The 72,089-nt window shown below is 43.3% G+C and overlaps 3 protein-coding genes across 6 annotated transcripts in view; all 3 read left to right on the top strand.

Moving 5' to 3' along the window:
• Nucleotides 1-2,290, top strand: part of LOC124684663 (pre-mRNA-processing factor 39-2-like) — an 11,939-nt gene extending 9,649 nt beyond the window's left edge. For 2 of the 4 annotated variants that reach the window (XM_047218936.1, XM_047218957.1), the window contains 3 exons: nucleotides 1-1,619; nucleotides 1,927-1,977; nucleotides 2,084-2,290. The exon at nucleotides 1-1,619 is cut by the window's left edge and continues 181 nt beyond it. In XM_047218936.1, coding sequence (XP_047074892.1) covers nucleotides 1-1,619; nucleotides 1,927-1,977; nucleotides 2,084-2,167 — 1,754 coding nt within the window. In that variant the 3' untranslated portion in view covers nucleotides 2,168-2,290. The remainder of the gene's footprint in view (nucleotides 1,620-1,926; nucleotides 1,978-2,083) is intronic. The other 2 variants (XM_047218943.1, XM_047218950.1) reach the window with 2 other exon arrangements.
• Nucleotides 2,291-37,690: 35,400 nt separating this feature from the next.
• Nucleotides 37,691-42,502, top strand: LOC124684656 (thioredoxin-like protein CITRX, chloroplastic). The gene is made up of 4 exons (XM_047218929.1): nucleotides 37,691-38,028; nucleotides 38,109-38,231; nucleotides 41,956-42,036; nucleotides 42,135-42,502. Exons 1-4 carry the CDS (start codon nucleotides 37,795-37,797, stop codon nucleotides 42,249-42,251), a joined length of 555 nt encoding a protein of 184 aa, XP_047074885.1. The 5' UTR covers nucleotides 37,691-37,794; the 3' UTR covers nucleotides 42,252-42,502.
• A 3,743-nt stretch (nucleotides 42,503-46,245) lies between these two features.
• On the top strand, nucleotides 46,246-49,584 carry LOC124684646. The gene is made up of 2 exons (XM_047218920.1): nucleotides 46,246-46,499; nucleotides 48,396-49,584. Exon 2 carries the CDS (start codon nucleotides 48,511-48,513, stop codon nucleotides 49,309-49,311), a length of 801 nt encoding a protein of 266 aa, XP_047074876.1. The 5' UTR covers nucleotides 46,246-46,499; nucleotides 48,396-48,510; the 3' UTR covers nucleotides 49,312-49,584.
• Nucleotides 49,585-72,089: the final 22,505 nt, after the last annotated feature.

Here is a 72,089-nt window from a genome sequence, read left to right as displayed (position 1 = left end):
TGAAACAGTCATCCAAAAGTGACACTTGGCTAATTGATAAAAATGTTGGTTCACAAGTGGACATGGATGCTGCAGATCCAGGGAAAAGACAGGGAGTTGCCAATGAGCAGAAAATAGTTGGGACTGTTGATGCGCACCTGGAGGTTGGCGATACAGCTCAGAAATTCGTTGACATGGCTCACAGTCAGCATAGCTTGGAGAAACATGTAACACACAGCCAAATGGATTCACATGCTGACCAAAAAACAATTGATGATTTAAGCGTATGTGAACAAATTGAGCCGACAACAAAAGCCCATGCTTCTGTAAGTGAGAGAGCCCCTCAAGCTGAATCATGTAATTATGATTCTCCTTCACAATCAATTGCTGACGCGCAGATTAATGCACAGGTTGATGTTAAGACCATTCAGCTATCTGCAATTGATCATTCAGAAACAGTATGCTCAAGATCCGATTCGCCATCTGGGGCAAGCTTACCCGAAGAAGGAATTCCTTCCGATACAACTCAAATAATTCCAGCGTTAGAGGAAAATCAACATGAGAAAATCCAAGTAAAGCTGGAAACAGAGTATGATGTGTCTGTCAGTAATGCAAAGCCAGAGAAGTCCACGGATAGTCCAGAAGCAACTCAATATGATAGGGAAGTTCAGACACAAGTTCTGTCTGTCTGCGCAAAATCTTCCAGCTCAGAAATGGCAACAACACAAACTACCACAGGTTCTCAATTTTCTTCCGACAATGCAGTGACTGCCCAAGTTTCAGTTCAGCACCAGATGGATAATCCTCAAGCTTACGAATCTAGTAACCTTTGTTTGACTGGGCAAAACATGCAGCAGATGCAGCAGCAAGGTCTTGCTTATGCAATTCCTCAGAATGTTCAAACATCCCCACAAACTCAAGCTCAACTCGTTGCACAACCTAATCAGGGAAACCAACAGTACCTCCAAATGATGCAAGGGTATGCATCCCAGATGTGGCAATATTACCAGCAACAGCTGTATTACCTGCAGGCTCAGCATAATCAGCAGATGCAGAGTTTGCAACAGCAGCAGCTTCCAACTGAGCATCTCCAGCAAAGTTTTGCTCAGCAGGTACAACAACTGAACCAACAAATGGTACTTTGGCAGCAACAGGTCCAGCAGCAGCAGCAACAGGCACAACCAGTTCAGCAACAATCTGACAAAGCGCAGGTTCAGCAGTATCACCCTTCTCCAGGGGATGGTAAGCATGAACAAAATAAACATCTGCCGCAAGAATCTCAAATCGATCATCAAAATCAGCAATCACAGCAGCAGCAACTGCTCTATTTCCAGCAGCAGCAGCAGGTGTACTTTATGCAGCAGCAGCAGCAGGTGTACCAACAGCAACAACAGCAGCAGCAGCAGCTAATGCAGCAACAACAGTATCTATCTCAGATGCCGCAGCAAAAACAAGATGTGGTACAACAGCAGCAGCTATTTCAGCAGCAACAGCAGCAGCTTTATGAGCAACAACAGAAGGAGTTGGTAGTTCTGCAGCAACAGCAGCAACAGTTTGCCCAACAACAGATGCAGCAGTACCTGCAACAGCAAGCAAAACAACAAGGGTTCAGAGATCAGAACGGTGAGCCAAATCCGCAGGTACTTATCTTGCTGTACCCAATTCATAAAATGGTATAGGAACCCTTGTGTTGACCTGAGTTACTCTGCATTATGTTCCTAACAATACTTACTACCTAGAACCATTATGACTAATCCATGACTTCAGGCTGTCATCCGTTATGTCCCAGATTTTCCTGTAGTAGTAGTAAATACCAAGTTCAGATCTATATCCGTTGCTTAATATTTTAAATTGTCTTCTAGCGGAAGGTCAGGTGGGCGCACAGCTAATTATATTTATGTTTGATTTGCCAACTGTGCTGCCTCTGAGCATTTATTTTCTTTTCAGGACACAAGGAAGATGCAGATGGAGCATGGTCAACAATCTGAAGCCTCACAGGTGAGATTCAATATCAACATAGTCTGATGTTTTAAATCAGTTTTGAAGCATGCTGTGTCATTAGAAAAATAGATCTTTGCTGGTCCTGATTTACTTCTCTCCGCAGAGTGATGGTTCCAAATTGCGGGGTGGTGATCAATCTGAGTTGTCCTACCCATCAACTCCACAGTCTCAGCGTTCCAATTATTGAATCATCCCGCATAATCCATTGTTTCTAAGACCAGGGTCCATGAATTTCCATGTCATTGATTCAAGTACCATTCAACACTTCTATGCATCAAAATATTAAGGAATAGGAATGTTCCACCTCTTCCATGCCTTGGCAATATACTGTGTCTGAAGTGGTGATGTCTCAGCTGCCCCTTTCCATGGTGCACTGGATGCATGCCATTGCTCCATGTAACACATTGGCATATCATGCCTTCTCCGACAAACAATTCCATAGAATATTGAAAACCATCTTCTGCTGGATATGAAGTCATGATGAATGTCAGCTGTGAGCCTGCAGCCGCCTGCTGGCCGTGGTTTGCATCATGAGCGTGTTTCTGCTGAAAGAGCACTGTGATATGCTGGGAATTGCAGCCTCTCACTCACTGCAAAGCGCAGGATATCAAAGTGTGATCCCCTGCAAATATGATGGTACCTTGCTGCGATAGTGGTATACTGGTATAGCATCCTCCAGACCTGGAGTTGTCGAGCCAGAATCGCAAGGAAAGCGAAGTGTACAAGGCCAGCTGGAAAATGTGTAGTTCTACACTTCTATTTCCACCCTTATCTTGAGATTCATGTCGTTGTGGCACAATCTAGTGGCCGAACAACTTTTATGTCATCGTTACAGAATTCAGAAGCAGCACTTTACCTGGCGATGTGTGAATACTGAATAATAAATGCAAATGTTATCAAAAGGTTATGCACCGACTTGTAGGCCTATTTTTTTCTTAGGAGTTAAATGTCGCATGCGCGTGTCGTGCACATGACACAAAAGCTGTATCCGGCTCCTTCAAGCTCTATTCTTTTCCTCAGTGTGTTGTTTCTTTTCTAACACGGCCTTTCATCGCCTCCAATCCCATTTGATATTTCAAGGCGGTGCTACAGATCGCCACGACAGCGGTGTTGTGCTGCCCTGGGCAGAGTCGCAACACATTTAGGCTGGAGGTGACAGAAAAGGCAAGAACAAATACTCCAACCAAAAACTTTACTATGATTATTTTTTAAGGAATATCAGTTTAGTGTGTCAGTACATGATAAAGCATTGCAAAAATATCCTTGATAAAAATAAAAATTATGATTTGGCCCAAGGAAAATTGGTTCCATCTCCTACTTGCATCGTTGAGAGGTCACTGAAATCTCTACTAATACTACTTAAAAAGGAGGAATGTGCTCCGTGTTTCGCCTCATGTGCGTTTAGCTCCATAGTTTCTTCGCACCTCTCGAAGGAATCTTGGCAACAACAAATGGGTCCGCCAACCCATGCGAATTTCTCGTGAAATCTCCGCTCAAGAAAGCTACATAACAGAAACTGTTTTTGGGCTTTTCCAGCTGAGACTTCTGCATACAACCTGACAATTCTTTTTACGGGGGAGGCTTCAGTTATATTCAGATATGGATATGGTGTTTCACCTGCAGATGAGTAGGCTCAGCATTGAAGCACTGGAAGCAAGACAAACCAGGTTGGCAGTGGATCTTAGCCGGAGGGAACTATCGCTGACGCTCAAGTGGACAACGATTATCAAAAGCTTGGTATTCCATCTGCGTAAAGCTGAATATCCGTATGGTTTCCCTTCAATGTGACATGATTTGTATTAACAATCTGATATGATTTTGCACAAACACTTTTCTTTTTAAAATACTAGACCGTTAAAAAAATAAGAAACTAAATGAACTCCTATTGTTGCTATTTTGCTACAATGGGTGGCTAATGTTGACAAAAGTTACTTCAAATTTCCAGAGTTTTTTTTTTGTAAGAAATGACTACAGTTAGTATCACAACAATGAGCCAAAATACTGTAAAGAAAACCAACGAAGAAATGTCTTAGTTAGACTGCAGTTCTCTAAACTACAGTCTGTGCTTGGAGAAATATTTTATCGCACGTGACTTTATTTCTCTTGCATTTCCTGATCTAGTTTATTTCTTTATTTTTTCAGGTTATAATCTTTTTTTTTTTTGCAGGGGCAGGTTCTAAGCCTTAGCTGTGCCTACCTTAATTTGGAGACATTTCCTCTTATGTGTTAAGGTTGGTTGTAGCTAGCTTGGTTCGGAGTTTCATTTCCTTGACATACTATTTGGTATTTAAGGTATACTTTTGTTGGCATTCAGGTAGGCTAGAGAATACCGGCACACAGAGGGAATCTTCAATATTATCTGATTTGGGGTTTACTCCGAGGTGCATAATTTACCAAAATGAACAACTATGCAAACGGTGCTGGAATTTGGCCCATGCCCTAATACAAATTCTAAAATTCTCTTGGTCCATATGAGAATGGTAATGGGTGGGACTAAAGTTTAGTCCCACATTGCTAGTTGGGAGAGAGTTGGAGTGGTATATAAGATGGGATGTTCTAGTCCTAATAAGTGAGTGAGAAGAGAGAGAGCCGTCGCCGCCGCCCGCCTCGCCTCGTCACGCACGTCCCGACACGCCGCGGGTTGCGGGAATCTAGCCGAGCAGAGCTTATCTTTTTTGCTGTTCAGGAAAATAATTGTGTGATTAATTACGAGTCATTAACGGACGTGTTAACGCAGCCGTTTCTTCCGGTTTGTGGACTCGGACGTGGGCATCGGCCCACGACCTTCCCGAACAGCACCACTATATAAGCGCGGACGCGAACCCTAGCCTGAATGAGATACCATATGCGACCGCCTCTTTCCAGTTCATTGCGCCGCCGCCTTCGTCTTCCTCATCCCGTCCTTCGGCGTGCACCGAGCGGCGGGACAGTAGGCCTCCGGAACCCTGTCTCTCGTAGACCTGTATGGGTGAGGGGCAATCAGGTTTTTGGGGAGCGCTTACGCGCGACTACTGGCAACACGACATCGTCCGACGACTAGTTCCCAAACGACGACTTCTTCCCGGACATCGACAACCTCTTTGGCAACCTCAACATGGGCGACAACCAGGATGCCGCCAACATCGCTGCTGCTGCTGCCGCCGCCAACGCTGGACGGTATGCGTTTATGTCCTCCTTGTTTCAGATCTTGTTAGAGTTTCTAGTCCTGCTATTTGGTTTATCTTGTCTAGATATCATCTGCTCATCTACTCTATTGATCTGCATGATTAGTTCATCTGCTCTTTATGTAGTTATGATTTATCAAGTATTAGTTCGGATTAGTTCATACTATAATTTGCTTATATATTCAACAATCCAAAAACCTGATTATAGGCAAATGAATTCAAGTGGCATTGCCGCTGCTACTAGGCCGCCTCTCTTTGATGGTTCGCACTATAAGAGGTGGCGCACGAGGGCAGTTCTCTGGTTTCAAAACCTGAACTACGATATCGCCCTTCTTGGCAAATCTAAGGGGTGATCTTTCTCCTGCTCAGAAGGAAGCTTACAAGAAAGTCGATGCCATGTTTAAGGCAGCTCTCTTTAGTATTCTTGCGGACAACATTGTTGACCCGTACATGACTTTTGAGCATGGTAAGGATGTGTGGGATGCACTCGAGGCCAAATTTGGGGTCTCGGATGCTGGCAGTGAATTGTATGTCATGGAGCAATACTACGACTACAAGCTAGATGACTGGTGAGCGCTCCGTTGTTGAGCAAGCTCATGAGATACAGTCACTTGCCAAAGAATTTGAGCAGTTTAAGTGTACCTTACCGGAAAAGTTTGTGGCCGGTGGCATTATTGCCAAGCTTCCTCCTTCATGGAGGAACTTTGCTACTTCTATGAAACATAAAATACAAGAGTTTTCCATTTTGGGTCTCATTGGGTCTCTTCATGTGGAAGAAAAGGCAAGAGCAAAGGACACACGTGCTCGAGACTTTGAGGGAGGTTCTAGTTCCAATATGGTACAAAAGAAAAACTTCCAATCCCACAAGTTCAAGTACAAGAATAAATCTGAAGGCAAAGATAAGTTTGATGGCAAGAACAAGGCCTCACTCAACCAACTTCAAGAAGAAGACTGATAAGAAGAAAGGGGCTTTCCACGTCTGTGGTGAGCCTGACCATTGGGGCCCTAATTGCCCTAATTGCTATGATAAGCATGGGAACGGCGGCAAGACCGCTAATGTTGTTATTGCTGGCGATACTGAGATGAAGGACGCTGGGTACGGTATTTCCCCTACTGTCCTTTCAGTAGGCAACTCTCCTGATTGGTGGATTGATACGGGTGCCAATACACATGTATGTTCTGATGTTACCATGTTTTCTTCTTATCAGGTCGCAAGGACTTGCTCCGTGCTGATGGGAAACGGCTCACGTGCTTCTGTTCATGGTGTTGGTACGGTAAATCTCAAGTTTACTTCGGGGAAGACCATCCAGCAGAAGAATGTGTGGCACGTTCCCTTCATCAATAAGAATCTCGTCAGCGGATTGCTCTTATGTCGAGATGGTTTTAAGTTGGTTTTTGAGTCCAATAAATTATTTTCTAAGTATGAACAATTTGTTGGAAAAGGTTATGAGTGCGGAGGCTTGTTCCGCTTATCTTTATCAGACTTATGTATTCAAATTATTAATCATATTAGCAATGATAGTGAGTCCAATATTTGGCATTCACGACTTTGTCATATTAATTTTGGGTGCATGACGCGGCTAGCCAATATGAATTTAATTCTAAAATTTACTACTGTCAAGAGTTCCAAGTGTCAAGTGTGTGTGCAAGCTAAGCAACCTCGCAAGTCTCACAAGACTGCTGAGGTAAGTGATTTGTCACCGCTGGAACTCATACATTCAGATCTTTGTGAGATGAATGGCGAGTTGACAAAAGGTGGAAAAAGATACTTCATGACGCTAATTGATGACTCCACTCGATATTGTTATGTGTACCTTCTGAAATCTAAAGATGAAGCTTTTAATCACTTCAAAATCTATAAAGCTAAAGCAGAAAACCAACTTGATCGAAAGATTAAACGGCTTAGGTCTGATCGTGGTGGAGAGTATTTTCGAATGAGTTTGATTCTTTTTGTGCGGAGCATGGTATTATCCATGAGAGGACGCCTCCCTACTCACCTCAGTCTAATGGGGTGGCCGAAAGAAAAAACCGTACTCTAACTGATTTGGTTAACGCCATGTTAGATACATCGGGTCTATCCAAGATATGGTGGGGGAGGCGATAATGACCGTGTGTCATGTCCTAAACCGTGTTCCCACAAAGAACAAAACTATTACCCCATTTGAGGAATGGGAAAGGAAAAGGCTGAAACTCTCCTACTTACGTACTTGGGGTTGCTCGGTGAAAGTGAATGTGCCAATACCCAAGAAGCACAAGCTTGCACTACAAGAAAAGTTCTGATCCTCAACGTCAAATTTTCGTCAGGTATGGCCCCTTTTTCGTCGCCTATGGGCCTAAGCCGATGATATGGTCGAAATTGCGTTAGGCAAAGGCCTACCATAGATTTTTCGGTCCGCCGCGTTTGGGCGCCCTCTGGCCACGGAAAATCGGACCGTTGCAGAAGAGTTTTCGGGAGGCCGTTGACTGGTGATGTCGTGCAAACTGACACGTGGCAGACATCGTTAACTGTGAGTTAACGCCGTTAACCGGCTGAAACCCCGTGGTAGATGGTTGGACCACACAAGGCGTGCCACGCCTCAAATGGGCCGGCCCATTTAGTTTGCGGGCCGGGCCAGCTGACTTAGTTTGACCGGTCAACTATATAACTGGGTTGACCTATTAGGTACGTGGGCCGGGCCTAACCTCTAAGGTTAACTGGTCCACACTTAAATGGGCTGACCCACTAAGCACGTGGGTCGGGTCGAATGCCTTCGTTTGACCGGTCAAAGGATAGTTGGGTGGGCCCACTAAAAAGGTGGGCCGGGCCAAATGTCTTCGTTTGACCGGTGACATAGGTATGCCGAATAAGGTACCCGGGTTATCTGGAGAGGACGTGAAGCCCACGAACCCGAAGCTTTGGAGGCCCAAAAGCCAGAGAACTTCGGATAACGAAAATAGAGTTGTATTAGGAATAATGTAGCAATATAGGAAAGGCCAATACGCCTCTCGCAATTTGTAACTTGTTCGGCACGAAAAGCCTCGGCTCCACCTCCTATATAAAGGGGAGCCGAGGGAAAAGCAAATGATCGAATCTATTGTCAAGAGAACCTGTTGGAGATATGCCCAAGAGGCAATAATAAAAGTGGTTATTATATATCTTTATGTTTATGATAAATGTTTATATACCATGCTATAATTGTATTAACCGAAACATTGGTACATGTGTGATATGTAAACAACAAAGAGTCCCTAGTATGCCTCTTAACTAGCTTGTTGATTAATGGATGATTAGTTTCATAATCATGAACATTGGATGTTATTAATAACAAGGTTATATCATTGTATGAATGATGTAATGGACACACCCAATTAAGCGTAGCATAAGATCTCGTCATTAAGTTATTTGCTATAAGCTTTCGATACATAGTTACCTAGTCCTTATGACCATGAGATCATGTAAATCACTTATACCGGAAAGGTACTTTGATTACACCAAACGCCACTCGCGTAAATGGGTGGTTATAAAGGTGGGATTAAGTATCCGAAAGTATGAGTTGAGGCATATGGATCAACAAAGTGGGATTTGTCCATCCCGATGACGGATAGATATACTCCGGGCCCTCTCGGTGGAATGTCGTCTAATGTCTTGCAAGCATATGAATAAGTTCATAAGAGACCACATACCACGGTACGAGTAAAGAGTACTTGTCGGAGACGAGGTTGAACAAGGTATAGAGTGATACCGATGATCAAACCTCTGGACAAGTAAAATATCGCATGACAAAGGGAATTGGTATCGTATGTGAATGGTTCATTCGATCACTAAAGTCATCGTTGAATATGTGGGAGCTATTATGGATCTCCAGATCCCGCTATTAGTTATTGGTTGGAGTGAGTACTCAACCATGTCCGCATAGTTCGCGAACCGTAGGGTGACACACTTAAAGTTGGATGTTGAAATGATAGAACTTGAATATGGAATGGAGTTCGAATATTTGTTCGGAGTCCCGGATGAGATCCCGGACATCACGAGGAGTTCCGGAATGGTCCGGAGAATAAGATTCATATATAGGATGTCATTTTATGTGATTTAAAATGATGCGGAAGGTTCTATGGAAGGTTCTAGAAAAGTCCGGAAGAAACCACCAAGGAAGGTGGAGTCCCGGAGGGACTCCACCTCCATGGCCGGCCAACCCTAGAGGGGAGGAGTCCCAAGTGGACTCCCCCAAAGTGGGCCGGCCACCCCTCCATGGAAGGTGGAACTCCCACCTCTAGTGGGAGTCCTAGCTTGGGTAGGTTTCCCTATCATATGGAAGGTTTTGGGTTCGGGTCTTATTCGGAGACTTGTAGTCCAACCCTTGGGGCTTCCACCTATATAATGAGGGACAAGGGGAGGGGGCCGGCCACCTCAAGACTACCACCTGGCCGCACCCCCCAAGTGGCCGGCCACCCCCTCCCAAACCCTAGCCGCCCCGTCTCCTCCATAGCTCCCGCGTGCTTTAGCGAAGCTCCGCCGGAGTTCTCCACCGCCACCGACACCACGCCGTCGTGCTGTCGGATTCAAGAGGAGCTACTACTTCCGCTGCCCGCTGGAACGGGAGGTGGACGTCGTCTTCATCAACAACCGAACGTGTGACCGAGTACGGAGGTGCCTGCCCGTTCGTGGCGCCGGTGATCAAGATCTTCTACGCGCTTTTGCAAGCGGCAAGTGAACGTCTACCGCAGCAACAAGAGCCTCATCTTGTAGGCTTTGGAATCTCTTCAAGGGTGAGACTCGATAAACCCCTCGTTGCTACCGTCTTCTAGATTGCATCTTGGCTTGGATTGCGTGTTCGCGGTAGGAAAATTTTGTTTTCTATGCAACGTTATCCTACAGTGGTATCAGAGCCGTGTCTATGCATAGATGGTTGCACGAGTAGAACACAATGGTTTTGTGGGCGTTGATGCTCTTGTTATCTTTAGTTGAGTACTTTGCATCTTTATGGCATAGTGGGATGAAGCGGCTCGGACTAACTTTACATGACCGCGTTCATGAGACTTGTTCCTTGTTCGACATGCAACTTGTATTACATAAGAGGCTTTGCGGGTGTCTGTCTCTCCTACTATAGTAAAGATTCAATTTACTCTTCTATTGACAACATTAGTATCAACGTTGTGGTTCATGTTCGTAGGTAGATTAGATCTCTCTCGAAAACCCTAAACCACGTAAAATATGCAAACCAAATTAGAGACGTCTAACTTGTTTTTGCAGGGTTTGGTGATGTGATATGGCCATAATGTGATGATGAATATGTATGAGATGATCATTATTGTATTGTGGCAACCGGCAGGAGCCTTATGGTTGTCATTAAATTTCATGTTGAGTAGTATTTCAAAGTAGTTGTAATAGTTGCTACATGGAGGATAATCAAGAAGACGGCGCCATTGACCTTGACGCTACGCCGACGATGATGGAGATCATGCCCGAAGATGATGGAGATCATGTCCGTGCTTTGGAGATGAAGATCAAAGGCGCAAAGACAAAAGGGCCGTATCATATCACATATGAACTCGCATGTGATGTTAATCCTTTTATGCATCTTATTTTGCTTAGATCGCGACGGTAGCATTATAAGATGATCCCTCACTAAAATCTCAAGATAATAAAGTGTTCATCCTTAGTAGCACCGTTGCCAAGACTTGTCGTTTCGAAGCATCTCGTGATGATCGGGTGTGATAGAATCAACAAGTGCATACAACGGGTGCAAGCCAGTTTTTGCACATGCGGATACTAAGGTAGCCTTGACGAGCCTAGCATGTACAGACATGGTCTCGGAACACGTGATACCGAAAGGTAGAGCATGAATCATATGATTGATATGATGAACACTTTGAGTGTTCGCCATTGAAATTACACCTTGTCTCGTGATGATCGGACTTAGGTGTGGTGGATTTGGTTCGTGTGATCACTAAGACAATGCGAGGGATATTGTTTTGAGTGGGAGTTCACCTAGATTTTTAATTATGTTGAATTAAAATTTGAACTCAATTTGTCATAAACTTAGTCTAAACTATTGCAAATATATGTTGTAGACATGGCGTCCCCAATCAATTTTAACCAGTTCCTAGAGAAAGAACAGCTTAAGAGCAACGGTAGCAACTTCACCGACTGGTTCCGTCATGTGAGGATCTTCCTCTCTGGCGAAAATCTGCAATATGTGATTGATGCACCGCTAGGTGACCCTCCCGCGTAAACCGAAACCGATGAAGTAAAAGTTGTTTACGAGACTCGGAAAACTCGGTACTCTCAAGTTCGATGTGCCATCCTGTGCAGTCTGGAATCCGATCTTCAAAAACGTTTTGAGCACCATGATCCTCATGAGTTGATGAATGAGCCGAAAGCTATATTTGAGACTCATGCGGCCGTGGAATGCTATGAAGCATCGAAACATTTCTTCGACCTGTATGATGGAAGAAGGCAGCTCCATTAGTGAGCACATGCTCGCCATGACCGGGCATGCGAAGAAACTCGGTGACTTGGGAATAGTGATTCCTAACGATCGGGGATTAATCGTGTCCTTCAATCACCGCCACCAAGTTACAAGAACTTTGTCATGAACTACAATATGCGGAACATGAACAAAGAGTTACCCGAACTCTTTGGCATGCTAAAAGCCGCTGAGATTGAGATCAAGAAAGAGCACCAAGTGTTGATGGTCAACAAAACCACCAGTTTCAAGAAACAGGGCAAGTCTAAGGGAAAATTCAAGAAGGGTGGCAAGAAAGCTGCCACGCCTCCTATGAAACCTAAGAACGGCCCTAAGCCTGATGCTGAGTGCTATTACCGCAAGGAGAAGGGACACCGGAAGCGTAATTGCTCCAAGTATTTGGCGGATCCGAAGAGCGGCCTTGTCAAGAAGAAGAAAGAAGGTATATCTCGATATACATGTTATAGATGTTTATCTCACTGGTTCTCGTTCTAGTACCTGGGTATTTGATACTGGTTCGGTTGCTCATATTTGTAACTCGAAACAGGAACTAAAGAATAAACGAAGACTACTGAAAGATGAAGTGACGATGCGCGTTGGAAACGGATTGATACGTCTCCAACGTATCGATAATTTCTTATGTTTCATGTCACATTATTAATGATATCTACATGTTTTATACACATTATATGTCGTATTTATGCATTTTCCGGCACTAACCTATTAACGAGATGCCGAAGAGCCGCTGTCGTTTTCTGCTGTTTTTGGTTTCAGAAATCCTAGTAAAGAAACATTCTCGGAATTGGACGAAATCAACGCCCAGGGTCCTATTTTTGCACGAAGCTTCCAGAAGACCGAGGGGGAAAGGAAGTGGGGCCACGAGGCACCAACACCATAGGGCGGCGCGGCCTGGCCCTTGGCCGCGCCGGCCTGTCGTGTGGGGCCCTCGTGTGGCCCCCTGACCTATCTCCTCTGCCTACTTATAGCCTTCGTCGTGAAACCCCAGTACCGAGAGCCACGATACGGAAAACCTTCCAGAGACGCCGCCGCCGCCAATGCCATCTCGGGGGATTCTGGAGATCACCTCCGGCACCCTGCCGGAGAGGGGATTCATCTCCCGGAGGACTCTTCACCGCCATGGTCGCCTCCGGAGTGATGAGTGAGTAGTTCACCCCTGGACTATGGGTCCATAGAAGTAGCTAGATGGTTGTCTTCTCCTCATGTGCTTCATTGTCGGATCTTGTGAGCTGCCTAACATGATCAAGATCATCTATCCGTAATTCTATATGTTGTGTTTGTCGGGATCCGATGGATAGAGAATACTATGTTATGTTGATTATCAATCTATTACCTATGTGTTGTTTATGATCTTGCATGCTCTCCGTTATTAGTAGAGGCTCGGCCAAGTTTTTGCTCTTAACTCCAAGAGGGAGTATTTATGCTCGATAGTGGGTTCATGCCTCCATTAAATCTGGGACAAGTGATGAAAGTTCTAAGGTTGTGGATGTGCTGTTGCCACTAGGGATAAAACGTTGATGCTATGTCCGAGGATGTAGTTATTGATTACATTACGCACCATACTTAATGCAATTGTCTGTTGTTTTGCAACTTAATACTGGAAGGGGTTCGGATGATAACCTGAAGGTGGACTTTTTAGGCATAGATGCATGCTGGATAACGGTCTATGTACTTTGTCGTAATGCCCAATTAAATCTCACAATATTCATCATGTCATGTATGTGCATTGTTATGCCCTCTCTATTTGTCAATTGCCCGATCGTAATTTGTTCACCCAACATGCTATATCTTATGGGAGAGACACCTCTAGTGAACTCGTGGACCCCAGGTTCATTCTTTTATACCGAAATACAAATCTGCTGCAATACTTGTTCTTTACTCGTTCTCTCGCAAACAATCATCATCCACACTATACATCTAATCCTTTGTTACGACAAGCCGGTGAGATTGACAACCTCACCTGTTTCGTTGGGGCAAAGTACTTTGGTTGTGTTGTGGAGGTTCCACGTTGGCGCCGGAATCCCCGGTGTTGCGCCGCACTACATCCCGCCGCCATCAACCTTCAACGTGCTTCTTGGCTCCTCCTGGTTCGATAAACCTTGGTTTCTTTCCGAGGGAAAACTTGCTTGCTTGATACGTCTCCGACGTATCGATAATTTCTTATGTTCCATGCCACATTATTGATGATATCTACATGTTTTATGCACACTTTATGTCATATTCGTGCATTTTCCGGAACTAACCTATTAACAAGATGCCGAAGTGCCAGTTCTCGTTTTCTCGCTGTTTTTGGTTTCAGAAATCCTAGTAAAGAAATATTCTCGGAATTGGACGAAATCAACGCCCAGGTTCCTATTTTGCCCGGAAGCATCCAGAACACCCGAGAGTCGCCAGAGGGGGGCCACACAGGCCCCAGATGATAGGCCGGCACGGCCCAGGCCCTGGCCGCGCGGCCTTATGGTGTCGTCGCCCCGTTGACCTTCTGACGCTGCCTCTTCGCCTATAAAAAGGTCCCAGACCTAAAACTTCGATACGAAAAAGCCACGGTACGAGAAACCTTCCAGAGCCGCCGCCATCGTGAAGCCAAGATCTGGGGGACAGGAGTCTCTGTTTCGGCACGCCGCCGGGACGGGGAAGTGCCCCCGGAAGGCTTCTCCATCGACACCACCGCCATCTTCATCAACGCTGCAGCCTCCCATGAGGAGGGAGTAGTTCTCCATCGAGGCTCTGGGCCGTACCGGTAGCTATGTGGTTAATCTCTCTCTCTCGTACTCCAATACAATGATCTCGTGAGTTGCTTTGCATGATTGAGATCCATATGATGAGCTTTGTATCGCTACTAGTTGTGTGCTACTCATGTGATGTTATTAAAGTAGTCTATTCCTCCTGCATGGTGTAAAGGTGACTAGTGTGTGCACCGTGTGGTTCTTGTCGTAGGCTATGATCATGATCTCTTGTAGATTGTGGAGTTAATTATCATTATGATAGTATTGATGTGATCTATTCCTCCTTCATAGTGTAATGTGGACGAGTGTGTGCGCTATGTTAGTTCTTGGTTTATTTTGCAATGATCTATTATGCTCTAAGGTTATTTAAATATGAACATCGAATGTTGTGGAGCTTGTTAACTCCGGCATTGAGGTGCTCTTGTTGCCCTACACAACGACTGGTGTTTGTCATCCAACAAAAGAGTGTATGTAGCACATATGAGAAAGAGTTATTTATTATGCGATCAATGTTGAGAGTGTCCACTAGTGAAAGTATGATCCCTAGGCCTTGTTTCCAATACTGCAAACACCGCTTATTTACTGTTCTCGTTGCATGTTTACTCGCTGCCATATTTTATTCAGATTGCTATTACCACTCATATACATCCATACTACTTGTATTTCACTATCTCTTCGCCGAACTAGTGCACCTATACATCCGACAAGTGTATTTGGTGTGTTGGGGACACAAGAGACTTCTTGCTTTGTGGTTGCAGTGGTTGCATGAGAGGGATATCTTTGACCTCTTCCTCCCTGAGTTCGATAAACCTTGGGTGATCCACTTAAGGGAAACTTGCTGCTGTTCTACAAACCTCTGCTCTTGGAGGCCCAACACTGTCTACAAGAATAGAAGCACCCGTAGACATCACTGCTGTGCGCATCATACCTTCCTCTTGGGGTTCCCAACGAACGTGTGAGTTACACGCCATCACGGATCCAAAGTCGATGTGATCGCTGTCGGCACACTTCCTCTACATCTACCTTCGGGATTAGTTTTAAGCCTAAATAATTGTTATTTTGTACCCGCGTTGAGCATGAACATTATATCTGGATCTTATTTAATGCAAGACGGTTATTCATTCAAGTCTGAGAATAATGGTTGTTTTAATTTTATGAATAATATCTTTTATGGTCGAGCACCTGAAAAGAATGGCTTATTTCGGTTAGATCTCGATAGTAGTGATACGCATATACATAACATTGATGCTAAGCGAATTAAATTGAATGATAATTCTACTTATATGTGGCACTCGTCGTCTTGGTCATATTGGAGTGAAGCGCATGAAGAAACTCCATACCGATGGATTACTTGAATCACTTGACTTTGAGTCACTTGATAGATGCGAAGCATGTCTAATGGGAAAAATGACTAAGACTCCATTTTATGGTATGATGGAGCGAGCTACTGACTTATTGGAAATCATACATACCGATGTGTGCGGACCAATGAGCGTAGCATCGCGCGGTGGTTATCGTTATGTTCTAACCTTCACGGATGATCCGAGTAGATATGGGTATATCTATTTCATGAAACATAAATCCGAAACTTTTGAGAAGTTTAAGGAATTCCAAAGTGAAGTAGAAAATCAACGTAACAAGAAGATTAAATTTCTACGATCTAATCGCGGAGGTGAATATCTGAGTTATGTGTTTGGCATGCATTTAAAGAAATGCGGAATACTTTCACAATTGACACCGCCGGGAACACCACAACGAAACGGTGTGTCCGAACGTCGTAATCGAACTCTCTTAGATATGATTCGTTCTATGATGTCTCTTATCGATTTGCCGTTATCATTTTGGAGTTATGCATTAGAGACAGCCGCATTCACTTTAAATAGAGCACCATCAAAATCCGTAGAAACGACACCGTATGAATTATGGTTTAATAAGAAACCTAAGTCGTCGTTCCTTAAAGTTTGGGGTTGCGAAGCCTATGTAAAAAAGTTACAACCGGACAAGCTAGAACCCAAAGCGGAGAAATGCGTCTTCATAGGATACCCTAAGGAAACTATAGGGTACACTTTCTATCACGAGATCCGAAGGCAAAATCTTTGTTGCTAAGAACGGAACCTTTCTTGAGAAAGAATTTCTCACTAAAGAAGTGATCTGGAAGAAAAGTAGAACTCGATGAGATTGATGAATCTATACTCGTTGATCGGAGTAGCGCAAGATCGGAAGTTGTACCTGTACCGCCTACACCGACAACGAGAGGAAGCTAATGATAATGATCATGAAACTTCGAACGAGGAAACTACTGAACCTCGCGGATCGACAAGGGAACGTGCCACTCCCGATTGGTATGATCCTTGTCTAAATGTCATGATTGTGGATAACAATGATGAGGACCACTGCGACGTATGAAGAAGCGATGATGAGCCCGAGATTCCAACAAATGGCAAAAAGCCATGAAATCCGAAATGGGATCCATGTATGATAACAAAGTATGGACTTTGGTAGACTTACCTGATAGCCGCAAGGCTGTCGAAAATAAATGGATCTTCAAGAGAAAACAGATGCTGATGGTAATATTACGTCTATAAAGCTCGACTTGTCGCAAAGGGTTTCCGACAAATTCAAGGTGTTGACTACAATGAGACTTTCTCACATCGTAGCGAAGCTAAAATGCTGTGAGGATTTTGTTAGCAATAGCTGCATTTTTCGATTATGAGATTTGGCGAGATGGATGTCAAAACGGCGTTCCTTAATGGAGACATTGAGGAAGAGTTGTATATGGTACAACCCAAAGGTTTTGTCGATCCTAAAAATGCCGACAAAGTATGCAAACTTCAGTCGTTCAATTTATGGACTGAAGCAAGCATCGAGAAGTTGGAACCGACGCTTTGATAAGGTGATCAAAGACTTCGGGTTTATACGAGTGCCATGGAGAGGCCTGTATTTACAAGAAAGTGAGTGGGAGCTCAGTAGCATTCCCGATATTATATGTAGATGACATATTATTGATTGGGAATGATATAGAACTATTAAGCAGTGTAAAAGGTTATTTGAATAACAGTTTTTCAATGAAAGACCTTGGTGAAGCATCGTATATATTAGGCATCAAGATTTATAAAGATAGATCAAGACGCCTAATAGGGCTATCACAGAGTACATACCTGGACAAGATTCTAAAGAAGTTTAGAATGGACGAAAGTAAGAAAGGGTTTTTACCTATCTTACCAGGTAAGGTCTTGAGTAAGACTCAAGGACCGGCTACGAGCGAAGAAAGAGAAAGGATGAGTCGGATCCCCTATGCTTCGGCAAGTAGGCTCTATTATGTATGCCATGCTATGTACAAGACCGGATATAGCGCATGCCGTTAGTTTGACTAGCGGATATCAAAGTGATCCGAGGAATGGAACACTGGACAGCGGTCAAGAATATCCTGAAGTACTTGAAAAGAACTAAGGATATGTTTCTTTGTTATGGAGGTGACCAAGAGCTCGTTGTAATAAGTTACACCGATGCAAGTTGGAACACTGATCCTGATGACTCTAAGTCACAATCTGGGTACGTGTTTATATTGAATGGTGCTGCGATGAGTCGGGCAAGCTCGAAGCGGTGCACGGTGGCGAAGTCTTCAACATAATCGGAGTACATAGCGGCTTCAGAGGCTTCATCAGAAGCGGTATGGATGAAGAGGTTCATTATAGAGCTCGGTGTGGTTCCTAGTGCATTGGACCCACTCGTCATATACTGTGACAATATGGGTGCCATCGCCAATGCACAAGAACCAAGGTCACACAAGAGGCTGAAGCATATCAAGCTGCGTTATCATTCGATTCGCGAGTACATCGAAGATGGAGAAGTAAAGATTTGCAAAGTACACACTGATCTGAATGTAGCGGATCCGTTGACTAAAGCTCTCCCTAGGGCAAAGCATGACCAACACCAGAATGCCATGGGTGTTAGGTTCCTTACAATGTAATCTAGATTATTGACTCTAGTGCAAGTGGGAGACTCGTTGGAGATATGCCCAAGAGGCAATAATAAAAGTGGTTATTATATATCTTTATGTTTATGATAAATGTTTATATACCATGCTATAATTGTATTAACCGAAACATTGGTACATGTGTGATATGTAAACAACAAAGAGTCCCTAGTATGCCTCTTAACTAGCTTGTTGATTAATGGATGATTAGTTTCATAATCATGAACATTGGATGTTATTAATAACAAGGTTATATCATTGTATGAATGATGTAATGGACACACCCAATTAAGCGTAGCATAAGATCTCGTCATTAAGTTATTTGCTATAAGCTTTCGATACATAGTTACCTAGTCCTTATGACCATGAGATCATGTAAATCACTTATACCGGAAAGGTACTTTGATTACACCAAACGCCACCTGCGTAAATGGGTGGTTATAAAAGTGGGATTAAGTATCCGGAAAGTATGAGTTGAGGCATATGGATCAACAATGGGATTTGTCCATCCCGATGACGGATAGATATACTCGGGCCCTCTCGGTGGAATGTCGTCTAATGTCTTGCAAGCATATGAATAAGTTCATAAGAGACCACATACCACGGTACGAGTAAAGAGTACTTGTCAGGAGACGAGGTTGAACAAGGTATAGAGTGATACCGATGATCAAAACTCGGACAAGTAAAATATCGCATGACAAAGGGAATTGGTATCGTATGTGAATGGTTCATTCGATCACTAAAGTCATCGTTGAATATGTGGGAGCTATTATGGATCTCCAGATCCCGCTATTAGTTATTGGTTGGAGTGAGTACTTAACCATGTCCGCATAGTTCGCGAACCGTAGGGTGACACACTTAAAGTTGGATGTTGAAATGGTAGAACTTGAATATGGAATGGAGTTCGAATATTTGTTCGGAGTCCGGATGAGATCCCTGGACATCACGAGGAGTTCCGGAATGGTCCGGAGAATAAGATTCATATATAGGATGTCATTTTATGTGATTTAAAATGATGCGGAAGGTTCTATGGAAGGTTCTAGAAGGTTCTAGAAAAGTCCGGAAGAAACCACCAAGGAAGGTGGAGTCCCGGAGGGACTCCACCTCCATGGCCGGCCAACCCTAGAGGGGAGGAGTCCCAAGTGGACTCCCCCAAAGGGGGCCGGCCACCCCCTCCATGGAAGGTGGAACTCCCACCTCTAGTGGGAGTCCTAGCTTGGGTAGGTTTCCCTATCATATGGAAGGTTTTGGGTTCGGGTCTTATTCGGAGACTTGTAGTCCAACCCTTGGGGCTTCCACCTATATAATGAGGGACAAGGGGAGGGGGCCGGCCACCTCAAGACCACCACCCGGCCGCACCCCCAAGTGGCCGGCCACCCCCTCCCAAACCCTAGCCGCCCCCTCTCCTCCATAGCTCCCGCGTGCTTTAGCGAAGCTCCGCCGGAGTTCTCCACCGCCACCGACACCATGCCGTCGTGCTGTCGGATTCAAGAGGAGCTACTACTTCCGCTGCCCGCTGGAACGGGAGGTGGACGTCGTCTTCATCAACAACCGAACGTGTGACCGAGTACGGAGGTGCTGCCCGTTCGTGGCGCCGGTCATCAAGATCTTCTACGCGCTTTTGCAAGCGGCAAGTGAACGTCTACCGCAGCAACAAGAGCCTCATCTTGTAGGCTTTGGAATCTCTTCAAGGGTGAGACTCGATAAACCCCTCGTTGCTACCGTCTTCTAGATTGCATCTTGGCTTGGATTGCGTGTTCGCGGTAGGAAATTTTTTGTTTTCTATGCAACGTTATCCTACAGAACCACCATAACTTTAGTCGAGCACCTTTATCGGCTGAAACCTTCGAGGTCTACCTGCCATATACTTCTTACGAAACCCTAAGTCTACAATCTGTAGACATTGACAAGTTAATCCCTTGTCAAATGGTCAACACGATAAATGGGCCGGCCCAATAGTCATGTGGGTCGGGCTGAATGTCTTTGTTTGACCGGTCAACAGGCAAACCGGGCTGGCCCAATAAGCATGTGGGCTAGACCAATTTTTTGTTTGACCGGTTGATGTCTACGAGGTGCTTCTATTCTTGTAGACGGTGTTGGGCCTCCAAGAGCGGAGGTTTGTAGAACGGCTGACAAGTTTCCCTTAAGTGGATCACCCAAGGTTTATCGATCTCGGGGAGGAAGAGGTCAAAGATATCCCTCTCATGCAACCCTGCAACCACAAAGCAAGAAGTCTCTTGTGTCCCCAACACACCTAATAGGTGCACTAGTTCGGCGAAGAGATAGTGAAATACGAGGTGGTATGAATAAGTATGAGCGAGTAAGTAACGGCACCGAAAAGTGCTTGTCGGCGTGTAGTTGATGGTGGTAATATTGCGGATATTAGAGATGCGAGTAAAACGAGTAAACAAGCAGCGATAGCGATATTTAGGAACAAGGCCTAGGGATCATACTTTCACTAGTGGACACTCTCAACATTGATCACATAACGAGAATAAATAAATAGATGCTAGACTCTACACTCTCTTGTTGGATGATGAACACCACTAAGCGTGTAGGATTACACGAACCCTCAATGCCGGAGTTAACAAGCTCCACAATATTCGATGTTCATGTTTAAATAACCTTAGAGTGCATGACAGATCAACATAACCAAACCAAGTACTAACATAGCATGCACACTCTGTCACCTTCACTGCTGCGAAAGGAGGCATAGATCACATCAATACCATCATAGCAATAGTTAACTTCATAATCTACAAGAGATCACAATCATAGCCTACGCCAAGTACTACACGATGCACACACCTGTCACCATTACACCGTGCGAGGAGGAATAAACTACTTTAATAACATCACTAGAGTAGCACACAGATAAATTGTGATACAAAACACATTGCAATCATAAAGAGATATAAATAAGCACTTCACTATGCCATTCATAATAGTGAATAAGTATTCTGTGAAATATAGCCTAAGAGACCCACGCGGTGCACACACTGTCACCTTTACACACGTGGGACAAGGAGTCTCCGGAGATCACATAAGTAAAATCCACTTGACTAGCACAATGACATCTAGATTACAAGCATCATCATACGAATCTCAATTATGTAAGGCAGCCCATGAGATTATTGTATTGAAGTACATAGGAGAGAGATGAACCACATAGCTACCGGTACAACCCCGAGCCTCGATGGAGAACTACTCCCTCCTCATGGGAGACAACAGCGTTGATGGAGATGGCGGTGGTGTCGATGGAGGAGCCTTCCGGAACAGAGACTACTGTCCCCCAGATATTGGCTTCGTGATGGCGGAGGCTCTGGAAGGTTTTCTCTGGTTTCGTCGAACCTAATAGGGTTTTCGCGACGGAGACCTTAAGTAGGCGGAAGGGCAGCCTCGGAGGGGGCCTGGTGGGCCCACACACTAGGGGGCGCGGCCCCCTCGGCCGCGCCGGGGTGGCGTGTGGGGCCCCCGTGGCTTCCTCCGCGGCTCTCGGTGTTCCGGAAGCTTCGTCCAATTATAAGACTCGGGCGTTGATTTTGTCCAATTCCGAGAATATTTCCTTACTAGGATTTCGAAACCAAAACAGCGAAAACGAGAGCCGGCCCTTCGGCATCTCGTCAATAGGTTAGTTCCGGAAAACGCATAAATATGACATAAAGTATGCATAAAACATGTAGATATCATCAATAATGTGGCATGGAACATAAGAAATTATCGATACGTCGGAGACGTATCGGCATCCCCAAGCTTAGTTCCTGCTCGTCCCGAGCGGGTAAACGATAACAAAGATAATTTACGGAGTGACATGCCATCATAACCTTGATCATACTATTGTAAACACATGTAATGAATGCAGCGATCAAAACAATGGTAATGACATGAGTAAACAACTCGAATCATAAAGCAAAGACTTTTCATGAATAGTACTTTCAAGACAAGTATCAATAAGTCTTGCATAAGAGTTAACTCATAAAGCAATAAATCAAAGTAAAGGTATTGAAGCAACACAAAGGAAGATTAAGTTTCAGCGGTTGCTTTCAACTTATAACATGTATATCTCATGGATATTGTCAATGCAAAGCAATATAACAAGTGCAATATGCAAGTATGTAGGAATCAATGCACAGTTCACACAAGTGTTTGCTTCTTGAGGTGGAGAGAAATAGGTGAACTGACTCAACATAAAAGGTAAAAGAATGGCCCTTCGCAGAGGGAAGCATTGATTGCTATATTTGTGCTAGAGCTTTGGTTTTGAAAACGTAAAGAGAGCATAAAAGTAAAATTTTGAGAGGTGTTTGTTGTTGTCAACGAATGGTAGTGGGCAATCTAACCCCCTTGCCAGACAAACCTTCAAAGAGCGGCTCCCATGAATTATTTTTATTTTTAGGTGGCACTCCTTCCAACCTTTCTTTCACAAACCATGGCTAACCGAATCCTCGGGTGCACCGCCAACAATCTCATACCATGAAGGAGTGTCTTTTTATTTTAGTTTTATTATGATGACACTCCTCCCCACCTTTGCTTTCTCAAGCCATGGCTAACCGAATCCTTCGGGTGCCGTCCAACAATCACATACCATAGAGGAGTGTCTATATATTTAGGTTAATTAATTTGGGACTGGGAATCCCATTGCCAGCTCTTTTTGCAAAATTACTGGATAAGCGGATGAAGCCACTAGTCCATTGGTGAAAGTTGCCCAACAAGAATGAAATATAAACACCACATACTTCCTCATGAGCTATAAAACATTGACACAAATCAGAGGTGATAAATTTTGAATTATTTAAAGGTAGCACTCAAGCAATTTACTTTGGAATGGCGGAGAAATACCATGTAGTACGTAGGTATGGTGGACACAAATGGCATAGTGGTTGGCTCAAGGATTTTGGATGCATGAGAAGTATTCCCTCTCGATACAAGGCTTAGGCTAGCAAGGTTGTTTGAAGCAAACTCAAGTATAAAATGGTGCAACAAGACTCACATATGAACATATTGCAAACATTATAAGACTTTACATCGTCTCCTTGTTGTTCAAACACCTTAACTAGAAAATATCTAGACTCTAGAGAAACCGATCATGCAAACCAAATTTTAGCAAGATCTATGTATTTCTTCACTAATAGGTGCAAAGTATATGATGCAAGAGCTTAATCATGAGCACAACAATTGCCAAGTATCAAGTTATTCAAGACATCATACCAATTACTACATGTAACATTTCCCGTTTCCAACCATATAACAATTAACGAAGCAGTTTCAACCTTCGCCATGAACATTAAAAACTAAGAACACATGTGTTCATATGAACCAGCGGAGCGTGTCTCTCTCCCACACAAGCATGTATTTATTCAGAGAATGAAAATAACAAAACGAAAATAAAAGCACACGAACGCTCCAAGTAAAGTACATAAGATGTGACCGAATAAAAATATAGTTTCAAGAGAAGTGACCTGATAAGTTGTCGATGAAGAAGGGGATGCCTTGGGCATCCCCAAGCTTAGATGCTTGAGTCTTCTTAAAATATGCAGGGATGAACCACGGGGGAATCCCCAAGCTTAGACTTTTCACACTTCTTGATCATATTGTATCATCCTCCTCTCTTGACCCTTGAAAACTTCCTCCACACCAAACTCAAAACAAACTCATTAGAGGGTTAGTGCATAATCAAAAATTCACATGTTCGGAGGTGACACAATCATTCTTAACACTTCCGGACATTGCACAAAGCTACTGGAAGGTAATGGAACAAAGAAATCCATCCAACACGGCGAAAGAGGCAATGCAAAATAAAAGGCAGAATCTGTCAAAACAGAACGGTCCAGTAAAGACGAATTTTATTGAGGCACCAGACTTGCTCGGATGAAAATTCCCAAATTGAATGAAAGTTGCGTACATATCCGAGGATCACTCACGTAAATTGGCAGATTTTTCTGAGTTACCTACGGAGAACACTGCCCAAATTCGTGACGACGAAATCTGTTTCTGCTGGTAATCCAAATCTAGTATTGACTTTACTATCAAAGACTTTACTTGGCACAACAATGCAATAAAACTAAGATAAGAAGAGGTTTCTACAGTAGTAACAAATTCCAAGACTCAAATATAAAACAAAAGTACTGTAGTAAAATAAACACATGGGTTATCTCCCAAGAAGTGCTTTCTTTATAGCCATTAAGATGGGCTCGGCGAGTTTTAATGATGCACTCGCAAGAGATAGTATTTGAAGCAAAAGAGAGCATCAAGAGGAAAATTCAAAACACATTTAAGCCTAACATGCTTCCTATGAAAAGGAATCTTGTAAATAATCAAAATTCATGAAGCATGATGCAACAAGCATAGAAAGATAAAACAAGTGTAACTTCAAAAATTTCAGCATATAGAGAGGTGTTTTAGTAACATGAAAATTTCTACAACCATATTTTCCTCTCTCATAATAACTTTCGAGTAGTATCATGAGCAAACTCAACAATATAACTATCACATAAAGCATTCTTATCATGAGTCTCGTGCATAAAATTAGTACTACTCCCAACATAAGCATAGTTATTCTTATTAATTGTAGTAGGAGCAAATTCAACAAAGTAGTTATCATTATTATTCTCATCATCAAATATAGGAGGCATATTGTAATCATAATCAAATTTATCCTCCATAACAGGCGGTACTAAAAGACTACTATCATTATAATCATCATAAATAGGAGGCAAAGTATCATCAAAGTAAATTTTCTCCTCAATGCTTGGGGGACTAAAAATATCATGCTCATTAAAACCAGCTTCCCCAAGCTTAGAATTTTCCATATCATTAGCAACAATGGTATTCAAAGTATTCATGCTAATATGTTCCATGGGTTTTTTAATTTTCGGATCAAACCATCCATGTCTTAAATCGGGAAATAGAATAAGAAGCTCATTGTTGTCCATTATGCCAAACTAGTATAAACAAGAAACAAAAAGATGCAATTGCGGGATCTAAAGGAAATAGCTTCGAGCACACACACAACGGCAACGAGAAAAGTACTTTTACCCGGGACCGGAGTATGAGTGCCTTTTACCTTTCCTCCCGGCAACGGCGCCGGAAAAGTGCTTGATGTCTACGGGTGCTTCTATTCTTGTAGACGGTGTTGGGCCTCCAAGAGCGAGAGGTTTGTAGAACGGCGGCAAGTTTCCCTTAAGTGGATCACCCAAGGTTTATCGATCTCGGGGAGGAAGAGGTCAAAGATATCCCTCTCATGCAACCCTGCAACCACAAAGCAAGAAGTCTCTTGTGTCCCCAACACACCTAATAGGTGCACTAGTTCGGCGAAGAGATAGTGAAATACAGGTGGTATGAATAAGTATGAGCGATAGTAACGGCACCGAGAAAAGTGCTTGCTGGCGTGTAGTTGATGGTGGTAATATTGCGGACGATGAGAGATGCGAGTAAAACGAGTAAACAAGCAGCGATAGCGATATTTAGGAACAAGGCCTAGGGATCATACTTTCACTAGTGGACACTCTCAACATTGATCACATAACGGAATAAATAAATAGATGCTAGACTCTACACTCTCTTGTTGGATGATGAACACCACTAAGCTGTGTAGGATTACACGAACCCTCAATGCCGGAGTTAACAAGCTCCACAATATTCGATGTTCATGTTTAAATAACCTTAGAGTGCATGACAGATCAACATAACCAAACCAAGTACTAACATAGCATGCACACTCTGTCACCTTCACGCTACGAAAGGAGGCATAGATCACATCAATACCATCATAGCAATAGTTAACTTCATAATCTACAAGAGATCACAATCATAGCCTACGCCAAGTACTACACGATGCACACACTTGTCACCATTACACCGTGCATGAGGAATAAACTACTTTAATAACATCACTAGAGTAGCACACATATAAATTGTGATACAAAACACATTGCAATCATAAAGAGATATAAATAAGCACTTCACTATTCCATTCATAACAGTGAATAAGTATTACGTGAAATATAGCCTAAGAGACCCACACGGTGCACACACTTGTCACCTTTACACACGTGGGACAAGGAGTCTCCGGAGATCACATAAGTAAAATCCACTTGACTAGCACAATGGCATCTAGATTACAAGCATCATCATATGAATCTCAATCATGTAAGGCAGCTCATGAGATTATTGTATTGAAGTACATAGGAGAGAGATGAACCACATAGCTACGAGTGCAGCCCCAGAGCCTCGATGGAGAACTACTCCCTCCTCATGGGAGACAGCAGGCGTTGATGGAGATGGCGGTGGTGTCGATGGAGGAGCCTTCCGGGGCACTTCCCCGTCCGGCGGCGTGCGGAACGGAGACTCCTGTCCCCCGGATCTTGGCTTCGCGATGGCGGAGGCTCGGAAGGTTTTCTGCGGTTTCGTCGAACCTAATAGGGTTTTCGCGACGGAGACCTTGAGTAGGCGGAAGGGCAGCCTCGGAGGGGCCCGGTGGGCCCACACACTAGGGGGCGCGGCCCCTCTCGGCCGCGCCGGGGTGGAGTGTGGGGCCCCCGGGGCTTCCCTCGGCGGCTCTCGGGTGTTCTGGAAGCTTCGTCCAATTATAAGACTACGGGCGTTGATTTCGTCCAATTCCGAGAATATTTCCTTACTAGGATTTCGAAACCAAAAACAACGGAAAACGAGAGCTGGCCCTTCGGCATCTCGTCAATAGGTTAGTTCCGGAAAACGCATAAATATGACATAAAGTATGCATAAAACATGTAGATATCATCAATAATGTGGCATGGAACATAATAAATTATCGATACGTCGGAGACGTATCACCGGTCAACAGACAAATGGGCCGGTGCAACAAGCATGTGGGGCCCACATTCCTGTTATCGGGTAGGCCCAGTTAGTAAGTGAGGTCCACCTTAAAGCAAGTGGGCTGGCCCAATAAGCTAGTGGGCCTGCCAAAATAAAAGTGGGGCCCACTTTTCTGATATCGGTCCGGCCCAGTTAGTAAGTGGGGTCCACCTTAAAGCAAATGGGCTGGCCTAATAAGCACGTGGGGTCCACTTTCCTGTTATCGGGTCGGCCCAGTTAGTAAGTCGGATCCACCTTAAAGCAAGTGAGCGTGGGCCGGCCCAAAATAAAAGTGGGGCCCACACTACGGTAAATGATCCGGTCTAGTAAGTAAGTGGTAGAGCCCTGGTCGTTTGACTAGTCAACTTGCATTTTGAGCTGGCCCAGTTGGGCTTATGAGAAGGCCCATTAAATTTCATGGACCTAAAAGCTGATATCAATGATATACACACTAATAAAATAATTAGAAAAATTACAAGGCAATTAATGTGCCCAAATAAAAAAATTACATATAATCATGGAGGGCTTCTATTAGCATCATCAATAACACGCTGATATTTGCCAATCGCCTTGATTGAATCTTGTGTACTCTTTTTCAACATATTAGCTACAGATGTTAGAGCAGCAACACCATGTCTTTCATACAGTACAACCTTGAGATATTTACTATTTGATGAAAGGAATTGTCTAGGTTGACGGCTATGGGAGGATGCATCAGAAGAAATGTCAGAACTTTTTGTGGGCCTCTCTTCTGATGAGGATTGCTTCATTACAACTCAATTCTGATAATAATGCAAAAAAGAGTTAAAAGATGAACTATGCAAACATGTATTAAGCATTGTCGATATGACATAGTCACAAGTACTAAGCACAGACTTACATTATATCGTTGCATAGGCTCACTACGGAACTTTTTTTGTCCTCTATCTTCTACTAAGGACTGCTTCATTACAACTCCATTCTAGTAATATTGTAAACATAGTTACAACAGTGAATTATTCAAACATGTATTATGCAATGTAGATATAAGAAAATAACAAGTTGCAGAAATAAGCACATGACAATGTATGGAACTTATACTAAGCACAAACTACATTATAATGTTGCACATGCTCGTTATAGATCCTTTTTTGGCGCATATCTTCTAATGATGACTGCTTCATTACAACTGCATTCTGGTAATATTGCAAACATAGTTACAATAATGAACTATTCAAACATGTATTATGCAATATAGAGATCAGATAACAGATGTAGCAGAAATAAGCACAAGATAAGATATGAAACATGTACTAAGCACATACTGGTTCGCTGCAGGTCCTTCTCTTGCGTGCACTAGTCGTGGTCAACATGCTTGTTATTTTAGACTCAACCATCAGGTGAAATGCTAATTCTTCTGCTCCATTGTCCTTAATCTGTGTTCAGATATCACATTTAAGACCAAGTCAAACTTGGTTTCAAATAACAAAAAACTTGAGCTGCCGAATGAATAAGCTAATATTTACCAGATATCAGATTAAAACAAACTAGATGTTGCTTTGCATGAGATAATAATTTCAGATATTCAGATTTAGAGTAGGTAATGAATATAACTGTAATGCCAAGGTTTTTCACATAAAGTAAACTGGCATTAAGAATGACCAGATGTCAGGTTCAAAGCACATTCGCAGTTGCTCCAAGACAAGCATATCAAATAGGCAGAAATATAGTAAAGCGTGAATAACATTGCTATGGCAGGGTTCTAAGTGTTAATCTCTTGCACATTGAACAATGCATATATGTTATAGATAATAACAGAAGTAATCTGCCAAAATTACCAACCAAGAACTCAGATTCCAACCTTCCCTAGCGTCACCGTTGTTAATGTTGGATGTTCTAATAAGAGGTTCGCATGATTAATCCCTAGGAAAAATAACCTTGACAAGTTAGTCTACGATAATACAAAGACCACACATGCACGCAACAATAACTATACAAGCTGTGCGACAAGAGCATTCATGGAAAAAATACCTATAAGCTAATGACGAGGTATAATAGCAAGCAGATTGGAAATGCACATAACATGATTATAAAAGCAGTGTGACAATAGCGAGGCGGGGAGAAAACGGCTAGCGGCTAGCGGCTTGCCTCGCCTCATCACGCACGCACGTCACGACGCGCGCGGGTTGCGGGAATATCGCTGAGCCGAGCTTATCTTTTTGCTGTTCGGGAAATTAATTATGTGATTAATTACGAGTCATTAACGGACGCGTTAATGCGGCCCGTTTTGTTACGGTTTGTGGACTCGGACGTGGGCTGCGCCCCACGACCTTCCCGAACAGCAGCACTATATAAGTGCGGGCGCGAACCCTAGCCTCAATGAGATACTATATGTGATCGTCTCTTTCCAGTTTACTGCGTCGCCGCCTTCATCTTCCTCAACCCGTCCTTCGGCGTGCACCGAGCGGTGGGACAGTAGGCCTCCGGAACCCTGCCTCTCGTAGACCTGTACGGGTAAGGGGCAATCGGGTTTTGGGGAGCGTTTACACGCGACTACGGAAGCTACGACGTTGTCCAGACGACGAGTTCCCAAATGATGACTTCTTCCCGGACATCGACAACCTCTTCGGCAACCTCAACATGGGCGACAACCAGGATCTTGCCAACATCGCCGGCTAGCTGCTGCTGCTGCCGCCATGTCTTTGGACGATATGCGTTTATGTCCTCCTTGTTTCAGATCTTGTTAGAGTTTCTAGTCCTACTATTTGAAGTCTGCAATTGGGAAATTAAAAGTCAAAGCTAAATCTTCTTGGGAAATTTATAGATATGGCATTGTCTTACAAAACAAAATATGCTCATGCTTTGAGTGGAAATCCGAGCATACCTATCTTGCTAGATTATACTTTGAGATCTGTGTGTTAGTGTGTAAGTGTCTCAGCAGTAGTTTGGAAGGAGAGGCATTCCAATGAACAAGAGTACTCATTATTATATTTTGTGGTATGATAATAATCATTGCAAATGTATGAGGGTTCAGAAAATTCTCATAATTAACTGTCCAATCCTGAACAACAACAAACAATGATATTGGTTTACCTTTGTAGTAGTACCGACTTTAGCACATGTTGTCTGGTAAATCCTGGGAATGTGCATGGGTGTATACGTTTTAGGTTTTGATCCTTGGATTGACTAAGCTAGTATAGGCTGCACTGTGAGTGCATTTTATGTTATATGGGCAGCATACGTGACCACCAAAAAAACGATGTGACACTGACACATACCGTTGACCCAAAGAAGGCAAAGGCCGGATGAGGAGACCCAACTCCAAGGCGACATCGGAAACTCAGAGGATTTGCACCACCGCAAACAAAGGAAGAATTGTCGTTGACGAGTCCCCCACAAGCGGATACTCCCTCCTTTTGAAAATGTAAGATGTTGAAGCATTTTGTTGGGTTCATCTACTTTAGTTTGTATCTAGTCTTTTTTATGTACAGATTCACTCATTTTAGTTTGTATCTATTGTGGATGGGCAGCATCCATAGCATCCTCATCACACGACTGAGTGAAAATAGCTAGACTATCACGATAGGGACCAAGAGCCTCTGAATAAGCAAGTATCTGCTGCTCATATGCATCATCAGCAGCGGCTTCGGCAGTCTTGGCGAGCATCACGAGCAGCACTGGGTAGCATCGGCAGCAAGGGCATGTGGCATAGGCGGCAGGGTACGAAGCACGAGAGCAATGGAGCCATAGTTGGTGCCATCAAAAATCTCCGGACACCGAGAAATGCTAACATAGCCCGCAGAAGTGGATGCCATAATGAGTCTCGGCTCTCCCTTGTTTTAAGTCAACCTCAGATCTGAGATCCAATCCGGGCAGAAGTCTCAGGCTCAGCGCTCGCGAGCAAGGCAAGCAACACATCCAGAAGGCTCACGAAACGGTAGAGGAGCGACCGAGAGCGGCGGTGGCGGGAGCGAGGCAGCCGGCGACGAGACGACCGGCGACGAGGCGGCGGGGATGGGGCAGCCGGCCCGGCGGCAACACGATCTTGGTCCTGATTCGAGCGATTTGGCGGCAACTTCTTGCAATCGACTCGATCCGACCAAGGCGGGGAGAGCGAGAGAAAGAGAGATGCGGCGGCGGCCGGAGAGATCGACGGCGGCGGCACTCGGAAACGCATGGAGTTTCTATGTGCGGGAGGAGCTAAACCTAAGCTACGATACCATGTAGTAAATGGGCAACTAGTATTAGCGAGGGCCAAAGTCTAGTACATATACATGTGTGACGATGTGCAGAAAACCCCTCATACACTGGGATATACAAGAAAAAGGGCTATACATCTCTAAAAATATCTAGTCTACTGTAAAAGTACCTAGAACATCTTACATTGTTGCACGGAGGGAGTACATCGGATATAGGAAAATCGACCCTCATGTGTTCCACGGCAATATTCCATAATCTTCCTTGCCTCCTACCATAAAGTTTCATGATCACACTTTGTCTCCTAGAGGATGAGAGTCTGTGTGGGCCAACTAGGTTTTACTGTCTCTTGTCTTTCGTAAAGATGGATTACTTTTGTTGGCAATATTATTTATTGATTGATATTATAGGTCGTGGCTATACTAACCAGACTCTCCCTTTCTTCCTTAACTAGGTTGCCATGAGACTTAGCGACCTGCATGGTTAGTCAATGTGTATTTCTAGGTTTAGTCAAAGTTAAACTTTTCAAAGTCTGACAAAAAGTAGAAAGAAAACTATCAACATCCATAATATCAAAAACTACCTCTGTTCACTTAGATTTTTTTATCTAGACGTGTTTAGTGTGTAGATTTGTTTGTTTTGTCTCATATCTTGTCCATGTTAAAATACCTAAAATGTCTTACCCCTCCATCATAAAAAGGCCGCTCATTTTTTCCTAAATGCGAGATGTATATATAGCTAAAATCTAGATGCGGGAGTGATGCACCGGTACGGAGAAAGGACATGTTACCTCCAAGAACTGATATTAGAAGTGGGGAAGATAGCGAGAAAGATGCGACCAATCCACTAAAAATAACTAGTGGTAAAGAAGGTACAGTTCCAAACGGAGTGACAAAGAATCTCAGCTTTGAGGGAAGCAAGCATGCTGTTTTGGCAACAGATTCAAATTTGCAACAAAACAGTAATGGACCTGATGTAGATAACCAGCTGACAATGGATGATCTGGGCAAAAGCAAAACTGGGGCGGAGAGGTCACTTGATAGCACTAAAAATCCCTATGGGAAGGGGGAAGTTGAGGGGATGTTTGGGACGAATGAAAATGTGGTTGGAACTGATCGACAACACCACCTGCATGGGAGTGTTCATGTCAATCATGCTGCTGTACCGGAACTAGAGAGGAAGACCGGTAGACACTTCAATAGAAAGAAGCGTAGTGAAACCCCATCAAATGAGAAAATAGGGATCTCTGTTGGCAATAAGAGAGGGGCTTCACGGATGGAGATTGATGGAGAGGAGGAGATGAATAAAAAGAAACATAAAGGTGTAGAAGGGAATGGAACAAATAAAAATATGAGGGCGGGGCTGTCGAAACAGCCCTGTGAGTCCCAATGAGGATTGTAGTATGGAATTGCCGGGGTTTGGGGAATGGCCCGGCGATTCGTGCTCTTCGGAACTCCGAGAGGATGGTGGATCCCGACATTCTTTCTGTGTGAGACGAAATTGAATCAACGAGAGATTAGAGTGGTTTCGTTGGAAGTTAGGTGCGACACATATGGTGGTTAAAGGCTGTGTGGGTCAAGGGAGCGGAGGTTTGAGTACTTGTTTTGGAGGAATGGTGTGAACTTGCAGGCGGAGTCGAAATCAAAGTATCATATTGATGCGGAGATTACGAGAGGAGGATGGATCAAAATGGCGTTTCACGGGGATTTATGGTGAACCCAAGGCTGGAGGATAGGGAATCTACATGGAAGTTGTTGAGAACCATTAGGCACCACGGCGACAAACCGTGGATTTGTGCGGGGGATTTTAATGAAATCTTGATGCAATGTGAGAAAGAAGGGGAGCGGCTCAGCCCCAAGTATATATGGACAGATTTAAAGAGGCCTTGGAGGAGCGTGGCTTACATGATCTTGGCTTCCTTGGAGATCCCTTCACTTGGTGAAATAATAACCATGATGCTAGCCGATATACCGAGAGCGGTTGGATAGGGTAGTTGCGACTCAAGATTGGTGTAATAAATTTATATCATACGGGTGGAGCATGGCGATCCAAGGCATAGCGATCATCGGCTTGTCATCATTCGTGTAAATGAGGATGAACCAGTACAAACACAACATAATAGTGAGGGTGCGGGTTTTCGTTTCGAAGCTCGTTGGATGGAGGAGGATATGTGTGCTGCTGTGATCGAAAATGCTTGGAAACGGGGTAGCGCGGTCAATGGAAATAGTGTTTCTGACATCATAAAGGAAGTGGCTGGGGATTTGAAGCACTGGAGCAAGACATCGCTTGGTGGTTTAGAGAAGAGAATATCAAAATTGAAAAAGGAGGTTGAGAGGTGTCGGAGACAAGCGGTTTCACGAGGAGGAGGTAAAAAAAGAACATCTACTCCGTTACACTACTTGGACCGTTTGGAGGAACAAAAAAATATTTCTTGGAAGCCGGCGGGCGCACGTGGTGTGGATGTCGAAAGGAGATCGCAATACAAATTATTTTCATACATATGCATCTGCAAGGAAAAAAAAGTAACATAATAAAAAAATTGAAAAAAGATGATGGAGAGGTGGTGGAGACAGAGGGAGAGATGGCGGCGGTGATTACTGATTACTTTCACGGTTTATTTTCCTCTATTGCAGGTCACCGTTTGGATGAATTAATGCAACATGTCCCTGCCTGTGTAACCACAGATATGAATGTCTAAACCATTCACAGCTGAAGAAGTTAAAGTGGCCCTAAATGGCATTGGTGACCTCAAAGCCCCGGGGAGTAGATGGTATGCCGGCCATATTTTATAAAAAATATTGGCATCTTATTGGGGAACATGTTACTGCGAGGTCCTCCAGTGCTGAATGGTGGTGTAATGCCTGATACATGGAATGATACTTGTGTTGTTTTAATTCCTAAAGTGAAAAACCCGGACAAGATGAAGGATCTTAGGCCAATTAGCTTGTGCAATGTGGTTTATAAATTGGTTTCAAAGGTGTTGGCAAACAGATTGAAACCTATCTTCTCGGAGATTGTATCACCCAACCAAAGTGCGTTTGTGCCGAGCCGTCTTATCACTGACAATATCTTGTTAGCTTATGAGGTGACCCATTTTATGCAAAACAAGAGATCTGGTGCAAATAGATATGCAGCTCTCAAACTTGACATGAGTAAGGCTTATGATAGGGTGGAGTGGCCCTTCTTGGAAGCTATGATGAGGAAGATGGGTTTTATTGACCAATGGGTATCAACAATTATGAAGTGTTGTAGTACAGTCAAATATAGATTCAGATTTAATGGTACAACGACGAGAGGAAATCATACCGGCGAGAGGACTAAGACGGGGGATCCCATATCCCCCTATCTTTTTCTACGTGTGCGGAAGCTTTTCCCGACCTACTAAATTCTGCTGAAGAGAATGGTTCGCTAGAGGGAATAAAAATTTGTCCGAATGCACCGAGTTTCAATCACCTACTGTTTGCAGATGACTCTCTAATTCTCCTGAAAGTTTCAGAAGAAAGTACGACTCATTTGCAGAATATCCTAACACTTTATGAGGATTGCTCGGGGCAAACCATCAATTCGGACAAAATATCTATTACGTTCAGTAAGAATACAAAGTGGAGACACAAAAAGGTATGATGCGGCGGTTAGGCTTGGTTCGGGAGTCATGGAATGAGCGTTACCTTGGGCTGCCGGTTTACGTGGGCCAGTCGAGGATGAACACATTTGCATACCTTAAGGACCGGATATGGCAGCGAATTCAAGGTTGGAAAGAAAAACTTTTATCTAAGGCATGCAAAATTTTAATCAAGGCCTGCGCGCAGGCGATACCCACTTTCGCCATGTCCTGTTTTGATCTTACAAAGGGCCTCTGTGATCAAATTTCTGCAATGGTGTGTCGGTTTTGGTGGGCGCAACAAGAGAACGAAAGCAAAATGCATTGGATCGGTTAGGAAACATTGTCACTACCGAAGAAGGATGGAGGTTTGGGGTATAAGGACCTGCATGTTTTTAATATGGCTATGTTAGCAAAGCAGGCACGGCGTATCCTTACTAATCCTAGCTCTCTGTGTGCCGGGTTACGAAGGCAAGGTATTTTCGGAGGGGGATTTGCTATATGCAACACCAACAAATGGTATATCCTACACTTGGCGTAGTATCTTGAAGGAAGTACAGCTTCTAAAAGAAGGTTTGGTGAGGCGAGTTGGTGATGGCACGACCATACAAATATGGTCTGATCCATGGCTTCCTAGAGAGTGGTCACGCCAACCAATTACACCAAGAGGCCAAATAATCATAAGCAAAGTTTCAGAACTGATCGATCCATACTCTGGCTCTTGGGATGTACAACTTGTTCAGTCTATTTTTTTAAAGCAAGATGTGGATTTGATCCTTGCCATCCCGCTGCGGGAAGAGATGGATGACGAATGGGCTTGGCACTATGAACCTAAGGGTATTTTCACGGTGAAATCAGCATACAAGTTGAGTAGGAAACTAGAGGAGGTTGCACTTGGCTAGCCGGGATGCAGCGATTTTGGACCGGGCTCTGGTTTCTGTTGGCAGTCCATCTGGAAGGCTCCTTGTCCGCTCAAAATTCAGCAGTTTCTTTGGAGGTTTGCGCACAATAGCCTTCCAGTTCGGATGAACATCAAGCGACGCGGCATGAATATTGACACAATATGCCCTGTATGCCAGAGATTGGATGAGGATGGAGCTCATTTATTCCTGAAGTGTAAGCCGGTTAAACAACTCTGGACAAACCTAGACCTTGAGGATTTGCGCTTGGATCAGGTGGATAGTATATCGCCAAAGGACCTGATTGAATGCTTGTTAGCGGCCCGGAAGAAAAGAAATTACTTGGGCATTTCTTTACTCCGGAATTGGTGGTCGACTAGAAATAAAGTGAATGCGAGAGGGTCGGACTCTAAAGCTACAAACTACCTTGTTCCAAATTCGTAAATCTGCTAGGGAGTTCAAGGATTTTTTCATCAAGGAGACCGTTGAGCAACTAAAGCCAGTGCAAAAATGGCAACGCCCCGAAGGTGACATACTAAAGATAAATATTGATGGAAGTTTCAACGAGAAGGACAGATCAGGTGGATGGGGTTTTATCATCAGAGATGCAGATGGTGATGCAGTTGGTTCAGGGGCTGGGAAGTTGGAACACCTACAGGATCCACTTCAAGCTGAAGCGGAAGCATGCATCATGCAATGGAATGGGCTAGGGAGTGGGGTATGATGAAAGTTACTATCAAAACTGATGCTCAACTGCTGCAGCATGCGATTACTGGAAACACTTACGACCTTGCACCAAATGGAGTACTATTCCGAGAGATAAAGCTTTCTCTAGGCTAAATTTTAGTTCATTTTCTTTGCTTTATGGATCAAGGGAGTGTAATAAAATCGCAGACTTTCTTGCGGACTATGGCTCGAAGATGGTGAATGTGCCCCAAGCCGTTTGGCCGGGCCATGCTCCTACCTTCGTCCATGATTTGGTTTCCAGCGATTCGGCTGGAGCGTCTGATTAATGGAATGAATTGATTCCGAGTTCAAAAAAAAAAATCTAGACGAAGTTGAGCAGTTTTTAGAAATGGATGGATTACATTAGTGAACTCATGGAGATTCGAATACTCACTAAAAACAAGTGTCCCACTTTTATCTAGATACGGATGCATCTAAATGCATTTTAGTTAGAGATGCATTTTTAGAAGTAGGGAGTACAATAGATACTCTCTCCGATCCATATAAGTAATATGTGTATCTAGAACTAAAATATATTTAGATACATCTATGTTAGTGATAAATAATATGGATCAGATGGAGTATTATATTGTAAATTCTAACATTTTTTATAAATATAGTCAAAGCTAGAAAGTTTAATTTTGACTATTATCTCAAAATAATTTTTAGAACTGTGTAAATATATCTATTTAGACAGTCTTAGTGCGTCGTATATCAAAATAAAGCTGAGGAGTCAATTGATTTGAAAACGGATGAATAATTGTGATGTGAACGTTACTACACCAGAGCATTTCCCAGGCGCAAATTCCGATGGCCAAACGGCTAAATAGGACGGTCCGTGTGCACCTACTCCCTGCGTCTACAAATAAGTGTACATGCGGGTATTTCAAGATAAATTATGAAGTGAAGTAAAATACATTGAGAAGATGCATCTCTCCTTTTTAATTCTTTCACCTCCAATGAGCTTACTGCATGTAGAAAACAAAAAAGAACATATGCTTAATATTATTGGATTTGATTTCCGTATGATAAGAAAAACAATTAAAATATATTGGAAAGATAGAAATCTGCTTCTTTTATAGACAAAGTTTAGAACTAGATGTCTATTTATTGTAAGACGGAGGGAGGAAGTATGCAGTATTTCTCTTCCAAACCCCTGCACGAAAGGGCCGAGACAGTGAGACTCGACTCGACTCGAGCGACAGGATAGGATTTATCTCCCTCTCTTTGCTCCTGCTCAGCTCTCTCCGGCCATGGCCGCGGCCGCCTACTTCCTTCTGGCATCCGCCGCCCCTTCCCTTCCCGCAAGGTTTCACCTCCCCGCAACCGCGACCACCCGCAGCCTCTCCATCCCGGCCTCCTCTGCGCCCAAGACCACCACTTCTTGCAGCTTGAGCATCAGGAGCCGCAGGCCAACCGTTCGACGGAACGCCGCAGAGACCTACGTCCCGGGCTCCGGGAAGTACATCGCGCCGGACTACCTCGTGGTATGCCTTCTTCCTGTTATACGCACGTGCTACTTTTCTGTAGTGTAGTCTGAGTGGGGGCTCTGCTCGTGGGTTTGCAGAAGAAGGTGTCGGCCAAGGAAGTGGAGGAGCTCGTGAGGGGGGAGAGGAAGGTGCCGCTCATTGTGGATTTCTATGCTACCTGGTGCGGGCCTTGCGTTCTGATGGCCCAGGATATCGAGATGGTATGCTCCTGTTAGTTCCACGCCTTTGAGATACTAGGAAACTGCTTGTGCGTTGCAACGGTTACCAAATAGTAGATCACTAATTAAATCAGTATGTGCTCATTATCTTGAGAAACAATCTATGATACTTCCAACCACTCATGTATCTTTGGTTTCAACCTCAATTTGGTTTCAAACATATGTTGGGTTTCAGCCCATTTCAGTGCCATTACCGCTTTAGTTATACGATTCCCGGAAATCCATTTTGGGTCATAGGTCTAGATGCACCCATTGCCCAAAAACCAAATTTCAAAATATCAAAAAAATCTGATAAAAAAGTTAGGTGTGCATTCGGATATTTTATGTCCGCACACAAAGTCTCGCGAAAAAATGACATTTTTTGTGACTTGTGTAAAAAAGACAATTTCCGGTGCTCTAAAATAGCTTCTCACGAGAATTTTATTTGTCTTTTTTCATAGCCCACAAAAATATATCCCTTCCCTTCTTCTCATAAATTTGTGTGTAAACATAGCATGTCCGGATGTACATCCAGAATTTTTTGACAAGTTGAAATACATTTAGAATGCATTATTCATAATGGGTGCATTTGGACCTATGAGCCAAAACACTATGTCCTGCGATTCCAATCTACTTTCTTTGCATCCTGGAAAGCAAAAAGTATTGAAACATAATGTAGAAACGGCTGAGTTGACAAAAAAAATCACTTAATATTTACATTGGGAAAATTACATGGAAAGATCATAAAAGAATTGGTTAAGGGGGGATTTTTTGCTTGGTACATTTCAAAAAATAAAGGTTGCAGATTTGAAAGTACATATTTTACACACATCTAGCCAACAGTACCAAACTAACAGCCTCTCCTAATGCAGCGTTAGGTCAGATCCGTCGTCGTCTTTAGCTACCAGTATGTTTTCTTCATACTAATCATAATAAGTTGGCGGTAATCCAAGTGACGAGCAACTGTGCATTGTTGCTAACAATGGGTCATGCTAGTTTCTCTGAAACATCTTTTATTCCCTGATTTCAAACTTCTTCGCAGCATAACACATTCGTCTAGAATACACAGAACATCGTATGGTGCACGAAGTCACCCAAATGAATCCAACTGTGCTATACTATTTAGCACGACAGAAGGTACATATACATTGATACATTTACTTTGGTAGCAATATCACCATGAGAGACAAAATCAGTGCAAGATGATGCATAGGCGTATACAGAAACCAATATATTTTCAATATATAGAGTAATTATTAATCTGTTGAATATAGCTTTATATATACTTCTAACCCTTCCTAATGAAGTCATGTACGTTGCCGTGCGCTTTACTGTCAGTTTAGCCAACCCAACATCTGTTACTAATAGGAGATTCTTTTACTCTAGAAATACAGATACGTCATAAACAAAAATTAGTAGAGAAGGAGACTACTTTGTTTCTCTCTGGGTTATCTACTCAGATGATTAGGCGATGCATGAAGTTTTTAAATTCTTTTTAGAACACTGTTGGGCGGTTTTTGTTAGTGTTCCCTCTCTACTCTCTTCCCTGTGTTCTCTCTCTCTCGAGTAAAAGCAGAAGATGAGGGACTAGCACTGAGAACACACTAGTTTCTATTAGCCTTTGTAGCAACGCAGAATACTGGCAACGAATGCCTACAAACTTAGCAACATATGCTTGCCCCAGCAACCTATGCTAGGAGAGCAACCTATGCTCGTACTCCATGCTTACCCTAGCAACCTATGCTAGGATAGCAACCCATGCTAAGACCCCATGCTTACCCTAGCAACCCATGCTAGGAGAGCAACCTATGCTCAGTTCCTTGCTTACATGGGAGGGGTGGTAGCACTATTTATACTTGTACATGACCCTTTAGATTGTTGCCATATGGCACAATCCAAACCTTACACCATACTTCTAGAGTACTCTACAAACTGTAGATATTTCATACTACTCCTAAATATCTTACTCTAGAACATTCCTAATTCTAGAGCTCTTCCTACATACCTTGGATACTTCTAGACATGCCTACACAAACCTATGTCCACTAATTCTAGAGTTCTCCCTACATGCCCTGGATACTTCTAGAACCGCATACATGCCTATCTATTCAGTACACAACTTATGTGCACTGTTCACACACAAGACACAACTCATGTGCCTTGTTCACACACACAGCAAACACATAACCTATGTAGTGTGAGTTGTGCCTTGTTCACACACAGCAAGCGCACAACCTATGTGTGCTATTCACACTACAGCCTGCACACAACCTATGTGTGTAGATCACTCCATGACAAGATTACGTTCAGGCTAACAATCACCCCCCTAACCTTGCCATCTTCGACCATCATCACAGCAGCGCTGGATGTTCATCTGCCGATGCGAAAAACGCTTCTTCTTTCTTCGGGTTGCGGCACTCAGACGAGTAGTGGCCACAGACGCCACAGTTCTAGCACCTCCCCTTCTTCTTCCTAACCTTGCGTCCACTACGCACACTGGTGTCTGAGTCGCTGCTATTGTCCTCGTCATTACGTCTGCTGCCATGACGCTTCGCAAAGGCATTGCCTCTGCCACCTTGCTAATCCCTTGGATGATATGGAAGCACAAGAACTCTTGCGTCTTTGAGGGCGCCCAGCCATCAATCCCATGCCTGCTGTCAACGATCAAAGAGGAGGTCAGCCCATGGGCAAAAGCTAGCGCCTAAGGGCTACAAGTAGTTCTGCAATCCACTTGGGATGTGCACTGATGTATGAACTAAAATATGTAATCCACCTCCTAGGAGGATGTAAAGCAAACTCTATCTTTCCAATGAAATGAAATGCAAAGGTCCTTTGCGTTTTCTCAAAAAAAGCAGGAATTTGTTTGAAGGATTAGTTGCATGATATAGCTGTCACTGAAACAAGAGAACATAACGGTTGGACTCAAGGGAAGTTTTCCTATTACATGCGAAATAGCTCATAGGAAATTTCCATTTGTTTACAATCTTACAAATTAAACAAGCTAAAAACTCGTAAGGAATACAATCAAATTTGTTTGAACCAAAGAGACCTTACGTTGGTGCAACCAAAAAAAACCTTGGGCAGGATATAAACTCATGGGGTGGAACGAAGCTTTTTTTCCCATAAAGGTAGCCGGCTAAGCTAATTTACATGCACCTCATTATCTACTCTTAAACCTCCATTAACCCTTGTTGCACCGAATCACGTGCACTGGGGTGGGGCTGGTCCCCTCCTAGCTCCGCCACTCACCTTGGTGCAAATAAAATGTCGTAGGATAGACCTCTTTGGTTTACATGATTTAAAAGAAATAGGAATACTGGAATAGGAAAAAAATTAGGAAGTAGATGCCTTTGCAGGATTTTAAAACGGAGGAATAGAACATATTAGGAATTAGATATCACGGCATGTTGAAACAGTCAGAGTTGCAAGCTTTTATTGAGTTTTCCCTGAAATTAAAACAGTATGGTTTATTATCACCATCTCTATGGCTTGGATAAATTCTGTCATCGAGCTACTGAGCCAAGCAAAAACGAGCCAGAAAAGTGTAGTGTTTCATTAAACTTGACTTATTTTAACTGTGAGCTTAGCCCAATGAACGAAGCCCATCAATTCCGTTAACTTTTTTTTCCACCCTCCATTTTCTTATTAGGACTTATTACTTGCACTAAATTTACCCCTTGCATTAGCATAAGCTTACAGCAACATTCCTTGGAATTCTGTATTGCAGCTAGCAGTTGAATACGAGGACAACGCCTTGTTTGTTAAGGTGGACACAGACGACGAATATGAATTTGCAAGAGATATGCAGGTAAGCACATCCTACCATACTGGCACACATAGAGCCTAACACCCTGTTTAATCATGTTTGTATCATTTTCTGAACAGTGTCATTTCTGAAACATACAGGTAAGAGGACTTCCGACGTTGTATTTCTTCAGCCCAGATCAGAGCAAGGATGCCATTAGGACTGAGGGGCTAATTCCTATTGAAATGATCAGAAACATAATTGATAATGAGTTGTGAATCGTGTGTAGGCTCATAGGCTGTAGCAGCTATATTTTTTAGTTCAAGCTTGTAGTTCTCAGTGTTTAGGTACAGTCCGCTGTGACTGATTAGAGCTTTGTGTTTTACTCGTACGTTTTCGGTATGGAAGATCTGCATGAGTGCCCGTCAAAAAAAATATCTGCATGAGTAGAAGGTAGGATAGGGGTTCAAACATGAGACTAACAACTACTAATTCAGTTATATATTGTACCAGTTTCGTGTTCTTTTCATGCACACCATTTTTTTATCCGATTTTACTGCATACAAATCACCTTTTTTTTTGGAGATTTTAAAATGGGCGGGTGTTTCTTCATTTCACAAGAATACATTGATCCTGTTTGCCGAAAACCTGCACAAGCGTCGTACTTCCAGAAAGGAGACTGTGGAACACTCAAACATCACATGCCAACGAAAAAAACATAGCAGCTCCCGGGTGCTTTGCCTGACATGTGTCTCTGAACCACTACATACAGATGTATTGTCTTTGTAAAACTGCACGTGTAGTGATCTTTTACATAAATACCTATGCCCATATAGTTAATACTCACTCCGATCCCGGAAACTCAATTTAGAATATTGTAATTGTATAGATATAACAAATTTGAACTAAAAACTTGACACTTATTATAAATCGGAAGGAGTAGATCATTTACTTAGACTAGCCACAGTGTGACTTATCACCGTATAGATCATGATGTGGTATCATAGTTCCTTCATATTTAATATTTTATAAATCTCAATGTAAACGTGTGTACATGATGTATTTGCCACTGAATTTTCTAGTTCCACCTCCTTCCTCATTAATTATAGTGTCACATCAAATTTTTATCAACATAGCATGCATGATACTCCCAATGTTGCTAGTCATGAGTACCACGTGATGTTTATGAAGCAGTAAGGCTTACTACTAATTAGTATTCCATGGTGCACCATTGATTACTTCATGATGGCTACTATTCCGTGCTACACCATTGAGTACTTTATGATGACTAATTAAATTCCATGATACTAATTAGTAGTATTCTATGGTGCTAATTTCTGGATTTCTTTTTTTGAAAACATTAAGTGAATTTATGGTATCTTAAACATCCTTTACCGAAATTAAAGTAAAAAACTAAGAATTCCATGATACTAATTCCAGGAAATTTCATGATACAATTTTCGAGAAATTACGTCTCTTCTAAAAAAAACTGAGAACTACATGATTTTAGTTCCATATTTTTCATCAAAAACCTTTTATTGAAGTCCCTATTTCTTCGAATTAATATATTATTAGAAAGTTAAGTAAAATTTTGAGAAATAATCTATCTGATCACATTTTGGTTATTTTACTTTTATATCTTTAGGCTTCCGGATGTTTTAACTAATACTCCCTTTGTTCCGAAATACTCTACGTGCTAGACCTCAAATTTGTTCTGAATTAGTCTATATTTTAGCTTTGTGATCAACAACAACACAAAAACGAAGCAGTTCTATTCTCTCTTGGATGTTATTATTACCAATGCAGCATTATTGGTTGAAGTAGTACTATTAAATATAGTACTAGTTTGTCTATTTTTTAGGGCTAGACTAAATCAGAAAATAGAGTATGTTTGATTGTTGTATTGATATTAATCATGACTTAAAAGGAAATTTCATGCCATTGCAGAAGGCTCGGTGATGTGGAGACACACGCATGCAACTGATTAAAGCCTAGTTCTATTACCCACAAAACTGGTATTGAGGAGCCGGTGGGTCTATGCTGACTCCAGGCTTGTGCTCTAGCTTTGTGTGGTGTTCTTTTGGTTTCTGATCCGTGAGCAACGATTACGTTTTATGTGCAGGTCGTTACCACTGAGCCGTTGGTTTCACAAGCGATTCTAACTCGACTGTAAGCACAGATCGCTGCATATCTCCCACCGATTCGGCTCTCCCGCGCGCGGGGGGTGGGGGGGGGGGGGGGGGGGGCTAGTACTATAATGTCTTTTGAGGAAAGTCACTCTATAGGTCTATGCAGACTACTCATTTAATGCACTCCGAGCATTATTCCTCTCTTCCACTGATGCCACGGCGGCCCGATGAGCAGGGGTTTTTATTGAAGATATTGTTGGTGACTTGAATGATTTCTAAGTTTTCTGAGTGTTAGCATATCTGTCCTAGGTATGGATGAGGCATGCGTAATCATTCGTTTTCGCAGTGCAGCGTATAGGCTTATTTCGGTGCTAGACCCTACATCTAGCCTAACTAGGGTAGAAGAGGAGACTACACCTAGCCTAGCTACCTCTTTGTCTTCTACCCCATATTAAAGCTTTTGGCCTTTGAAAATGATCGATGTAAAAATTGACTTCTGATTTTGTAACATATTCTAGAAAAAAAGTTCAACTACATCTGTAAAGCTTACTAATTTCTGTTTCGGTATGCTTGAAATAGATAATATCAATTGTTTGTTATGGTGGCTTTTCCACAAATTTCTACTACTACTTCACTAGTTTGTTCACCATAAATTTCCAACATTTATGTTGATCGCTAGAGTTTGAGAAACCAGTTTACGTTGATAGCTAGAGTTTGAGAAACCAATGGTGTTTGATAATGTTGGATATGATTATTGATTCTCGTCACATAATTTTTTTGTTGTATTTCTATACTTCTAGCATTAGTGGTGGTCAAAATAAAAATCAAATTAGACAATAAAAGATATGACTATGAGAATAAAATAAGCCACTAGTGGTGGATGTGCTTCTCATATGATGCATTTAAAAATAAAATAAGCCATTCATTATAAAGAAGATATTGTTTTCGATAGATTTGATATATTAATACCAACATTATATTGAGTACACTTGATCTCCGAAGAAAAAAAGTTGTGGCGAAGACCACACATAGCCACCTTATTAAAAAAAGAAGAAAACACAAATATGCAACAATAAGCCCGAACCACTAACACCATCTCAGACAACACATCAACTATGAAAAGAGTTCCCAAACATTGACGCCTTCAAGCGTTGTCATCACCTGACCTAGCTACCAAAGGCTAGATCATGTGTTTTCATTCCCGAACAAAGCGTCCAATAAAAGAACAAAAAACACATAAACATCCCATGAAAGTATAACGAACAAAGGCTAGATCTAGAACTTTCACTATAGGATTGTAGACTTATACTTAAAGAGGAGCACTACAACTAGATACATTGTACACACAGACATAAGCACCGTATTGGAATAACTAACAAAGACTAGATCTAGGATTTTCGCTATACGATTCTAGCTTGTACTCGAAGAGCACCACCAAAACTAGGCCACCATATATAAGTTTGTTTTTTTCACTCGGATTAACTCTGCAGCTGTCAGCAACTCAATTTCTAATCACAGGAAACACGAATACCCTACTGGCATCCAATACTCACGCACGTGTATGTTCATATACGGAAAACTGCTTGATACGACCCGATGTATATTTTGCGTACTCCGTATCAGTTTTTTTCTGATTAAGAAAAGGAAAAATTTGCTACAGGACACTGTTATTTTCTGCCATTTGCTGAAACACACCGCTCGATTGTATCTTTGTCAGGTACCATTACAATTTTGTGGCACATTTGCCATAACACACCACCCAACTAAAAATGGAAAGTTTTGCACTTTTGCCTAGGATAACTAGTTTTGAAGACAAAGACCAAAACTTTCCGTTTTTAGCCAGGTGGTGTGTTCTGGCAAATATGTCACAAAATTGTAATGGTACCTGATAAAGACATAATCGGATGGTGTGTTTTAGCAAATGCCAAAAATAACGGTGTCCTGTGACAAATTTTTCCGAAAAGAAAACCCAATAAAGCTGACCACAATGTTCTCTTGCCGTGTGCTCACTTGTCCGCACCGTTGGATGAGAATCGTGTGGTTCTTGGAGATATGGACGACGACTATGCGAACCATCTCGCACGCGCGGTTCGTTTTGGCTGTTTCCCCCTCCTGGACTCCTGGTCGCATTTCGTTCCCCACCATTTTTCTCTCCCCTCCAGCCCACTGCTGCGTGGCGACGAGCTCGTTGCTCCCCGCCGGCGTCTGCGCTGCCTCCCGCCGGTCGAACCGTGCCTCTGCTGCTCCTACCGGAGGCGTCTCAGGCGCTCGTCGTTATCATCCGTCGAAATCTCAAGAGGAGCAGAGGTAGGCGGAGATCGGCAAGGGAGCACCTCGCTGTGATTTCATGGCCATTCCTTGCGATTCCCGGCGATTCACGGCGGCTACTGCGGAAAGGTAATGCACCGCGCCCTTTTGTTGTTGGAGTAGGATGGATTTGTACTAACGTCCATGGGATTTGCGGGGTTGTAGTTTTTTTTTTTTTTTTTTTTTTTTTGCGATAAGGGGTCGTAGTCGTTTGGTAGCCCTGATTTGGTACGCTTTGTTCGTTTGGTCGTAGTTGATTCCATTATTCATTGTTCCGATACTCGATTTTAGTCTACTTTTCTGCATGTATCAACCCCTTTTGGTGTTGCTATGAAACTCCCCGCTGTTCGTTCTGTTGCTTGCGAACAGAGGTTAGGAGCTCACACTTTTATGCATGCATTACCTGCATGAATCCATTGAAATAAGTATGCATGACTCTCTTTGGACTCTCTTTGGAACCGACAGGGTAGGTGCTTCATGTGTCCTAGGTGGGATGCATGTTTAGATGTATATTTTTGTTGCACCTCACTGTAGATTACCATATAATATGTGATGTATGTACATCCCACTGTTTCTGTAGAAGTATAATAGTTGGTTTGTACATGTAATAGTGGCGCCAAGCTTCTGGCATTCTTTGTGAAAAGAGAGTGCCACAAAAGCTAAAAGGCAAGTTCTATAGGACGGCGGTTCAACCCCCAATTTTCTATGGCGCTGAGTGTTGGCCGACTAAAAGGCGGCATGTTCAACAGTTAGGTGTGGTGGAGATGCGCATGTTGAGATGGATGTGTGGCCACACGAGGAAGGACCGAGTCCGGAATGATGAAATACGAGATAGAGTTGGGGTAGCACCGATTGCAGAGAAGCTTGTCCAACATCGTCTAAGATGGTTTGGGCATATTCAACGCAGGCCTCCAGAAGCTCCAGTGCATAGTGGACGGCTAAAGCGTGCTAATAATGTCAAGAGAGGACGGGGTAGACCACACTTGACATGGGAGGAGTCCGTAAAGAGAGATCTGAAGGACTGGAGTATCACCAAAGAACTAGCCATGGAAAGAGCCGCATGGAAGCTTGCTATCCATGTACCAGAACCAAATCGGAGATCTTATGGGTTTCACCTAGCCTACCCCAACTTGTTTGGGAATAAAGGCTTTATTATTGTATTGTTGTTGTTGTTAGGATGATGAGTTATTTTAGTTCCATTTATATTTAGAAGCATATTAGGTAGTATATTAGGAAATGACTATAACCCCATTCCTTGGGAGGGATAAGAATTTTGTAAAATCAAGTATTAGTATAGCACCGGTGCTTAGTCTTCTTTTGCGAAAATTCAGCTGATCTTTTGATAATCATAGTACAAACGACTCTAAATGTAATAAAAATTACAAATACGTCTTTGGACCATCTAGTGACAACTACAATGATTAGCGCGAGCCGAAAGCGTGACGCTGTCCTCACCCCTCCATCACTAGAGCCAGGCAAAGCTTGTCGTAGTAGAGTTTATTGTAGTAGACATACATGAATTCGTCGTGCTAAGGCCACAAAGGACTAGCGCACTAGAGCATCGACCATCGCCAATGATGACAACCGTAGATTGGAAGAGACTAACATGAAACCCCACCAACGAACAAAAAAATTGACCGGATCCGGTGCTTAGTTGATAGATTTTGGTCCTTCTTTTTTTAACCCGTGTAACTGAGAGCCTATTTTCTTTTTGGATGCAATGGACACCCTCTTATTATGTACTCTGGATGACATTGTTGGTGCCTCTTTCCTTGGCCGGTGCTCCTTGTTGCATAATATGTTACACTCTTACTTTCACTATGTTCTTCCTTATTAAATTATTATGTATGTTATTTGTTTCACAATTAACTACTATATTGCTCACGTACTTTATGAAAGTCTTGATACACACCTTTCATGATTGCATGAATTTCACGTTTCAACGAGTCACAATGTTTGAATTTCTTTGTTTCTGTATCTTATTAGGTCATCTATACATTGAATGAGATTTCGGGTCATCAAAGATAGTTCACGAGCAGAGCACCAGCCTTGTCAGGTACCGATGCTGACTCGGTGAGGAACCACATTCAGAAGTTAGTTTATGAACAGAGCACTAGCGATGTCAGGTATGGATGGTATGGAACCACCTTCAGAGGTTTCTGCTGATCCATCACGTTCACAGAACATCATTGACGAGGATGATGATTGGGTGATAGTCAAGAAACAGCGGGTCACCATATTGATCCCTCCACTATCACCTGCAGCTGCAAGCCCTCAAGCTGGTACACTCAAAATAAGTTCCAGACTAACTAGCCTACCAAGAATGAGCAGGAGGAACTACCATGCCGCCACAAAAAAACAGGTTACTATGAAGAAATTTCAGGAGTCCTCTCTTGAGGTCCTCGGAGTTGATGGCAGAATGAAGACAGCTCAAACCCATCCTTCTGAAAATATTGTCAATCAAGATTATGCAATGATGAGGGGACAATCGTCACGAAGTCCTGCTGCCCCTGTTGTAAAGTCTGACTGGACTAAACATGCAGATCATGCTGTTAAAGGACTGTCTCATCAGGCTGCTGAGATAGCAACAAGTTCACTTCAAAACACATATGAGCTCGGGCTGCCAATTATATCTTCACCTCTCACAAATAAGGTATTGCGAGCACGGCTTCTTCAGAGACGGGTTGTTCAGTTTGGTGGCCTGAGGAATTGGCTTTTGACTTGTGGTCTTGGATGGTTTATCAGTATATTGGATAATGAAGAGATGGGGATGTATCAGATAGTCTCTCTTACAATGAACAAGCTGAAAGAGATGGGTCTTATCGCCGTAGGACCACGGAGAAAATTAATTCATGCTATTGACAGCCTCTGCAAGCCCCGCCAGTTTGAGATGTTTTCATGATCTCAAGTGTTTTCAGCTGGTTATATGTTTTGATGGTAATCAGTTCAATGACTGCAGCCGTATGCAAATCTATTGAATGGTTCAGTGTTTTGTTGCAACCTAGATCACAAGATGCAACTAATGCAAAAGGAAAATTAGAACCTGCACTATGAAATGATCCATTATAAGAACATTTCACTACAAGCAGTTGATGTCCTGTAAATGAAGATATGGGGTGGCATGTAAAAAGACTTCCTTTCTCTTGCATATATGTTTTTTGCTCTCTTTTGTGTCCTTGTCTTCTTGTTCATTTGGGACCGCTTCTCTTTGGTTCTTGGCTGTGTTTGTCTGAACAATGGTTGGTAACAAGTAGAATAGAATCATCACTTATCTGCTCATGTACATGGGGGAATTTTAGGTGTTCAGTAAACAAGCACGAAATGGCCTGTTTTATTTTAAAAAAAATGGGAAAACAGATTGGTCTGGTGTTTCTTCATAAAAAGTTGAAGTCACACGTACATGCTTGACTAAAATTATTCAACCGACAATGAGTAGCTAGCTGCATGCGTGGAGTAGTCTTACAGTTTTTTTTTTTGACAACTAAATCTTACAGTTAATAGCATTTCAAATACAAGAACTTGCACATGACTTGGAAACTCATCAAACAACTTGCAAAACGTGCATGGTGGTTGACGTTGGGTTAATTTAAAGACACCCTAAGCCCCAATGTCTTTGGGATTATAGAGAATAGTGCTGATTGGGTTCAAAATAACGTCCCAAATTGATTTTCCCAAGTTCTAACTCTAGCTGCCCGATGGCGCCAAGATCATGTGGTGGTAGGTCAGCAACGGCAGAGAGCGAGCGAGCATCGGAGAGACCGAGGGGCAATTGAGGATGTCTTTGACACGGGGTAGCATGTGGGGGCAAATAGAGCGCGCTGCTCGCGGCGGCACCGGTAGCTGCAGCGGTGGTGAAGCTGAACTCTCGACAAAGGAGATATGTGTAGTACTCCCCTATATCTGAACCCCAAAGTTATTTGGCAGCCGTCCTAGCTAGGTCTATATGGCCAGCCGTCTAAATAGGATCTACCTTATACCCACCAAGTAGTGTTGTCAATTTATTTGATAACTGGCTCAATGGTGTGGATGTTAGGTTTAAACGTCTTATTAGGATGAGAGCGTGCAATCATTTGGTCGCTGTGGCTATATAGAAATGATAAGATTTTCAATAATATTTCATCTTCCTTTTTGCAGGTCATATACCGGTGCACAACTTTGCTTCGTTCATGGATACCGTTGCAGCGTGTGGAGCACCGGGACCTATTTACTGGAGGTGTCTTCACGGTTGGACGATACGGCGAGGGATATTTTCTCCCAACATGGGTGACAGCGTGACCTTCGGCTGGATCCTCCTAGCTAGACTTTGTTCTTGATTTTGAACTTAGTTTTTTCTTTGAACACCTTGTGGTTTTGTAACGAATTTGTGAGCTGCTGTGTGCATCTTAGTTAGCAGAGGCCGGGTCTATTGCGCAAGTAATAAAGTGCCCATTTTCGAAAAATCTGAACCCGAAAGCTCCGCTGAGGTGGGCAATTGAACTTTATTGCACCGACTTTTGTGTTTATTTTGTGATGCTCTGCTCAATTGCTCTGTCTTGGTGTACTACGCTCTCCGCTGTTTATAAAAACCGCTGCTTTGCTCTTTTTTTGGGACTCTAATATAGAATGAAGGTTCGGCCCGGCGAAGGAATCCAGGAATCATCACGTGGCAAAGGTCCAACATAGCACCGTCGATCAAAAAATCTAAAAGGTCGTTTGAAAGATAGACTTTCATTTTTTTTGTAGCATTTTGAAATGAATATAATGGATACTTGTTTGGTTGTCACAGGAATTGCAAATGACATCATAATTCAATATTGAATTTGTAAATGACTTCTATAGAGAAACACAAATGATAGGTCTCAGCTTGGATTTGTGTTTACCCATGGCATCATTTTGCTGGATTTCCTAAATAAAATGACGGCCCAATTTTATGACAACCAAATAGCTGTTATCGCCAGATTTTGACCGGATCAAGAGATGGGCTTTGATTGGGATAGGCTTAGAGGATATGCACGTAAAATATTTCCGAATCGGCCTTGTACGAGAGTTTGGGCTAAATTGCCCTTGTATTTGTACATTATGGTAGATTTTGTTAGAATTAAGAGATAGAGTTTAGCTCGTACACGGTTAGGTTTATTCCGAAGATAGAAAGTCTACGGACTATAAATATGTACCTAAGGTTATTGAGAAAGGAGGACGATCATGTTCACAACAAACCAATCTAGGCGCATCGCCACCCCTTGTTTCGAGGCAGTACCAGTTTATTCGTTGTTGGTGTTGCTCGTACTGAAACCTTTTTGATGGCGAGCAACACCCTTATTGTGGATGTTTTGGGGCTGACGTCGATACTTTCATGATATGCTTGCTTAGCTACGCTGTCCCTCAATATCTAGCTGCCTTTGCGCCTATCTTGGGTGTAAGGGCAGCATCTTGCTTGTTCTTTATTCAGTAGATCTGATCCGTTATAGTTGTTCCTTGTTCTCCAAGGATTGGTTTGATATCCGCATGGTTAGGCCTTGCAAACGGGTTGAACGATCCGGTAGTGCGTAAGGTATGGTTTACTAATCCTAGAGGGATTGTTCCGGGGATCGACTTCGTGTTGGTTTTAGGCCTCTTTAGGACTGGTTTTCCATCATCTTGCGTATCTGCTAGGCTCAACTACGTGTAGGATGTTCCGGTTATGCGGTGAAAACCCTAGACTGTCGTAGATTGATTTAACTTTATATTGATAAAGCAGGATCCCCATGTTATCGTAAATCCGACGTCAACCATGGGGTAATCGGCTCTTTGAGCCGATTCACAGGGTAACCTAAGAGCCGATCGGGGCTCGTATTTAATGTTTACGTGTTTGCCATGCGAGAAACTAATCGAAGCAATCCATCACCTTCCCGACCAGGTATAGGTCGGTGGCACGCCCTTGCATTAGCCAGGACGTGTGCCGGAGCACTGCGGGCCGTCGCCCGAGGGACCAGGGCCCTCCAGCAGTCCTGGGAGCCTCCCGGCTCTCCGTGTTGCTCGTCGGTGCTCGCCGGTGGGTTTTGGCAGGCAACACATTCTGCCACGTACGCAGATCTGCCTGAGGAGCACAAGAAGAAATATGATGAGATTAAAGCCGTCTTAGAAGCCGATCTCATCGGCTCTTTCACGAAGACCCGTTCACATGGTATCGGTGGAAAGGGTTCTCACCGAGGCGTTCTTGATGAAGTAGACCTGTCTACCCCTTCAGAGGAACGCACCAGAGCTCTGCGTCAGGAAGTTAATTACATGGTGGCTCATTCTCTACACCGTCATTCTGAGAGCTTGGTGAACGCTTTCGAGCGCGTTGCGGTTCGCGTGGTTCAGGAAATCATGAAGCATCAGTACTCTCCGTTAGGACCTACCCTAGGGACTCACCAGGGAGAAATACCGTTCCAGACCAGACCGCACGCCGCCATTCGCGCTTGCAGCTCCAGAGCTACAGGGTTCACCGGCGTACGTCGTCTACAAGGTTGGAGGCGATCCTGGCGATTGCCAATTCATGTATGAGCCGCCTAAAGAGATCCCACATGGATACGTGTGCACATACGTGCCGAACTGCAATACCTTGGCGCGCACGAACCAGATTGCACCAGCAGGGATTTCTGGAGCAGACGCCGAGAAACAGGCATGGCTAGCTAAATATGCCACCGAACGAGTCATGAAAGCTCGGTCCCTGCAGCTCATACCATGGAACAAATCGGTACCATCTTGAGAGACCGAGTTCGGCATCTCGCCGAAGAGGAAAACAATCGGCTATTCCAAGCCGTACCCCGATGAGTATGATTTAATCCCGCTGCCACCCAAGTATCGGCTCCTCGAATTCTCAAAATTCAATGGATCGAAGGGTCTAGCTCAATTGAACACGTGAGCCGATATTTGGCACGAGTTGGGCATGATTTCAGCATCGGACCCGTTACGTGTAAGGTTTTTGCACAATCTCTCACGGGATCAGCCTTTGGGTGGTACACCTCGTTGCCACCAAACTCGGTCCGGACGTGGAAGCAACTCGGAAGAGCAGTTTCATGTTCAATATCACTCGAAGCTACCGAGGCTGGCATTGCCGATCTAACGCGAGGTGCGGCGAAGCGGGGAGAAACGGTGTCGGAATACATTCAACGTTTCGGGACTGTCGGGAACCGATGTTATTCGGTTCGTTTAACCGAGAAAGAAGCAGTCGATATCGGCAGCATTGGGCCTCGCAACGCCGATCAAGGATCCGGCTTTCCAAGTAGAGTACGGTTCACCGGTGCACATGGTCCGGAAACTAACATCGTATGAGCAGCGCCACCCTGAATTGTACCAGGACAAGTTTAAGCGTCCGGTAGGCCTGGTCGAGACAGAAGAAGCTGAGGATTCTGCAGAAGACCAGGAAGTAGCCATGGCTGAATGGGCTCGGGGGGCAGCTCCCGTGTCCTGCAAATGGGTGAAACAAAAAGGGCCTGCAAAAGGGTTTGACTTCGATGTGAGCAAAGCTGAGAAGATATTCGATTTATTGCTTAAGGAAAAACAGCTGAAGTTACCCGAAGGCCATAAGATCCCTACGGCACAAGAGATGAACGGGAGACCATACTACAAGTGGCATCACTCGTTCACCCATATCACCAATGACTGCAAAGAGTTGCGTCGGCAGATCCAAACGGAGATAGAACAAGGCCAATTGATCTTTGGGCAGTTTGCCATGAAAGTGGACACACACCCGTTCCCTGGCGTCAACATGGTGGAACTCAATCACTCCACGAGGCATCAGCCAGGTTTCTCATTTGATGTTAACATGGCATGGCCTGTACACCACCATGGCAAGGATAAAGAAGAAAGCAGTCACTCCAGTGGCAAGGAAAAGGAGGAGGCCGGTCCACGCGACCGGCCCCGATATGATGATAGACGGTACCTCACCGAGGAACATGTGAGGAACGTGCGGTACCAACGTCCGCTCTCCGCGCATCTCCTTAACAAGTATGAGCGTCGATACGACCGAGCGTCGGCGGTACGACAGAGATGACGAAAGATATCGTCGGTCTGACGTAGACAATGGAAGATATCGTCGGTATGATAGAGACGACGAAGGATATGAGCACCGCGCTAAGGGGAAGTCTAGGGAGCAGGAGGACATGGGTAGACACTGGGACTGTCCTTTCTTTAAGCACTGCTGGGATTCAGGAATGAGCCGATTGCCTACAATCGACAAGCTGCCGGAGTGTAGACGAGCGAGAAGAAGGACGCGGGAGAAGTTTCAATTTTCAAGCGTCTAGGGCCTCTCCCATCTCGGAACATACGAGGCTGAGTCATCTCAAGAAGAAGACTTTGAGGAGTCGGAAGATGAAGAAGATGATAGGTACCACCGGCCAAGGTGGTGTCACTGATGGACTCGATCCTCCCAAAAGCGTAGGGTTCAGCGGCTACGTAGCTTGGAGCAAGCTGAGGCTCAATGCCTGCACACGTTGAGGAAAGCGCGGCCCGATCTGGCCGTGAAAATTCAGCAAACGTTGGACGAGGAGAGTTGTCCACAGAAGAAAGAATGGCGCCCCAAGCAAGTAAAAGCCGATGTGAGTGCATCGGCTGGCACAAATATGGTGTTCATACTTCCCTCGGAGTTTTGTGCTCCAAGAACCGAAGAAGTGCCGATAGCGCGGTTTGATCTGCGGCCCACGGCCGATTATCTTTGAAAAGCCGCGAGAGAAGAGCTACAAACATTTGAAAGCCATGTACCTAAAAGGTTATATCAATGGGCAGCCTGTCGGCAAGATGCTGGTTGACACGGGAGCGGCAGTCAATATAATGCCATACTCCATGCTACGGCGTTTGGGACGCTTTAACTCAGATCTGATCAAAACCAACGTCACACTAAGCGACTTCAACGGCCAAGCATCAGAGACGCAAGGCGTTTTGAACGTGGATCTAACCGTAGGCCGAAAAACCATCCCTACGTCATTCTTCATCGTGGACAGCAAGAGCACGTACGCTGTCCTGCTAGGGAGGGATTGGATTCACGCCAACTGCTGCATTCCATCCACAATGCACCAATGCCTGATACAATGGGATGGAGATGAAGTGGAGGTCGTGCATGCAGATGACTCGATCGAGATCTCAATAGCTGGCACTAACATTTGGGACGCGGAAGACCAAGAGCCGCTCTCTGGAGTCAGTTTGGACGGGCTGTGAGCGTATCGAAGCTACAAAAACGGGGTGAGGCTGGTCTTATCCACCGGCCGACGAGTAGCAAGAGCAACATCGATCGACGTACGTGGCAAGGCCGATCCCTGCGATCGGCCCCAAAAAATAAAAAACCAAGGATCTCACTTCAAGCATGTCACGTAGTCGTAGTAGGGAGACTCCCTCCGTAGGGAGCACAAATAAGTTGTAAACCTTCATTGAGCAATGCAATCAAAATGGGGGCCGATTCCAGCAATCGGCCCAAATTATCCTCACCATACGATGCTGCTCGTGTTCAGCATCGATCTAGCAGGCGACGGAAAGCTAGGATATGGGTTTACATCGGCTGATGAGCTAGAAGAGATTGACATTGGTCCTGGGGATAAGCCACGGCCAGCATTTATCGGCAAAAGTTAGATCCGCATCAAAGAGCCGATGTTCAGGTACAGTTCCTGGAATCGGATAATTGGAGAGCCGATATCTTCAACTACTTGAAAGATTCGGCTCGGGGGCACCTAATATGGGATAACGGACAGTGAAATATGGAGGCCGATGCACGAAGTCGTCCGGTAAAAGCCGATGCACAGCCATCGACTCTAGAGGTTATGAGAAAGTAGCAGGTTACATGGACAAGCTCTACTGAAGGAATGCCTCGAAGGCACTAAGGGCGTCAGCACGGACGCGATCCACTTCGGCGATCTCGGCCTCATCGTCTTCATCCTTGCCCGTCAACAGTTGTTTGTTCAGGGCACGTATCTCTGCCGAGATCGGTCTTCGGTTGAGCTTTGAGGCCTTCGCTTCCTCTTGGGAGCGGGCAATAAGAGCTTCCTTATCGTGGATAAGCTTGTTTGGTTGCCGGAACCTCTCTTCAAGGTCCTCCAATTCCTTTCGCAAGGTCTCAAGCTCGGCGGTGCTGGCAGAGGTGTCAGTTTTGGCGTCCAAGGACGCCTTTTTCTCCTTGAGCCGCTGACATTTGTCTGCAATATCGGCCTTCAGCGGAAGTTGAGCGTGGCGTAGATCGATTCTCTGACGAGCTGACTTCACCCTTGATTTGTAGGCAGATAGAGTCACAACTGGCCAGAGTTTCAGTTGCAACGTTACCGGGAGGTGGGGCTGGATTTCTTCAAGAATGCTCTTCACTTCCTCGGGGTCTTCGACCAACGTCTCGATCGAGGAGGAAAGCAGAGCTTTGAGACGCTGGAATTGACCAAGGATAACGCCGGGTCCTGGTTCATCGCATACTGTAGAAGGAGCTGGTTCGATGGATTCAGGATCGAATGATAGCAAGCCCGAGAGATCACAACCCTGACAAACAACAAGAGCAGCGTCAGTATGCAGCAAAAGCGAAGGGCAAGCCAAATAAAGGGAGTATACCTCTCCTAAGACCAGGGGAACAGCCGATAATGAGGTGATCGGCTCTTGTGTTTCTGCTTGGGGCTTCGCCAAGTTGGTAACCTTGTCAACAACACCTTTAGAGGTTTCTACATCCAGGTCTGTGGAGGGCATCAGTACTTCCTCGACTTCCCCACTAGAAGTGTCATCAGTCTGCAAAGAAGATAGTCAGCCGATGTGAACAGCAATGAATTGGCATAAGCCAGGGAGAGTTGGAGGGTAATTACAGGTGAGGCCTCTTGGTTTGATGAAGGAGCTTGCGGTTCCTTTCGAGCTCTCTTGATGCATCGGCTCTTTGTGCGTAGACCACCCTGCCCCACTTTGGTTAGAGCTTGAAGGACAGCAGGTTCAGGAACTGGCCTTTTCTTGGAAGCCGATGGTGGCAGATCTGGCTGGCTCTGCGTGAGGATCTTCCCAGAGTTGCCCGAGCTCGAATCCCCTCGACTGGATTGCGTTTCCTTGCTGAAGTCGTCTTCGGTGGAGGCCTATAAGAGAAGAGTTAGTGAGCCCAGCATATTTACGGAAGCTCATAAGGGTAGGTAGATCAGCCAAGGCATTGATCAGCTTACATGCAAACTTTCTTGAGCCGGAGTAGGGTCTTGGCGCTTCAAGGTCTTCCTGGCAGCTACTTTCCTCACTGCTTGTCCTCGCCTTGATTGAGGCTCGGGGAGCAGCTAGCCCAGAAGATACTCTGCTCTTGGGAGCCGATTTTGGTGAAATCGGCTGGCTCTGCATCACAACCTTTTTCAAGGGTGGTGAGTTTTTGCAGAAGAGGACCACCGGAGCTGGTGGGAGGAATCTGAAGGTGGAGCCGTCATCATGTACATGTTCTGGACCGTCTTGTTGCTGCAAGGAGACAGAGCAAGGTTATAAAAATCATTGTAAGCCACTTCAAGAAAATTTGTGAGTAGTGGTACCTGTTCTGCAGGGATATCATATTCAGCATCAAGTTGTTTCAACAATGGTCCCAGAGCTCTCCTGAAGGCATGAGTCTTCCACATTGACCACCAGGTCTCAAAACCATCGGTTGATGAGGTGAAAGAGAGGTTGTGAGGAACTGGGATGGCTAGAGCATCAAAGAAAGAGTAACACCTCCGACCGGTGAGGACATCGGGCAGCTCAGCTCTGCTCTCGTCAAGTGGTGAAGGAAGAAATGGGGAGATACCTGCCCAAGACCAAACTGCCGGGCTGCTACGACCGGTCGATAAGACTCATAACCAGGTTTGATGATCCTGTTTGAGGTGCTCATGCCAACTGGAAGGAAGCGAGGGACGGATCATGATGGAATACAATTGCCGAGTGCTTGGCGTCATCGGCAAAGCTTGTCTAGCCTCGAAGGAGACTTGGATTTTCAAAATTTTCGGACTCCGTATAAGGAAAGAAGAGAGGATTGTCCAGGCCTTGGTAGAAAGTTCTGAACCACTGCGATGCTTCCTTGAGGGTTAGTTTACTACCGGAAGGCTATATAGAGCTTGGCCGTAGCTAGTGCGCCGGATTGGCTTCCCGTTAGTGCTTGGAAAGGTGCAAGTGGCCGGGGGTGGAAAGTTTGGGACATGGTTACGGAAATACAGGTGAGCCCATAGCCGAATAAACCACCAGGGACCTCCTGTTTTGACTGTCTTTTGGGAAAACAGTTTGACAGACATTAGTTGGAGGTATCGATAGACCTCTCTAATCATTGCCGTGCGTGATTGTTTGACTACTTGAAGTGATCAAGAATCTTCATCCGTGCATAGTGCTTAATTCTATATACTTATCCTATGCCTTGTATTGTGAAGTTGATCCTCACTATCATTGTCAATACTCCACTGGAAATTATTTCCAATATACTCATTGTACGCTGACAATTGATAACCTTGTATGTGGTTGATTTTTTGGATCATATTCACCTTGGATTGTTTCTTACTTCCTTATTTTATAACCAAGAAGTCTTTATAAGCTCCCATATGTCTTCCTTGTCCCTTTGAAAAATCTTTTGATAAATCCTCTTGATTCATATCAAGTGTTTGTTTTGGAATACATACCTTTTCTTTACGGTACATTGTGCCATTGTGAAAAGTGAGGGTTTGGTTTATTTGTTCGAACCTTGCTCTTTTGGGGAGTTTGCTATCTCATTCCTTCTTACATATTTTATTAGCTTGAATGAGATAAATCCTTGAGCATGTTTGCTTTATTTCACTCTCTATGCTCAATGGTTTCTTCTTAGTTCACTTGTTGAAATTTGTTGAACCAATCTTTTGTGATTTGCTTCTTAGATATAATTTGGACAACAAATTTGTTTTGTAACACCTCTATGCCTTATTTAATTCTTTTGGTGTTTTGTCCAAAGTATATCTTTCTTGGATCTTTAAAAGTTTTGGTGCAATGTTATATGTAATTTGTTTATACTTGTAGCATGCTTGCTTTCTTTTGATCCATTATGTAGGATATACTCCATCAAATCCTAAATGGCTAAGATGTGCATGAAATTCAAATTTCATCTAAATATGCACATGTTTACATGGAGTGTGTCCTATATATTGTGGTTAGTCTAACCATGTTGGACCCAATAAGTTTGGGGACCAAGATGTACTTGAATGATGTTTTAGGTACATTGGAGATGCAATGGAGGCTTGTCTCATCTATAAGGAAGGTGTTGTCACCATATGAGGATTGGAGTCAAGCTAGGATGATCGATGAACTCTTATCTACTACATCAAGCCATTGCCATCTCGGTAACAAGTATCTTATTCATGCACTCTCATATAGCATCCAACCTCTTGTAGGTTGTATCTTGGCATGAAATTATTTATTTCGAAAATATTCTTTGTTCTTGAAAAACCCTTTTAAAAGTAAAACTTCTTATTGAACATTTGAGTAATTTGAGAAGATGCATATGATAGGTTATATATATATCATATTTTATGATTCACCTATCACAAATATGCCCTCTAGCAATTTATTGCATATCAATTCCTCATAGAGCTCTTGTGTGCAATATTGATGAATTTGTGAAATAAATGCATGTATTTGTGATACTTGTTGCCTTTCTCAAAACACTCCAACTAGCTCTACTTCCCTTATTGTTAGTTGTAATGTTTTTGAGATCTAACTTGGTTGAAGCTCATTCATATACCATAAGTGAAAATTAGAGCCATAGGCTATATATGCTTCCTAAGCAAACATCCTTGGTATATTTTATGACTTCATTTCGGATATCTAGTCTTATTTATTTTGTTAACCTCTTGTGTGTGCATGTTTCTTTATGGATCATTGTCCACTTTAGAAACTTATATACATAAGAGTGTTAATCCATCACCTTGATATCCTTGTTCTTTGCCAACTATCTTCTTATCCTTTTGATTTTAGTGTTATTGGTAAAGAAGATTTATGAGTGCTTGGTTTTTTTATGCACTCATATCTCGTAATTGTTGGACTCAAGTTGTTCTTGATAAGCATATTCTCTTTATCTCTGTTGTGTTCTAAATGATATATAGGGAGTGAGGATTCCATGTTTGTGCATATTGTATTCAAATGCAAACATTATAAATTGTGCACGAACCTTGGGGAGCTTTCTTATTTTAGAGCACTATATCTCTCTTATCATGATATCTTTGTTTGTCCAATTGGATCTTTGTTTGCTTGCTTTACTTGTTGAAGCTCATTTCACCATGTTATCTTTATGCAATCTTTGATCCTCAATATAGTTTGACTTCCTTCAAGTATTCATCATTGGATATGTGCACTTGATTCCACTCAAATTATGAGAAGTGCACACTTTGGGGAGGAACTCACATTATATTGGCCTTCTAAATTTTTCACCCATTTTGACAATCGATGCCAATGGGGGAGAAGTTTAGAGGGTTTAAGGGAATGACTTTATACTTAAGTTTGGTTTGTGCTTAAGTGTTTTGCCGCTCATGCATTCCATACTTATATACCTTGCATGGTTGTATATATATAGTGGAAACTATCCCAAAGGTTAATCTTGACAATATATGCAATGAATTCATGTTCATCACACGTGCATACATTGTGGGGGAGTTTTCTCTATATATATATTGGTTCTACTCACATCTCTTGCATTTGTTGTAGTTGTGTGAGTAGAGCCGGTTTTGATATGGGCTAGTAGCTTTGTGTTACTTGACCATATCAAATACAACCTCTTGTATACAACTTATTCTCGGATAAGTTGCGTACTTGTTTCTAATATTCATTATATAAACCCTCTTATTGTGGTTGTCATCAATTACCAAAATGGGGGAGATTGTAAGGGTACATTGCCCCTATGTGTGGTTTTGGTAATTAATGACAACCCCTATGGACTAATGTTTTCATTGAGTTTATATGAAGGAATATTCCATAGGTACTACTTGTACTCCATGTGTTGGATTCAAGTATGGATGCCATGAAGATAAAGGTATACCTTGTGTATTGGCATCAAGATCATCGGTATGAAGATATATATGTGATATGATCAAGAAGAAGAAACGAAGATGGAGTTCTTATGTGGAACTCAATATTAGCCATGCTCTATCTTATGTGAGTATGAGAAGATACAAGGTTGAGTTGGGCAAGTTCAAGATGAGCATCTCAAGTGAATCACATGCTTGAAGCTTGCCATCCATTTGGTGATAATGGACTTGTGAAGATGTGCATCAATGGAGCTTTCCCATCATAGTGTATGGGGGAGCATTTGTGAGTCTTCACGATGCAACATTGGTCAAGTAAGGCATTCCGGCTTGAGTGAGGCTTGAAGAGTTACCATCAAGATCAAGCGGGATGCGCAAGGCAAAGGTATGGCCTTTCTAGGTTTTCCTTTTACCGGTCTCAAGGTGGATGTTGGGAGACCGAATTATAGGATAGATAGCCGCACTATTAAGAGGGGCTTTCGGTTGAATAACTTGATCACATCGTCTTAGGGAGCTCAATCCTTTTGCATACTTTGCATATCCTTATTGCCTCTTGGTGTTTCTCTATGTGAGGTTCTTGAGCTTGTTGCTAGCTTTACAACAAGCCCAAGTTCATCGAAAACGGAGTTCGCATGCATCTTCTATGGCGTTTTCGAGGTTGGGTAATTTTACCGGTTATTCATGATATAAGGTTCTACCTTTTATATTCATGATAAAATTCCCTTCTACAGATTCTTGAGTTTGCACTTTTTATAGGATAGCATTTGTCATTATCTTCCAAACGAAATTAGTTTCATGTCAATCGGAGTTCGGGAGCAATAGTTATTAAAGAAAAAGGAAAAAGAGAAAATATAAAAGGAAAAAGAAAAAAGAGGAGGAGGGGCAGCCGGGTGGGCGACCGGTCAGCCGGGCCGCTCGCCGGCCCACCCGGTCCGCACCGGTCGCCAACCGAACCGGTCGCCAACCGGCATGTGACCGGCCTTGGGCCGAGTCCACGACCGGCCAGCTCGGAGCTCTCCCCGGCCCGACCGGGATCCGCACTGGGCCGCCTCGGCCGCCGAAGGCCCACGCGGCCTGCCTCTCCCCCGCGCGGCCTGAAGCAATCCGCCGCCTGTGCGCTGTTTGGCCCGGCCCGGTTGCTGGGCCGGTCGGACCGGACGGGCCACCGGCCTCCCCAGCCCAGGCTCCGTCGGCCGGCCCAGTAGCCGGCTGGGCCATCTTTTCCGCCCGTTTTTCTTGCTTTTCTCTCGTCTTTTTCTCCCCAACGGTTATTTCTTCCTCCTAACTATAAATAGCCTTCTTCCACCTTGAGCTAGAGTTGTTCTTCCCATTCTCTCACCTCCATTGTTCCATTTTGAAGAACTTGCTCTCCCGTTTGATTCCTCCAACCATTCTTGCTCATTCTTGAGGATTTGAGAGAGGAGATCTAGATCTACACTTCCACCAAACCGTTTCTTCTCTAAGTGAGGGAATCTCTTGGGATCTAGATCTTGGAGTCTTTGGTTGACTTTCCCCCTTGTTCTTCCTCTCCAATCTCATCCTAGCATTCGTTGCTTTGGTGGGATTTGAGTGTGAAGGACTTGAACACCTTCGGTGTTCTTGCTTTGCATCTTTGCATAGTGTTGAGCTCTCCACCACGATTTGTTCGAGTGAGAGACCGTGAGCTTGTTACTCTTGGAGGGTGACCTCCTAGTTGGTGATGTCTACGGGTGCTTCTATTCTTGTAGACGGTGTTGGGCCTCCAAGAGCGAGAGGTTTGTAGAACGGCGGCAAGTTTCCCTTAAGTGGATCACCCAAGGTTTATCGAACTCAGGGAGGAAGAGGTCAAAGATATCCCTCTCATGCAACCCTGCAACCACAAAGCAAGAAGTCTCTTGTGTCCCCAACACACCTAATAGGTGTACTAGTTCGGCGAAGAGATAGTGAAATACAGGTGGTATGAATATATATGAGCGATAGCAACAACACGAGAAAAGTGCTTTGCCCGGGACGAGTAAACAAGCGATAGTAACGCAGCGATGTAGTAACGCGAGTAAAACAGTAAACAAGCAGCGATAGCGATATTTAGGAACAAGGCCTAGGGATTAGACTTTCACTAGTGGACACTCTCAACATTGATCACATAACAGAATAGATAAATGCATACTCTACACTCTTGTTGGATGATGAACACATTGCGTAGGATTACACGAACCCTCAATGCCGGAGTTAACAAGCTCCACAATTCAATGTTCATATTTAAATAACCATAGAGTGCAAGAAAGATCGATAAGTAAACCAAGTACTAGCATAGCATGCACACTGTCACCTTCATGCTATGTAGGAGGAATAATACACATCAATACTATCATAGCAATAGTTAACTTCATAATCTACAAGAGATCATAATCATAGCATAAACCAAGTACTAACACGGATGCACACACTGTCACCATTACACCGTGCAGGAGGAATAAAACTACTTTAATAACATTGCTAGAGTAGCACATAGATAAGTTGTGATACAAAATACATTGCAATAAAGAGATATAAATAAGCACTTCACTATGCCATTCATAACGGTGAGTAAGTATTACGTGAAATATAGCCTAAGAGACCCACACGGTGCACACACTTGTCACCTTTACACACGTGGGACAAGGAGTCTCCTGGAGATCACATAAGTAAAACTCACTTGACTAGCATAGTGACATCTAGATTACAAGCATCATCATATGAATCTCAATCATGTAAGGCAGCTCATGAGATTATTGTATTGAAGCACATAGGAGAGAGATGAACCACATAGCTACCGGTACAGCCCCGAGCCTCGATGGAGAACTACTCCCTCCTCATGGGAGCGAGCAGCGGTGATGAAGATGGCGGTGGAGATGGCAGCGGTGTCGATGGAGAAGCCTTCGGGGGCACTTCCCCGCTCCGGCGGGGTGCCGGAACGGAGACCTCTGTCCCCCGGATCTTGGCTTCGCGATGGCGGCGGCTCTAGAAGGTTTTCCGTATCGTGGTTCTTCGTATCGGGGGTTTCGCGACGGAGGCTTTAAGTAGGCGGAAGGGCGGAGTCGGAGGGGCGACGAGGGGCCCACACCACGGGCGGCGCGGCCCCCCTCGGCCGCGCCGCCTTGTGGTGTCGCCACCTCGTGGCCCCACTTCGTATGCTCTTCGGTCTTCCGGAAGGTTCGTGGCAAAATAGGCCCCTGGGTCTTGATTTCGTCCAATTCCGAGAATATTTCGTTACTTGGAATTACGAAACCAAAAACGACAGAAAAAACGACAGCGGCACTTCGGCATCTTGTTAATAGGTTAGTTCCAGAACATAAAGTGTGCATAAAACATGTAGGTATCATCAATAATATGGCATAGAACATAAGAAATTATCGATACGTCGGAGACGTATCAAGCATCCCCAAGCTTAGTTCTGCTCGTCCCGAGCAGGTAAAACGATAAGAAAGATAATTTCTGAAGTGACATGCCATCATAACCTTGATCATACTATTTGTAAACATATGTAATGAATGCAGCGATCAAAACAATGGTAATGACATGAGTAAACAAGTGAATCATAAAGCAAAGACTTTTCATGAATAGTACTTCAAGACAAGCATCAATAAGTCTTGCATAAGAGTTAACTCATAAAGCAATAAATCAAAGTAAAGGTATTGAAGCAACACAAAGGAAGATTAAGTTTCAGCGGTTGCTTTCAACTTGTAACATGTATATCTCATGGATAATTGTCGACGATAGAGTAATATAACAAGTGCAATATGCAAGTATGTAGGAATCAATGCACAGTTCACACAAGTGTTTGCTTCTTGAGGTGGAGAGAGATAGGTGAACCGACTCAACATAAAAGTAAAAAGAATGGTCCTTCAAAGAGGAAAGCATCGATTGCTATATTTGTGCTAGAGCTTTTATTTTGAAAACATGAAACAATTTTGTCAACGGTAGTAATAAAGAATATGAGTTATGAAAATTATATCTTACAAGTTGCAAGCCTCATGCATAGTATACTAATAGTGCCCGCACCTTGTCCTAATTAGCTTGGACTACCGGATCTTTGCAATGCACATGTTTTAACCAAGTGTCACAATGGGGTACCTCCATGCCGCCTGTACAAAGGTCTAAGGAGAAAGCTCGCATTTTGGATTTCTCGCTTTTGATTATTCTCAACTTAGACATCCATACCGGGACAACATGGACAACAGATAATGGACTCCTCTTAAATGCATAAGCATGTGGCAACAATTATTATTCTCATATGAGATTGAGGATATATGTCCAAAACTCGAAACTTCCACCATGAATCATGGCTTTAGTTAGCGGCCCAATGTTCTTCTCTAACAATATGCATGCTCCAACCATTAAGGTGGTAGATCTCTCTTACTTCGGACAAGACGGACATGCATAGCAACTCACATGATAATCAACAAAGAATAGTTGATGGCGTCCCCGAAGCATGGTTATCGCACAACAAGCAACTTAATAAGAGATAAAGTGCATAAGTACATATTCAATACCACAATAGTTTTTAAGCTATTTGTCCCATGAGCTATATATTGCAAAGGTGAATGATGGAATTTTAAAGGTAGCACTCAAGCAATTTACTTTGGAATGGCGGAGAAATACCATGTAGTAGGTAGGTATGGTGGACACAAATGGCATAGTGGTTGGCTCAAGTATATTGGATGCATGAGAAGTATTCCCTCTCGATACAAGGTTTAGGCTAGCAAGGTTATTTGAAATAAACACAAGGATGAACTGGTGCAGCAAAACTCACATAAAAGACATATTGTAAACATTATAAGACTCTACACCGTCTTCCTTGTTGTTCAAAACTCAATACTAGATATTATCTAGACTCTAGAGAAACCAAATATGCAAACCAAATTAGCAAGCTCTAAGTGTTTCTTCATTAATGGGTGCAAAGTATATGATGCAAGAGCTTAAACATGAGCACAACAATTGCCAAGTATCAAATTATCCAAGACATTTTAGAGTTACTACATGTAGCATTTTCCAATTCCAACCATATAACAATTTAACGAAGAAGAAACTTCGCCATGAATACTATGAGTAGAGCCTAAGGACATACTTGTCCATATGCTACAGCGGAGCGTGTCTCTCTCCCATAAAGTGAATGCTAGGATCCATTTTATTCAAACAAAACAAAAAACAAAAACAAACCGACGCTCCAAGCAAAGTGCATAAGATGTGACGGAATAAAAATATAGTTTCGGGGAGGAACTCGATAATGTTGTCGATGAAGAAGGGGATGCCTTGGGCATCCCCAAGCTTAGACGCTTGAGTCTTCTTAGAATATGCAGGGGTGAACCACCGGGGCATCCCCAAGCTTAGAGCTTTCACTCTCCTTGATCATATTGCATCATACTCCTCTCTTGATCCTTGAAAACTTCCTCCACACCAAACTCGAAACAACTCATTAGAGGGTTAGTGCATAATAAAAATTAACATGTTCAGAGGTGACACAATCATTCTTAACACTTCTGGACATTGCATAAAGCTACTGGACATTAATGGATCAAAGTAATTCATCCAACATAGCGAAAGAGGCAATGCGAAATAAAAGGCAGAATCTGTCAAAACAGAACAGTCCGTAAAGATGGATTTTATTAGGCCACCAGACTTGCTCAAATGAAAATGCTCAAATTGAATGAAAGTTGCGTACATGTCTGAGGATCATGCACGTAAATTGGCTTAATTTTCTGAGCTACCTACGGGGAGGTAGACCCAGATTCGTGACAGCAAAGAAATGCTGGAACTGCTTGCAGTAATCCAAATCTAGTACTTACTTTACTATCAAAGACTTTACTTGGCACAACAAAACATAAAACTAAGATAAGGAGAGGTTGCTACAGTAGTAAATAACTTCCAAGACACAAATATAAAACAAAGTACTGTAGCAAAATAACACATGGGTTATCTCCCAAGAAGTTATTTCTTTTTAGCCATTAAGATGGGCTCAACAGTTTTAATGATGCAATCGCAAGAAATAGTATTTGAAGCAAAAGAGAGCATCAAGAGGCAAATTCAAAACACATTTAAGTCTAACATGCTTCCTATGCATAGGAATCTTGTGAATAAACAAGTTCATGAAGAGTAAAGTAACAAGCATAGGAAGATAAAACAAGTGTAGCTTCAAAAATTTCAGCACATAGAGAGGTGTTTTAGTAACATGAAAATTTCTACAACCATATTTTCCTCTCTCGTAATAACTTTCAGTAGCATCATGAGCAAACTCAACAATATAACTATCACATAAAGCATTCTTATCATGAGTCTCATGCATAAAATTATTACTCTCCACATAGGCATAATCAATTTTATTAGTAATAGTGGGAGCAAATTCAACAAAGTAGCTATCATTATTATTCTCATAAAGTGTAGGAGGCATAGTATAATCACAATAAAATTTACTCTCCATAGTAGGTTGTACCAAAATACCACAATTGTAATCATCATAAATAGGAGGCAAAGTATCATCATAGAAAATTTTCTCCTCAATGCTTGGGGGACTAAAAAGATCATGAAAACCAGCTTCCCCAAGCTTAGAACTTTCTACATTATTATCAACAATGGTGTTCAAAGCGTTCATACTAATATTACTACCAGCATGCAAATAAGATTCCATAGGTTTTTTAATTTTCGCATCAAACAATCCATGTTTTAAATCAGGAAATAGAATAAGAAGCTCATTGTTGTCCATTATGCCAAACTAGTGTAAACAAGAAACAAAAAGATGCAATTGCGGGATCAAGAGGAAATAGCTTCGAGCACACACACAACGGCGCCAGAAAAGTACTTTACTCGAGACCGGAGTATGAGAGCCTTTTTACCTTTCCTCCCCGGCAACGGCGCCTGGAAAAGTGCTTGATGTCTACGGGTGCTTCTATTCTTGTAGGCAGTGTTGGGCCTCCAAGAGCGAGAGGTTTGTAGAACAGCAGCAAGTTTCCCTTAAGTGGATCACCCAAGGTTTATCGAACTCAGGGAGGAAGAGGTCAAAGATATCCCTCTCATGCAACCCTGCAACCACAAAGCAAGAAGTCTCTTGTGTCCCCAACACACCTAATAGGTGTACTAGTTCGGCGAAGAGATAGTGAAATACAGGTGGTATGAATATATATGAGCAGTAGCAACAGCACCAGAAAAGTGCTTTACCCGAGACGAGTAAACAAGCAGTAGTAACGCAGCAGTAGTAACGCAGCGAGTAGTACACGTGATAAAACGATGAAACAAGCGACGATAGCGATATTTAGGAATAAGGCCTAGGGATTAGACTTTCACTAGTGGACACTCTCAACATTGATCACATAACAGAATAGATAAATGCATACTCTACACTCTTGTTGGATGATGAACACATTGCGTAGGATTACACGAACCCTCAATGCCGGAGTTAACAAGCTCCACAATTCAATGTTCATATTTAAATAACCATAGAGTGCAAGAAAGATCGATAAGTAAACCAAGTACTAGCATAGCATGCACACTTTGTCACCTTCATGCTATGTAGGAGGAATAATACACATCAATACTATCATAGCAATAGTTAACTTCATAATCTACAAGAGATCATAATCATAGCATAAACCAAGTACTAACACGGATGCACACACTTGTCACCATTACACCGTGCGGGAGGAATAAAACTACTTTAATAACATTACTAGAGTAGCACATAGATAAGTTGTGATACAAAATACATTGCAATAAAGAGATATAAATAAGCACTTCACTATGCCATTCATAACGAGTGAGTAAGTATTCACGTGAAATATAGCCTAAGAGACCCACACGGTGCACACACTGTCACCTTTACACACGTGGGACAAGGAGTCTCCGGAGATCACATAAGTAAAACTCACTTGACTAGCATAGTGACATCTAGATTACAAGCATCATCATATGAATCTCAATCATGTAAGGCAGCTCATGAGATTATTGTATTGAAGCACATAGGAGAGAGATGAACCACATAGCTACCGGTACAGCCCCGAGCCTCGATGGAGAACTACTCCCTCCTCATGGGAGCAGCAGCGGTGATGAAGATGGCGGTGGAGATGGCAGCGGTGTCGATGGAGAAGCCTTCCGGGGCACTTCCCCGCTCCGGCAGGGTGCCGGAACAGAGACTCCTGTCCCCCAGATCTTGGCTTCGCGATGGCGGCGGCTCTGGAAGGTTTTCCGTATCGTGGTTCTTCGTATCAGGGGTTTCGCGACGGAGGCTTTAAGTAGGCGGAAGGGCGGAGTCGGAGGGCTGAAGAGGGGCCCACACCACAGGGCGGCGCGGGCCCCCCTTGGCCGCGCCGCCTTGTGGTGTCGCCACCTTGTGGCCCCACTTCGTATGCTCTTCGGTCTTCTGGAAGGTTCGTGGCAAAATAGGCCCCTGGGTCTTGATTTCGTCCAATTCCGAGAATATTTCGTTACTAGGATTTCTAAACCAAAAACGAGAAAACAACAAGCGACACTTCGGCATCTTGTTAATAGGTTAGTTCCGGAAAATGCACGAATATGACATAAAGTGTGCATAAAACATGTAGGTATCATCAATAATATGGCATAGAACATAAGAAATTATCGATACGTCGGAGACGTATCGGTTGGCTTAGCGGTTGGTGCTCCGGTGATCTCTTCAAGAAGATTGTGAAGAGGCCCGGGCTTCTCCTTCGTGGAGCTTGTGAAGTGGTTGTGGAGCTTGCCATCTCCGGAGCGGAGGAAAAGCTAACCATAAGGAAAGGGCCATTATCCTTCGTGGGTGTGGTTCGGAGAATAGGGTGAGCCTTCGTGGCGCGGGAATCCTTCGTGGGACCTCCACTCCTCCAAACGTGACGTACCTTGTTGCAAAGCAAGGGAACACGGGAATACATCCTCGTCTCCGCGTGCCTCGGTTATTTCTATACCCGAGCTCTCTTTCCTTGTGATAGCCATCGTGCTTGAAGTACATATATCTTGCTATCACTTGTGCTACATATATCTTGTGCCTATCTTGCTTAGCTCTAGTTGCTATAGTTACACTTAGTTGAGCTTAGCATATTTAGGGTTTGTGCTTGTAAACTAAACGATAGTTTAATTCCGCATTCTTACAAGACAAATCCACAAGAGTTTGTAATTGCCTATTCACCCCCCCTCTAGGCGACATCTCGATCTTTCAATTGGTATCAGAGCAAGGTCTCTCCTTGTTTAAGGCTTCACCGCCTTGAGAGTAAAGATGTCGGCTAGTATAGTGCACAATGACACAATTATCTTTAATGGCACAAATTATATTTTGTGGCGAAATTGCTTTCTTTGTAATCTTCGGACCTTGTGTCCACATATAGAGCAATTTCTAGATGTCGGTTTTTCTCCTCCGATGGATTCTCAAAATCTATCTTTAGAGGATGAGGAAAACTTACATCTTGAAGCTCAAGTATCTAATGAGCTTTTATTCTCCTTGAGACCGATTTTCGTAGGTTCTTGATATATATAAAGCGAAAATCGTCTCATGAGATGTGGATCAAGCTTAAGGAAATGTTTGGTGGATCCACTTCTCAATTGGTCGGTGGTGACTCCGAGGAGCTCTCTTCCCCTTCACATCATGAAGAGCTCCAAGTTTCTTCCACCTCCGGTCGTGATGAGTTATCATCTTCTTCCACTTCACCAACGTGTAGCAAGACACGAGGTAATGATATGGTGAGTGGTGAGGAAAATTGGAATGTTGATATTGTGCTCAATAGTGATGATTCTTCATCTCTATCCCATTGCAATGCTTCCTTTTTGGACTTAAACACATGTAGCATTGAAAATAATCTACATGCTTGTGTTGATAGTCCTTGCATATCATGTGTAAATTTCTTACATAGATCTCATGATGATATGCTTACCTTGTCTTGTTCCCATAATCAAAATGCTTCTATTTCCTCTAGTTGGTTGATGACTAACAATGTAGAGGAAACCGAACACTCTATGGATCAAGACACAATTTCAAATGAGGATTCAAGAATATCTTCATCTTCATTCTCCAGTTTGCACATGTGCCTATGGCAAAAGGATCAAAGGTATCTCCTACTTTGACTCCTAACACATCCTCTAATGATGAGAATGATGATGATGATGATGAAGAATATAATACCTTGGTGCATAATATGGCAATGGTATATGCTTCTCTTCATGGTAATAAAGAAGCTCGTGCTAATCTCGAACACTCTATGGATACCTTGAATAAATATAGGGAAACCATAGTGGAGTTGGAGTCCCATGTTGAAAATGAGGAAATGAGATTCACTCTCCTCAAGCATGAGCTAAAAGATGAGAAGCATACTAATTTTATGCTTACACAAAAAATTGAATCCTATATGCATGAAAATGAGAAAACTATTGTTGATGCTTGTGCTACTAACTCTACTTCTTGTGAAGCATCTATCTTAAAGGAGAATGTTGAGTTGAGGGCTCAACTTGAGTTTCTAACTAGCAATTATAGGGAATTGGAAGAAAGTCATAAAAAGCTCTCAAGCTCTCATGATGATCTTCTAATTTCCTATGATGGGCTAAAGTTAGCTCATGAGGCAAGTGCCACTAAGGTAACATCTTGTGAGCCTCATATGGATGTTAGCACAATCTCTACTACAAATGCTATATTGCCATGTGCTAGTCCCTGTAATCCATCTAGTCAAACTAGTGATACACCTTGTGTTGGATTACTCACTTTGCCTTGTTGCTCTAACAATGAAGCTTCTACTTCCTCTAGTACTTGTATTTCTACTAA

The sequence above is a fragment of the Lolium rigidum genome, chromosome 1 (genome assembly GCF_022539505.1).
Source record: "Lolium rigidum isolate FL_2022 chromosome 1, APGP_CSIRO_Lrig_0.1, whole genome shotgun sequence".
Taxonomy (NCBI): domain Eukaryota; kingdom Viridiplantae; phylum Streptophyta; class Magnoliopsida; order Poales; family Poaceae; genus Lolium; species Lolium rigidum.
Note: the sequence above shows the minus strand (reverse complement) of the source record. Positions and strands in the feature narration are given on the sequence as shown.

Coding starts and splice junctions, on each gene's coding strand:
- LOC124684656 (XM_047218929.1), top strand. CDS start 37,795: ATGGCCGCGGCCGCCTACTTCCTTCTGGCATCCGCCGCCCCTTCCCTT. Junction 38,232..41,955: donor TGGCCCAGGATATCGAGATG/GTATGCTCCTGT, acceptor TCTGTATTGCAG/CTAGCAGTTGAATACGAGGA. Junction 42,037..42,134: donor AATTTGCAAGAGATATGCAG/GTAAGCACATCC, acceptor TGAAACATACAG/GTAAGAGGACTTCCGACGTT.
- LOC124684646 (XM_047218920.1), top strand. CDS start 48,511: ATGAACAGAGCACTAGCGATGTCAGGTATGGATGGTATGGAACCACCT.